At 35.4% G+C, this 72,089-nt stretch overlaps 4 protein-coding genes across 5 annotated transcripts; 3 read left to right on the forward strand and 1 right to left on the reverse strand.

The window, feature by feature from the left end:
• The first annotated feature begins 10,858 nt into the window (after positions 1 to 10,858).
• LOC148197630 (uncharacterized) lies at positions 10,859 to 13,969 on the forward strand. The gene is made up of 5 exons (XM_088091934.1): positions 10,859 to 11,355; positions 11,491 to 11,674; positions 12,596 to 12,670; positions 13,065 to 13,142; positions 13,229 to 13,969. Exons 1-4 carry the CDS (start codon positions 11,261 to 11,263, stop codon positions 13,077 to 13,079), a joined length of 369 nt encoding a protein of 122 aa, XP_087948060.1. The 5' UTR covers positions 10,859 to 11,260; the 3' UTR covers positions 13,080 to 13,142; positions 13,229 to 13,969.
• Positions 13,970 to 17,478: 3,509 nt separating this feature from the next.
• Positions 17,479 to 28,822, forward strand: LOC124822319 (pectin acetylesterase 5-like). Of its 2 annotated transcripts, none has more exons than XM_047294312.2 (12): positions 17,479 to 17,881; positions 17,959 to 18,041; positions 18,762 to 18,891; positions 19,582 to 19,655; positions 19,769 to 19,861; positions 26,124 to 26,248; positions 26,540 to 26,600; positions 26,742 to 26,795; positions 26,920 to 26,997; positions 27,083 to 27,188; positions 27,381 to 27,526; positions 28,319 to 28,822. In XM_047294312.2, the coding sequence occupies exons 1-12, from the start codon at positions 17,638 to 17,640 to the stop codon at positions 28,427 to 28,429; spliced, it is 1,305 nt and encodes a 434-aa protein (XP_047150268.1). In that variant the 5' UTR covers positions 17,479 to 17,637; the 3' UTR covers positions 28,430 to 28,822. The 2 variants fall into 2 exon arrangements, with proteins under 2 accessions (XP_047150268.1, XP_047150269.1); XM_047294313.2 differs by having other exon boundaries at positions 19,772 to 19,861.
• A 9,610-nt stretch (positions 28,823 to 38,432) lies between these two features.
• On the forward strand, positions 38,433 to 40,677 carry LOC124822320 (Pentatricopeptide repeat (PPR-like) superfamily protein). The gene has a single exon (XM_047294314.2). The coding sequence runs from the start codon at positions 38,497 to 38,499 to the stop codon at positions 40,099 to 40,101; it is 1,605 nt and encodes a 534-aa protein (XP_047150270.1). The 5' UTR covers positions 38,433 to 38,496; the 3' UTR covers positions 40,102 to 40,677.
• Positions 40,678 to 53,037: 12,360 nt separating this feature from the next.
• On the reverse strand, positions 53,038 to 56,081 carry LOC124819957 (putative protein phosphatase 2C 4). The gene is made up of 4 exons (XM_047291571.2): positions 54,485 to 56,081; positions 54,259 to 54,372; positions 53,469 to 53,733; positions 53,038 to 53,375 (listed from the first exon to the last, which is right to left on the reverse strand). The coding sequence occupies exons 1-4, from the start codon at positions 55,781 to 55,783 to the stop codon at positions 53,260 to 53,262; spliced, it is 1,794 nt and encodes a 597-aa protein (XP_047147527.2). The 5' UTR covers positions 55,784 to 56,081; the 3' UTR covers positions 53,038 to 53,259.
• Between the last annotated feature and the right edge of the window lie 16,008 nt (positions 56,082 to 72,089).

Here is a 72,089-nt window from a genome sequence, read left to right on the forward strand (position 1 = left end):
AGAATCTCATTTATGTTATAATGACTAATATTTTACTCCAATATCCCATTTTAACTTTTGTTATATATTAGCTTTAATATTAAAAATTAACATTTTTGTAACTCTCCTTTATCATAATCATGTATATAGGGTTGTAGTTAAAAATTGATATTTAAATCTTAAAATAATAAGATTTTATGATATTTTTATATTATTTACAAGTTTGATGTTATATACTCATAGCATAGTAAGATCAGCAGATCATTAAATAAAATCGTAAAATTGTATAAATTATTATTTTTTCTTTCACTGTATCACATGTTTATCTTCTTAGGTGAAATGCAATTAAAAACTTATTGTTATATATGTTATTAGTCGCAAGACTACCAAATTAAAAATAAATCTAATTAAAATTTATTATTGTGTGTGTTTAATCTAATTAAAATTCAATACAATTAAAAAAGTGCCTTATTGATATTATGAGTTGCAAAATTACCTAATGTTCCCCTTACTAAATTTCAATTAAATAAAATCCAAGTAACGTTCATAAATGAAATTTTAACTAAAACAAAATTTAAATCTAATTAAAAATAAAGGATACATTTTGCCTACACCATTCACCTCCATTAAATTTAAATCAATGAAAATAAAACACTTTTTTGCTATATATGAATACTCATTACCTTTTCTCGATTATGAATGTTGCTTCCTTCACTGCTCCCTACACTTTCTTAATTTTTTTTAATTCTAAAATTACTCTTTTTACTTTTAACATTTACTCATTTTTACTTTTATGTGAAAACCCTAATTATCCTACACCTCTCTCATTTTCACTCACAGACAGTCGCATCTCCCCCCTCCCCCCCAAATATCACTTTTTTCTCCATATTCGTTTCTTTCTCTATCATTCTCCATTACTCCATGCATATATCACATATGTAACCTCTCTTATATTTTCCTACTTTTTTTTCTTTTTCTTTTACCAAAAACTCATCTTATCCTTCCCTCCTTCACTACCAACTAGAAGAAAACTATCTACCATTAATTTCCCAAACATTTCACGCGCTCATCTCCGTACCCTTGCTCATTCTCAAACCATCAACTTTTTTATCTTCATTAAATCACCCACCTTTTCCCAACAATTCTCACACACTAATTTTCTATCTTCTCTTATCAAAACCCATCTTCCTTTTTAACTTGAAACCCCATCATTCCACTGTTACCATTTTTTTTCTCTTCCTCTTACAAAAACTCACGTACCACACTCACTACTCTCTTCTCCCTTTTTCTATTTTCTTCTTTTCTCCTTTCTCTTCCTTTTTAATTTGTTACGTAATTATATCTAAATTAATTTTATTTAATTTAATCAAATAATTAATATTAATTTAATTACAATTAATTAATTTTGTTTTGAAAAATCATACTAGGGGAGAAGAAAATAAAGAGCAATTTGATTTCTGTGAAAGTGATGGAGTGTGGGGTGCATTGATACAGTGCTGGAAACCAAATAATTGGATATTGGTGAAAGTAAAAACAGAAATTAAAAATTTACAGAAGGGAAAAAGAAGAATGGGGAGGTGTAGGAAACATTGTGTGGTGGTGGAGGGAGCAACTCTCCTCGATTATTAGTTCTTAGCTAGCTTAGGTCCAACCATACATTAAATCTTAAAATGGTCCAAAAGAGGACTAGCATAACCATTACAAGAGGTTTTGATGGCATACCCCTTGCTATAGTCAAAACACTTTCAAGAGAGTGGAAGTCATCCTTAAAGATTGCGTCAATTCTACCTTGTGGACCACCTTTGGAGCCATCATGGAGCATGAATTAAAGAGTGGTATAGGATATTTAAGCCATTGTATTCGGTCATGTAGTGTAGGTTTGTTTAAGGCTTGTATTAAGGTCTAAGTAGCATAAGGTTTTCCTTAAGTTAGACATGTGGAAAGTATGTGCCATGTGTCATACTTCCATTGGAGATGATTTATTTTTAGTAGTTGCCACATGACACTCTAGGAATGGAGAGGATTGTGTTTTGAGTGACCACATGTCCTTCCCTCATTGGAGAGGATTTGTGGACACTTGTCCATTCCTTAGAAGGCCTCATTTTGGCCAATGAGTGCAAAGGTGTGAGATCATGCTTTTAGGGTTTTTAAGAGACACCCTTGCATATATATAGAGGTGTCTCCTCTCTTGTAATCATCTTGGAAGTTTATTAATGTTATGGTTTCCAAATTTGGCCATACATTTCCTAGATCAAGACTAGAGAAACCCTAGAGGCCCCTCTAGTCACCTTCGTCCTTGAGTTGACATCACCTCTTTTGGAGCCACCAAACAATACACCACAACCAACATATCTCCTAGTGAGCTTTTACATCATCCACACCTTCGCACATCATTCTTGGACCATTTACCACTACATTTCCGCACCCATCCTCCAAGGAAACACTCCTCCATGCACATCTCCTAACTTTAGCCCAAGCTAACATAAGAAGATTGCTATCAAGTTTATTAATAAGTATAATTACACCATACTTGAGCCAATATTAGTTTGTGATTACTAATAGGCCCACCAAGAAACCCTATAAATATTGGTAGTTATAAAGATCAAAGGTATCACAAAGTTTAAGAATAATAACAACTAAATATTAACTTAAGTACCAAATATTAACTTGTAAAAACAATACCATAAAACTCTTATAGTTAAAATTAAGGGTAAGCATAGGTATAGTTGGTTTGGATTCAAATGTAACTTGACAAATAAAATATAACCCAAATTTTATATTTTAAAATTCATATCATACCATTTAATTTATCGAATTGATGAGATTTGGGTTGTTCGAGTTACAAGCTAATTCAGTTAGATTTTTCAAATTGAGAACTTATATTAAATTAAATTTTTTAATGAAAAAAAATCTTTGTTTTAAATAGATGACATAAATATAATGACTTTTTAGCTAAAAAATATAACATCTATAAAATGGAATATGATTTTACATAACTTACTGATAAATTTTAACAAAAATAATATTATATTAAAATTAAAATTTTAAAATATAATTTAGATTGAGTCGGGTTTTCATAAAATTCTCATCCACTGTAAAAATCCAACCATAATTATCAATTTTATTTATCCAACATTACCCATTTATTCAATCCAACCCATTCAACTTTACTTAATTTCTTAATATTTAGTCATATACTAATTTTTTGTTGAGCCATAGCTAAAACGTAAGGAGTTAAGAAAATAATTAATTTCATAATCTTAAGTTTGATGAAGATAAAATATTTACAAAAGAATTGATTTTAATTTAATAATTTGTTTTATGGTAAAAGGTGTAACATCCTATTTTAATAGCATACAACTATTAAAAAAAAACCCACACATCAATGTTAAAAAACATATTATTCAAGAACAAATGTATAAAAGGCTATTAGAGTTATAAAGAAACTATAACATCAAATATATACATATACAAGGATCCTATAGTACTAATTTGAGTATTATTACACCGAGTCAAAATCATAATATTGTTTTACAAAATTGAATAAGTAAGGAAATCTAGTAGTCTAACTCTAACCTTAAGCATTACTCACGTCCTGCATTGGATCAACTACAATATCTTCATCTGCTCACATAATTGCAAATAGAAAGAAACACATAAATAGACAAACATAAAGGAAAGGGTAAGCTAATGTACCAAAAACAATCATATAACAATTTCATCAGAAGTAAGCATATAACATAGGTAAATATATCAATCCCTAAGACATACAATCATTCATTTTAGACTTGACCATCAGATATATTGATATAAAACTCTAGGGTGTCCTACAGTTGTAGTGGTATCTATATTCTGCAGATTCATAAACAAAGGGGTTATCACCCTACCACCTACAAGGTTATCCCTCTTAGTGTCTAGGACCAAATCGGTGACCATAGACAAAGACTTCATGCTACTCCTCATGACATACTTCACACTTCTCTACTTGAAAATGGATGGTATTAGAGTGTTAGGATAACTCCCATTCGAAATCCCTACATCAATACATACAATACCAAACATCACTCACTAGTAAAAAAAAAGGATTTTAACTCGTGCATTTGACACCGATTTAGTTGTAACCGAAGCAAAAAATGGCGCGGTGACATTTTTGTAATTATCGCAAAAAATGAGTGAAGGAGGAAGCTTCCTTCCCTCCCATTTTTCTGATTTCGATTGGTTGTTTTCTCTTTGATTGATTCTCTGCAGGAGTGGTGGTGTTTGATTGATTCTCTACAGGTGGTGGTGGGAGCGCGCCATCCTCGTTCTTTTAGTGATTTGGAGTTTGCATTTCGTCTTAGGGGTTGATTTTTTTGGTTTCTGATTGATTGCAGGATGAGCCGTGAAGATTGGTTGAGTTATGATTTAGGAATTCTCTTTTAGGGTTTACTATTATTGTATTTTGATCTTGAAATTGGGATATTTGATTTGGAGATGATGATGGTGGTGTGAGATGGAGCGGTAGGCGTTGATGGATTGCGACCAGGGGCTAACAACTGGCGAATGGTGAAAACAAAAAAAACACAAGAAAAAAGAAAAAGCCCCTCTACTGCCTCGGTTGTATTTCAACCGAGGCAAAAGCACACACCTTTTGTCTCGGTTCAGAACCGAGGCAAAAAGCCTACCCCATTTTGCCTCGCCTGTATATGCCTCAATTGCGGAACCGCTGTGTATAAGTGAAAATAACCGCTATCGTTTTCTTTTATTGTGCTAGTGACTATAAAATCTCTCCACGAGATTCATGGAATAACGCCAAACACATATATCATACTCACAACCGATAACAAACTCATCATCATCACAAGCTCACACTTGAATAAACACCATATAGGTTCACAATCATGTTATTAATCAAGCATGGATTAATCATTCACATAAGCACATCATAAGAGATATAGGTAAACTTAGTTAAAATTATGATATTTTCGCTTTCTGCTCACTCAACTAGTAATACTTGACACTACACTTGCTTAGTCGCTACATTTGCTCACTTAGCGAATGAATTCTTGCTCAACCACCAGATGTGCTCGCTCAAGTAAGTGTCTGAGAGCACACTCGTCCAATGACGAAATATGTTCCCTCAACGAGAAATCACTGGAACTTACAGACTTAAAATTTTCCCAAAAGTCGTCCAACAGATATATTTTCACCCAACGACTATCAAGTCTACATAATTCTGCAGAACATGATTTTGCAGATTTATGCCATTTCAACCCTTCAAAACCTATTTAACACTAACCATAGGTGCTCAAAGCAACCAAACATCATATTATACATAATTCAATGACTCAAATCACCTCCAATGACATCTCAAATATATAACATATCTCCAATTCAACATACAATCTCCAAGGACAATTCAACCTTCCTAACTCAACTCAATAGGTCATATTTCATGAGTCATCTCAATTACACAAACCAACTATTATACAAACATACAATGAATAATTAAAAGTTGTCAATCACTTAAAAAATCAAGGTAATTAGCTTTCTTTACCTTTTAAAAGCTCAAACAACTCTATAGAACCTAAATCACTTTCATAGATCACAAAACTCTATATGTACCTACAAACTACAAAATCGTGATTAGAGTATGCCATTAAGACCACTAATCAACACAGAGTCATATAGAAAATTCAGACAACACATGTGTTAAAATAGAATGGCTTAGTTTTCAACACCAAGAGGGGAGGTGAATTGGTGAAACACAAAAACAATGTTTTCTTTAGATCTTTTTCGCAAAGTAAATGCCTTTAAAAGCTTTCTTGAAATGCAAGGAAAAGGATTTTGTGGTGCAGCGGAATAAAGTCGAATGCGTGAAAAATAAAGTCGACTAAATGTAACAGAGTAGGGATAGAAAGATCAAACACTGAGTTTTTATATTGGTTCGGTCAAGCCCACATCCAGTGTCCTTCCACCATAGCAAGCAAATGCACTATAATGATCAAAGTTTTTACAACAACGCTTTTATAGAGACCTCCACGTCAAAAATATAAAACACCTCTCTAACCCTTTAATCAAAATATAGGCATACAACAAAAAGACCACCAGCAAGATGTCCCTTCTTCTATTGTCTACACCCTTTGAGAAACCCCTCAAAGTCAAGAACGTCGCACGCTCTTCTTCCTGTAATCACAACAGGGAAATAACCCAATCTTCAATAGATTGTCAACTTTGATCTTTCAGTAAACACCTCTCTGTGCATATTTGATCAGCTCTTTCAAAGCACAACAATCTTGTTCTTCAAGAAATCACAAGAGATGATCACCACGGTCTTCTTCTTTGATTTTTGGAGTTTTTCCATGTTCTGTAAGATAGCACTGATCTGTAATGAATATGAAAATGTTAGAATTCACAAAAGTTCCTAGAGAATTCAAATTCGCGTCTATTTATAGTGTTTCACAATTCTGACGCTCTCAAGTTGACTTAGCTACTAATGCAGTCGAATACAACAATTTATTTAAAGCAGTTAGAAGCAATCAATGCAGTTAATTGAATGTACAATTAATGCAGTCGAATCACAATAAATGCTTGGTCAACATATTTAAAAATATAGTCGTTGTAACATTTAATACAAGCATTAATAGAATTTCAAAACTGTAACAGACTTAGTCAAATGCAGGTTGCATGTAATCGACTATACAACACAGTTAAACAAAGTTTTGAAAAACTTTCTCTTCAAAAATCCTCACAACACACTTTGAAAAAGTTTGTGCAAAGCCACGAGTTTTAATCGACTTACTTCATAATGAAGTCGACTTAAAATTATTGTTTTGCCACATATTATAAGTTCAACAAAAGTGCTTGTGGTTTTCCTTTTCTAAAACATATGTCATGCACTCACAAATAAGATCTCATGTAAAACATAGTGAATTGCAATGATCAACACAATACAAACATGTTCTCATATATTCATAATCATAACACATAAACACATGTGTTATTAATTATGTGTTGTGATCATCAAAAACCAGAAATTCTAAGATTGTAGGTTCAGCTAAACCAGTGCTCCTCCTATCAATAATCTCAACAATCTCTCCCTTTTTTTATGATGCACAACCATGACTAATAAACAACCATGTTGTACAAATCAAATCATATTATATCAAAATGTATCAGAGCAAATGAAATATTCTCATCTTTTATTCAGAGCAAAAACATATCAATTCAGAGCTCAAAATGTATATCAGAATATTTTCCCAGCATTTTCCCCCTTTGTGCATTAGCAAAAAAGGTATGCAAATAGGTATTGATATTCAGATAATCAATTGTTTCAAAGATGCATCAGTAAATCATGTTAATCAAACAAATAAAGATGCTTTCCTTGTCACAGATAATCACAGGTTAAAGATAGATTCTTCCCCTCAAATATAGGCATGTGAAATATCTAAAAAATATGTAATGCTCCCCCTGTCATTATGTATATTTTATATTCAAAACCCAGATGCACAATACAGTATGCACAGATCATTTTAGAGCATGTATAAGCATGTGACAGTATTGTACCAAGACAAAAATTGTGCAAACACATCAATGAAGCATAGATACAATATCATTCAACAATCTCAATATAATATCTCAAACATTTCAATCAATTATAAGACAGAGATATATTGAATATGAAACAATCAACAATATATGATCAATAATCAGAATAACCAAATTCCAAATCATGGAATTTATAACCCCTGTTAAATAGTAATCGATTGATTCCCAGTTGCAATCGACTTCATTGCTTTCCATTTGAGTTAATCTCCAGTTGTTCATCCAGAAGCAATGTTCCTGCAAAACCTTTCAAGATCTTTTCCAGATCAAGCATTTTAGAATCATTGTAATACAAAAATTATTACAGGTATAATCTCTGTGTGTAAATGTATGAATGCAATAGTAAACAGTAAAGCATTCAACTTCATACACAACACAATCGACTTAATCAATACAGATTGAATTTAAGAAAAATATTTGATTTCATTAATTTTCAAAAGATATTACAATTAGATTAACCAAAAATAATGGCTTATAAAGCCTACTACAACTAGAACAAAACAAACCAGGAAAAAATAACTAAGACAACCAACCAAACAAACAAAACACATGACACTAGACTGTAAACACAAGACTCTTATTCTGTTTCAGATGACTCCATAGAATTTTCTTCACTAGTCTCATCATCTTTATCTATTGATTCTTCTATCGATGTAGAACTTTCCACATAATTCTCTATAATTTCATCCATCTTCTCATTCATTTTCATAAGAGATTTCTTCATTAGGTTAGCTCTTTTGGAGACCTTCTCAAATCTATTTGCCACAAACTTTTCAAATTCAGACATAGGAGATCGTAATATTTGTTCACAATCGGAGTCATGTAACTCATCTTGATTCTTGGTTGAGTCCTGTTCATTTCTGAAAAACCATCCTAGAGCAGTTTTTTTCAAACCAATACATGTTAGAATCGCCTTTCCAATTTGATTGGCTTTGTTGCATGTGACCTTGGTTTCACCAATGAGATTAATGTCACTAAAAGACAATATTTTGCTTATGAGCACACCATAAGGTAAATCACACCAGTCATTGATACCGACATCAATAATATGCCACTTGAAAACAACTACCCAATTTGTTGGTATTCTAAACATTATAGCATTTAGCAGCTATAGATCCTCTGAAGTCAATTTTTCATAATTAGATCTTCCAGGTAACAAAACATGACCAATGATGAAATCAATGATTTTCTCTTCATTGTCCAGCCATCTATGCAGAAATCCTTTTTCCTTCTTGTATCTTCCTGGATATCTCATACAATCTTTGAACATTTGCGTCTTCTTAGTCCACCTGTTTTGTAAGCAATCTAGTAAGTGTGACATGTGTCCTTCATCTTTGAGACCGGCAACTTGTAACCAAGTATCATTGTTGATAACAATGTCTACTCCTTTTACGCGAGAATGAATGTTTCCATCAACAACTTTGATGTTGTTGTAAGATACTCTAACAAGATCTGGATAATAGTCACCTTTCATCTGAACAAAGGTTGATAGACCCTGATATCCAAGCTTTTCTGGAAATATGAATCCTTCATTCCTGAACAGAGATAGCTCAATTGACTTGTGTGGAGCAACATCTTTAAATTTCTTCCAACACATAAACCTTTCTCTAGCGTCGCTGTCACTGATCCACCCTAAAGGACTTGCATTTCTTTTGGATGGAGAAATGTTCTTGGTGCGCTTAGGTGAGGAAGATGATGCCATTTTCAAAGAATTCACGAAGCACCTTTCATAGAATTTTCTAGGGTTTTGTGTGTTACAACTGTAGTCATGGTATACATATATAAAGGCGCGAAAGAATAATCACAAATAAGTCCATTTAAATTTTCAAATATAGAAAGCCCATGACAGAGATGTCTAGTCGATTTCATTAATTTCAAAGTTGACTTCTGTATGACAAAAGGTTTTCACAAAATAAAAATACACATATAACAACATGTAATTGACTGTGTACTTTATCCAATCGATTAAAAGTCGTAAAAATTGATTTTCACATAAAATAATCTTAATCAATCAATCAACAATCATACATTCATCAAACAATCATTCAAACAAATATCATTCATGATGCAGTGAGATAATAATCGTTACCGCTTGTAGGTACTCAAGAACTTTGATATCATCAAGTTAGCTCATCCTTGAGTTCTGCACTACTACAACATCATCTGCTTTCCTGCAAAACAACTTAGATTTTTGATGTAGGTACCCATTTGAATTTGGGTCCTTGTTTGTCAGTTGCAGAAAGTTCTTCCTTGGGAACCCATTTGTATTTTCCTTTTGGAACACCAACATTTCTAAAATAGCAGTTTCTTACTATGTGACCAAGTGTATTGCAATAAAAGCATGCATTAGTAGTAGGTTTACTCAGATCAATAAATTTCTTTGAGTTTATCCTATTACTTTTAGCCTTGTAGCCAATACCTTGTTTGTAGATAGCTCTTCCAAATGATCTCAACACAGCATCAAGATTTTCTTTGCCTTGAGTGAATTTTGCCAATCTGGTTAAGTACTCAATTTTCTCAACATGTAGAGGACAATTATCACACTCTTTCTCAACAACTTGTACTTCGGTCTTTACTGTCTTTGCAGATTTCAGAGCTTCTTCAAGATCTTTTTCAAGCTTTTCATTATCCTGCACAAGATTATCAATTCTGTATTCATAATCTCTTCTCTCAGATGATAATCGATTCACTTTGTACTAAAGTCGCATGGCCTCTGCATGAATTTCCTGAAATGCATCCAGTAACATGTGGTACTTGACTTCTATTGGTTCATTTTCGAATTCACGATCACTATCATCGTCTGATTGTGCAGAGCCTGCCATGAAGCAGATATTTGATTCTTCTTTGCGATCACAGTCTTCATCACTTGAAGAGTCCGAGTCACTGTTTTCCCAAGTAATATATGCGCTTTTCTGCTTCTTGCTCTTGTCATGAGGAAATCTCCTGCTTCCTCTTTGCTTGATTTTCAGGTCTGGACATTCAAGCTTGATATGTCCTTCTTTGCCAAACTCATAACACTGAACATCATTTGACCTTGCAATTTTCTTTCCCTTTCCAATACCTGCATGGTCAGTAAATTGACTTTTGTTTTTCATGAATCGATTGAATTTTCTTACCACCATGCTCATCAATTCTTTGTTTCCCAGTTCTGCCTCTGATTCAACTTCAGAATTCACACTACAAAAAATATTGTATTTAGTAGGGATTATTTTGGGGAGGTTATTAAAAACCCCCTCAAATAAACATTATCTAAAATTATTTTGATAAATCATCTTAAAGCCAAGAATAACGGAGGTTTTGATTCCTTTTGGAAGAGGTTGGTTAGCTTAATAGATTATAATACTTTTTTTTTTCATTTCCCTCACATTTTTTAGCATTCCCTCCCAAAATTTTACTTTTTTTCACTCCAAATTTTAGATTCTTCTTTTCTAGAATTAGAACACAACAAACCCAAAAGAAAGAAACCCTTCGTGCCTCAGCTTCTTCCCTGACCTTTCAGTGTCTCAGTTTTCTCTTCACCCTTGATTGACCACCTCAATACGGTGGAGACGCCCATCATCGTGGAGGACTAGCCACCGTGGCCCACGAATTAGGGGGCTGAAGAAGCAGCACAGCGTGGAGTACTGGATGATGGGGTCGCTTCTCCACGACGTCGAGGGCAGAGAGGTGGTTAGGGTTTCGGATCCGCAACTCGCCAATGCCTTCTTCGTTCCGTTCTTCTCTGCGCTCAGTTTCAACACGCACGGCCACAACATGTAGGATCCCGCCACGGACACGGATCGTCAATTGCAGGTGCTTCGCCATCTTTCTTTTCTTGGTAGTTGATTTGTGAATCACTGGAATGCAATGCGACGCGAGTTAATTTCATTTTTGCATGATGCGATTAATTTCCTTTTCCTATGTAGTTTTTGTAATATTTGCCAATAGGTCACTGAAAGTAATATTGAGGAGTTTAAAGCAAACAATGGGGGATCTGACTCTAGGAAACAACATCAGAGGGTATTTTTGCCGCTTCGGCATTACCACTACCGCCAGTGAGCTCACTCGAAGGTGTTCCAACACTGTAGGAGCTATTATATGGTATGACATATGCATCATTCGTTACACCAAGGTATGACTAAATTTTTATATGTAAAAATCACTGTTTGTTTTCCCTTAATAGTACCTTCTTGTATTGTTTATCAAATGAAATTGTCAAACTGATTTGGATAATTGAACTAGCTAATAATGGCTCCTTTTTTCTCTGCTCATTATTTATCGAATTAACTAATCTGTTTACTGAAATTTTGGAAGCTGAATTGTAGGTATATGCTCTGATCATGATTTCAAATTTTGGGATATAGTTACCGAGATTCCTTACTACTAATTAATTAATCATCATAAAATTTCTTTTAACAGATTATGGAATGAAAAGCATTGACATTTCAAGCATGTGATGGAGTACCATTTACCAATTTCATTGCTGAATTTTTATATGTATAAATCACTGTTTGTTTATTATGGGAATAAGGTTTCAAATTTTAGATCCAGAAGCATTTATAGGCCAATTCTTGGTGCTGCGGAAAATTATGGGAATAAAACCCCCAAAATTTCGGTGGCGGTTTCAAACCCCGGATCTATATTCTTTAAATGAATATTGTTTCCTTGATTTGGGGTTTGAAAGTTTTAAACTTTCCCTCGAAAATGATTTTATTAAACAGTTGGGTTTCTGTATACGGTTTTTTATTTATTTGATCGTGCGTAAATATTTCGTCTTTATCTGTTTCTAGGCATTGGTTTTATTCAGTTGGGGAGATTTTTTTATTTGTATAATAATATGAGTATAACTGAATAATGAGTTTTGTTGAGTTGATTTAACGTATTGGCTACTGCTTGGAAATTGTCTTTTAGTTTCTAAGAATTTTTTTCTCTTTGATTAGTCTTATTATTTAATTATTAATTGATGTTTTGTTGCACTATATTACTTCTTTTTTTTATCGTTATTGAATAAACTATTGCTATCTCAGATAAGAAAGCTGACTACGATGTTGAGGTCAGCGGGGTTGAGATATCTCCTGATCCTATTGAAGAGGCCAACCTGCTACATTCAGCATTGCTGCAACTACAGGTATGACTAAATTTTTATATGTATAAATCATTGTTTGTTTCCCCTTGATAGTACCTTCTTGTTTTGCTTATCAAATGAAACTGTCAAACTGATTTGGATAATTGAAGTAGCTAATAATGGCTCCTTTTTTCTCTTCTCATTATTTATCGAATTAACTAATCTGTTTACTGAATTTAAACTTCATGATCATGGAAAATGAGAGCATTTGTTATATGCAGAGTATTACAACTTTGAGTTCTACCAGTTTCTTGACTTTTCATTTACAGATTCGTTTCTTTTGTATATTAAATAATGATGATTTAATTAGTGACAATAACAACTCTCTATATGTATTAAGTGGATGAGGGATTTGAGTGATGAAGTAAAGAAATAGCTGGTTTTGTTGAATATGCAGGTTGAGTCCGTGTAGTTTTGATATGTCATTGGTGACTGTGTGAAGTAATACTAGTATTGGTGATAAGCTTTGTAAAAGGTATTGTTCAATTTTGTGTGTTCTATTTGAAATGGGTTTGAATATTTGTTACCCTGTTGAATCTTTGGGTTATGGGAAATTGGTAGGCTATGTAAAGGAAAAAGGGTCGTGTGCTTATAAATATGATGTAGCTGAAAGATGTGGAGCATTGGTTTATCTTAACAAATTCACTGAAAGATGTGGAGCATATGTTGTTGTCAAGCAAGAGATGATGCAACCTAGTGCCAACATCAAAGACAGGTAAATTCCTTTCTATATATTTATCTTCTTGTTCTTTCTAGTTTGCATATCAAAGACAGGTAAATTCCTTTCTATATATTTATCTTGTTTTTTCTAGTTTGCATATTGTCATAAATTTTTGTATGAAGAATCTCAACTTTGTAGGTTCGGAAATGGATGATGAATCCATTGTTCATCTTGTTTATCATGCTTACAATCTCATAAAACTTTGTATGTATATCATCAACCAAAGATTAGAAGCAATGGAAGCAGGAGAGTCTACAAACAATGACTTGTTGGACATACATTGTTGAATTTTAAAAAAGTAGTGATGGAGGAATGAGTTTAAGGGAAGTAGTTGATGAAGTGAAGCTCTTTTACTTCGCAACATAGAAAGCAAATGCAGAGTGTCTCATGTTAAACTTTTATCTGAGTTAGGGATTTTGTTTAGGTTATCAACATTAGTCTATATGTTTTTAATTGGTCTTGTAGTTTTCGACCAGGTCAATCTTGTAATGTTATCTAAACATTATGTACTTTTTTATATTTACATTGTAATTGTCAACGAATGTACTTATATTATTTTAAATCATTAATAAAATTAATTTGAATTATTTTTGTATATTTTACAATTTTATATATTTTATTATTTTTTATTATTATTTCAGCAAGCTTGTGAATTGAATAACATATATTAATACAAAAAATAGTGTAAAAAATACAAATATTTTTTGTAATCAAATAGTTGAAAATAAAGGAGGTTAAAAACTCCCACAAAATAATAGTCAGTAATAAAGGAGGTTTTTACCCTCCGCAAAAAAACCTCCGCAAATTGAATTTGATACCAGGGGTTGCGAAAAACCCCCGCAGATAGGTTGTGGCGACTCAAACTGCGGCGGTTTGAAAAACCTCCGGAAATTATTTTGCGGAGGGTAAAACCCCCGCAAATTGAAAAAAAAACCTCCACTAAATAACATTTTTTTTTGTAGTGTCACAATCTTTGAAGCTTTTCTGCTTGTGGCTTTTAAGGCAATAGACTTCTTTTCTTCAATCTCTTCCTCTTCCTTTAGCCTTCCAAGTTCAAGCTCATGTTCCCTTAACTTGTCGAACAAGGTAGCCATATTCATGTTTGTTAGATCTCTTGACTCAGAAATTGTTGTGGCCTTCGGTTGCCTGCTTCTGTTCAGACTTTTCAAAATCTTGATGTTGATATCTTCCTTGTCAAAAAAATTTCCTACAGCCATGAGGTGGTTGACTATATGCGTGAATCTTTTTTGCACCTCGTAGATAGTCTCATCAGCCTTCATTCTGAATAATTCATACTCCTATATCAGCGAGTTCTTTCTGGCTCTCTTAACTTCATCAGTTCCTTCATGAGTCACCTCCAAGACTTCCCACATGTCCTTAGCCGTTTTGCATTGGGATATCCTGAAAAACTCATCCATAGTTAGTGCAGAAGCAATTACATTTCTAGCCTTAACATCATACTGTGCTCTGCGGTTCTCATCTTGAGTCCACTAAAAAAAATGGGTTAAATATGTTTTTAGTCCCTAAACTATTGGCCGTTTCTGGTTTTCGTCCCTCTTTCAAAGTAAGGTACAATTTGATTCTCAATCTTTTCGAAAGGTTCGTTTTAGTCCTCGGAATTTTGGTTTTAGTCCTCATTTGTTGCTAAATGAGGACCAAATTTTTAAACAGTGTTTAGTTTTCGAGGACTAAAACGAACGTTTCGAAAAGAATGAGGACCAAATTGTACATTACTTTAAAACAGGGACGAAAACCAGAAACGGCCAATAGTTTAGGGACTAAAAACATATTTAACCCAAAAAAAATTTCAAAACAACTTTTCCATTCAAAACATGAGTGGGTTCATATGGACCGTTTATGATTGCATCCTAAACACCTTTGTCCACGGATTCAAGAAAGATTTGCATCCGAATTTTCCAAAAAGCATAGTTTTCACCAGCAAATAGAGATGGTCTATTTGTTGATGCACCTTCACCAAAGGTTTGAAAATTAGAAGCCATTTTCCAGGATTAGTCGATTTAACAGAAAACGTAATCAACTAGTTTTTCAAATATTTTATGAAAACCAGCTCTAGTACCAATTGTTAAAATAGAATGACTTAGTTTTCAACACCAAGAGGGGGTGAATTGGTGAAACACAAAAGCAATGTTTTCTTTAGATCTTTTTCGCAAAGTAGATGCCTTTAAAAGCTTTCTTGAAACGCAAGGAAAAGGATTTTATAGTGCAGCGAAATAAAGTCGAATGCGTGAAAAATAAAGTCGACTGAATGTAACAGAGTAGGGATAGAAAGATCAAACACTGAGTTTTTATACTGGTTCGGCCAAGCCTACATCTAGTGTCCTTCCACCATAGGAAGAAAATGCACTATAATGATCAAGGTTTATACAAGGCTTTTATAGAGACCTCCACATCAAAAATATAAAACACCTCTCTAACCCTCTAATCAAAATATAGACATATAACAAAAAAGACCAGCAGCAAGATCTACCCTCTTCTGTTGTCTACACCCTTTGAGAAACCCCTCAAAGTCAAGAACGCCGCACACTCTTCTTCCTATAATCACAACAGGGAAATAACCCAATCTTTAGTAGATTGTCAACACTGATCTTTCAGTAAACACCTCTCTGTGCATATTTGATTAGCTCTTTCAAAGCACAACAATCTTGCTCTTCAAGAAATCACAAGAGATGATCACCATGGTCTTCTTCTTTGATTCTTGGAGCTTTTCCACATTCTGTAAGATAGCACCGATCTGTAATGAATATGAAAATATTAGAATTCACAAAAGTTCCTAGAGAATTCAAATTCGCGTCTATTTATAGTTTTTCACAATTCTAACGCTCTCAAGTCGACTTAGCTACTGATGCAGTCGAATACAACAATTCAATTAAATTAGTTAGCAGTAATCAATGCAGTTAATTGAATGTACAATTAATACAGTCGAATCACAATATATGTTTGGTCAACATATTTAAAAATATAGCCGTTGTAACATTTAATACAAGCATTAATAGAATTTCAAAACTGTAACAGACTTAGTCGAATGCAGGTTGCATGTAATCGACTATACAACACAGTTAAACAAAGTTTTGAAAAACTTTCTCTTCAAAAATTCTCACAACACACTTTTAAAAAGTTTGTGCAAAGCCACGAGTTTTAATCGACTTACTTCATAATGAAGTCGACTTAAAACTGTTGTTTTGCCACATATTATAAGTTCAACAAAAGTGCTTGTGATTTTCCTTTTCTAGAACATATGTCATGCATTCACATATAAGATCTCATGTAAAACACAGTGAATTGCAATGATCAACACAATACAAACATGTTCTCATATATTCATAATCATGAAAGTAATGAACATGTAACACATAAACACATGTGTTATTAATTATGTGTTGTCATCATAAAAAACCAGAAACTCTGAGATTGTAGATTCAGCTAAACCAGTGCTCCTCCTATCAACAATCTCAACAACATGCAATGCACAATTGGCTCGCATGTAAAGGAACAAAACATACCAAAGAAAAGAGTATAAACTAACTTTATCTTTTACAGAAACTGATCGTATGGACTTGAAGATTTCACCTCGAGGATCGTTTAAGCAGTCTCTGATATTCAAAAAAATGAACAAGGAGTGAAAACTCCTAAAAAAAACTTTAAAAAAGTGATTTCTAGAAAAAAAAAATGATATTTTAAATAATAAAACACATTCCTAACAAGTATTAAAACCTTTTAAATTTTAAAATAATTGAATCTCACTGTTTTTAAACTATTATAAAATACTATTTTCTTAGTATTTACAAAAGATAAAATCTATATTTCTTATTACAATTTTATAAACCCTTTTCCATCTTAATCATAATCTCAATTTTAAATTTTAACTATATTGTGCATCAAAGTGGTATTTATCCCCGAACCTTAACAATTGTAAAAGAAGGACACATTTAAAAGCAAGTTTAATCTAAAACAATTTCGATAGGTAATAATGTACATATTCCAGAACCATCTCAAATCAAACCAGTAGCAAACATAACGAGCATGATGAAGCGTTTGCGTAAGAAGTACTTCATAAGTGCCACCCAACATCATAGTACACAAAAACAAAGTATCTCCAGCTCAACATTAGAGCACGTTGTTAATTAGATCCATCTATATCTACGCTGCGTTGACTCCAATCTATTCAACGACTACCTGCACTCTCGCAGTGTCTCTCTCCATTCCCATTCTCCCTCTCGTCACAAAAACAATGCCTCATTCTTCTTCTTCTTCTTCTCCCGTTTCAACCATTTCCAATCTCCGTATTCGCGCCCTAATACTTTGGTCCTCCAAGAACTACGCAATAGCTGCATTCGTTTTCCTCCTACTCTTCTCCCTCACTCTCTTCTCTCACTTGGATTCCCGTTCCCGTTCGCATTCCCGTTACCCCTCCCATCCACGCTCCACCCTCGTTCCCTTAACGCTCCTCCATAACGCCAACCGAACGCGCGCGCGTACGTCCCTAACGATCCCACGCGCCTCCCTCCTTTTTCGCTTTAACTGAATCCGGAATTTCCATCTGTGTGTGCAGTTTGCTTGGACGGGAGCGCCCCCGGTTACCACTTCCAAAGCGGGTTCGGATCCGGATCTCTCAATTGGTTGCTCCACATTGAGGTTTCTCGTTTTGCTTTTGTAAAATTCTGTATGATTTCTAGAACAGAGAAAAAATGGCAACACACTGCAAGAGAAGTTTGTGTGTATGAGAAACAATTCTTGAGGTGAAAAATATGAAGGAAAAATGAAACGAACTTTTAAAAGTTAAAAATTAATTTATGTTAGAGATAAGAATTTAGAAGAAAAAAATCTATGCATGTATTTATTGCTGTGTTTTTCTTTTTCTCTTATGCTGAAAATTGAACAATACCAGATTTCTGTTTCCGTACTATCGTAGCCTTATACAATGTCCGCTGATACTTAATCCACCTTTATTATTAAATAGAGAAATGTTCTCAAAACACTCCGGCATAAAAATGTAATATAGTTTGGGACTAGTATAGTCACTGGACTATATCTCCATGACGTATAGTTGAATTTTATTAGCTCTTTGTTGATAACTGAAAACTTAGAAATCTGTCACATAGAAATGATGATTTTTAACCATGTCATAGTTAATCTTCTGACACACCTTTTTCAATGCACTCTTTAGAATTTGTTCAATCTGTTGAAAATCCCGAAATAGTAAGGATTTCATTCATTTCTTGTTTAAGAAGTCTTCTTCGTGATTTTATAGTTTCTAATGACTTTTAACTGATAATATAAAGCATGTGAGAAAATGTGTTACTAGCACTTCTCTGGAAAGTATTATTACCTTCCTGGTTTCAATTGTGTGCGCAGGGAGGAGGGTGGTGCAATTCAATAGCTTCATGTACTCAACGAAAATTCACCCATTTGGGGTCTTCCAATTATATGGAAAAAAGTATTCCTTTTTCAGGAATACTGAGCTCTGACCCCTCTCAAAACCCAGGTTAGATATCTGTAACTGTAACGTGCTTATATCGTTGTTTTAACTTTTAAATTCCACAGGCTGCATCTGTCTAGAATTTCCAGCAATATCAAAGTAGGTCACAAACAGATGCAACTTGCAATTTAAACCCTTGACTTATGTACTGTCAAAGTAACATTAACTGCTTTTATCACACGATGGTACTTGCTTGTCAACTATATCTTGATATCTTTCTTTCTTTACTCTAATTCTGTAGGAATTTACAATTTCTTGAAAAGTTTAGCTTCAATGCATTGATTTATGACATTTTCTTATTATCATCCAATTGTGTGATGCTTGCTACATTCTCATGATTGAATGATATGGTGACAAAGTTTTAGAGACATAGTAAGACATCATTGTTCCAGTTTGGTCATTTTGGTATTCTGGGTTATGTTGATTTCTACTGTGTCTTTAGACAGATCGTGGAATAAATTTTTACTGTTCTAATATTCATGACTGATTGTATTGGTGACAGTTTCCCTCAAATTTGAATAAGTCATATCCAGCTCACCCTGGATATGCATATGTGGCCGTTGAGTAAATTTTACTGCCAGAAAGTGTAGAATGTGTTTGTATGTTGGTAAAAATAAATAGGTAGATAGACGATCTGATATGTTGAGTAAATGATGTTACTTCATATTGAATAAGTGATCTGTCAAACTTATTCAGATTTCTTTAACTGGAACAAGGTGAAGATTCGCTATTGTGATGGTGCATCTTTTGCTGGTCACCCCGAGAGCGAGGTTAGGATTGATTTTACATTTGACAGGAGTGATTTTACATTTGACACTGGTTGTTGGTAACCTTTATATGTTTGGGTTTATGTTGATGTATTTTTTAAAGATATTTTGTACAGCAGAGAGGAAGTGAGTTATTGTTCAGAGGCCAGGTCATATGGGAAGCTATTATGGATGAACTCTTATCAATTGGCCTGTCCAAAGCAAAGCAGGTTATACTTTCATCACAACAATCATCCAGCATATCTTATAAAATTTTCTGAGCTTGTTTCGAACAAATAGGCTTATCAAAATGGATATAATGCCTGGCTTTTAGTCTTCTACTCAATTTTATCACTTGCACTATAAAGCATTAAATGAATGGACCAACGTGGTCAATATTCTGTTTGTTCCGCACTTATTATCCTCATGCGATGCATAGTGAAAACCATATTATGCAATTATTCTTGTAGAACAGGATCAGACTTAGATGAAGGAATATAGAGAAATAATAAATATTTTATTTATTGAATTCTGTTCTCTAGATCTTGGTCAGAGAGATGACAAGTTTGAGATAGAAGAGTATCAATGTACAGAAAGAACCCTACATCCTTGTCACGCTCTCAATAATCCTCCAAAAAGATAGTTTTTTTCTCCTCCCTATTTCTTATTTTTAAAGTCTTCTCAACTAACTGGCTGTAATTGACAGCACGATTAATCACTTCTACATAGTAACTGCCATTGCTGTTATGATTGCTGCCAGCACAACAGCAGCATTGACTAACAATCTTTACTCCCTGCACTCTAGTAGAACTGGATAAGATACTACCCAGTCTTTTTAGAGGTCTGGACTCTTGAGCAAACAATTTTCCCAAATAATTTTGATGTCCCGATTTGGAGCTTCACTGTAGTTATTACCTAGTTGGCTATCTAACTGTAAAATTCTGTCACAACTGAGAAGGAAAAATCCTTTGAGGCATTTCTATTTGGCCTAGCCTACTCCTATAAATTTCTTTGGTTGGAGGTTGACAATCACTCTCCTTTGTATTCTTTCAAGTATATCCTTTTAATTGGTGGTCTGCAATCATAATTGTAAAAGATATATGATTTGATCTTAGTAATTATGTACAGGCTGATAATTAGGTATATTCTCTATTAATAGCCATTATTAGGTTTCCCAATATTATGCTGTGAAAGATCTTGAGTAAAGAATTTACATGTGTGATTAAACACACAATTCGCAAGAGAGAAACTCTTTATGGTATCATAGAGCTAGGTTTTCTTTTTCCCTATGTTTTTCCCTCTTCTTTTTTTTCCGCTATGCACGTTCACATGACATTGTTCATGCGGCATTGTCCATGAAGTACTGTTCACTCTCACTGTTCATATGACACTGTTTGTGCGTTCTGTTCATGCAGTCGCTATGATCTTCCATTGACCACCCTCAAGCCCTCTAAGAATCACCATCGTGCAAGAATCACCACCTAACTCCATTACATGCGTTACCTATCTTTGACATGTCTGTCTCAAGTAACAACCTCCCTGCCACGCTTCTCCTTCCATGAACCACTTTTGGGCTTTGCTTTTGGGACAATATGACTCCATGGCTTTTTCTGATTAGCTTTCGCTCATTCTCTTGTGACTTTTACCAACGTTTCGAATGATCCCATGCAAAAAACTCATAGGGACAACAAATTACAGCACTTGGCATTTGTTGTTCAGTTATGGATTCAAGGTCAAGGCAGAACATTTACGACTTGCTATGATGTATGGCTACGACTAAAAATTTATTCAAAAAATTGTTCATTTCTACAATGTACTCACCGACTTGATGAACATCAAGTTAGAGAACATGGACCTGCAAACATATCTTGGAAAGCTTGATTACCTGGTTGCAAAATATTCTACTTTCATGTCCTTCACTACTAATGCAGAGGCATTCAACAAACAACACATTCGATTTTTCATGGTACTTTCTCCTGTTGGACTTCCACCAGACCTTGAAGTTGTTCATAATCAAATTCTTAGTTCTACCATTACTAAATAGGATGCGATTCAGGAATAGTCATTGCTTCTCTCCACTCCTCATACTTTTGAAAGCACTTCAACATTTGGTGAGCTAGTCTCTCACTCCTCTCATCATGGTGGTCACAATGGAAGTGATGGTGGTCATGGAAATTCCCCTTGCAACTACTACAAATTTTGGGGTCATGTTGAAGAAGAATGTCCCACCAAAGCTCTTTAGTAGCCTCAACGAGCAATTGTGGCCCAAGCCACCACTCCTACTTTAGATATCATAATTTTTGCCACTGAGTATCATGAGCTTCTCAAGCTTCGAGCAACTGACCAACTTACATCAATTGTTTCAGCTATGACTCATTCTAGTAATCTTGTAACTTTTGTTTTTGAGTCCTCCTCAATTGGACCTTGGATACTTGGTTCCGGTATCTCAGATCTTATGACTCAAACTAATCTTTTTTTTTCTCTTCTTGACCTTTCTCGACTCCTTGCCTTCTTGTTACTTTTGCATACAACTCTTTGACTAAAGTCTGGGCCATTGGATTAACCATCCTCTTCCTCAACATTCTTTAAACTATCTTATTTATTCTTGAATGTCCTTTTAATCTAATCTGTATTTTGTCTTGTGTGTTAATAATTTTGTTCTTGTATAGAATTGAAGCAGGGGATGGATGATTAGAGTAGGACATAAGTTTGAAGGATTATTTTGTTTTATCCCTCCAATGTCATGTGTCTCTTGTACCTCTCCAACTCTTGTACACCAACAACGCCTTGAACACTTGAGTCTAGAAAAAGTGTGTCTACTTGTTCCTAGATTTTCTACCACTAAGTCTTTTCAGTGTGAGCTTTGTTAACTAGGTAAACATACCTGTACCTGTTGTGGTCCTCGTTTCAATAAGTGTGTTGCATCATGATATGCTTTAGTTTACTCTAATATTTGGGGCCCTAATCACGTTTGTTCCACATTAGGATATTTTTATTTTGCCAATTTAATAGACAATTTCTTGTACTTGGATTTTCCAATGAAGAATCATTTTCAAGTTTTCTCTACTTTGCAAAGTTTTTTTTTTCTTTTTTAGAAATTGAAACTCAGTTTGGCTACGAAATTAAAATTGTATGAATTGGTAATACAAGTTGTCTTCCCATTTCAGTCTTTGCCAAACTCAAAGGAGATTCTTCATCAAACATCATGAGGCCGCACACCAAAACAATATGGTGTTGTTGAGTGCAAAAAATGCTATTGGGTGGAAACAAATCACACTCTTCTTCACTTTAATGTTCCTTTATGCTTCTCGGGATGTTCTTCTTATTGCATGTCATCTGATTTTACACATACCTTCATCCATTCTCAACAATCAAATTCCATGTTCCATCTTGAACCTTAAAAACAAACTTTGTTTTTTCTCTCTCTGTATCTTTAGGTTTTGTTCACAATCTCACTATGTATTTCTCTGCTAAATTTGTAATATGTATTTTTCGGGGTTACTCCCAACTCTTGAAAGGTTGTCGATGTTTCTCTCCTCGACTACAACTGTATCTAGTCTCTACTGATTATACATTCTTTGAGACTACTCCTTTGTTTTCTTCCAGTGTTGAAGACATCTCTCTTGAGGTTCCACCTATTGTCCCGACACTTGTAGTAGTTTCCATTGCACATCCACTTCTCACATGTGACCAACAAACATGGGCACCATTAGAAGTTGCACTTTATGATCCTCTAGCTTGATCTCTTGTTCCAACTTCTCTTCCATCAATATCACGTACACTTGAACCTCCCATTGCAATTCGTAAAGGTATTTGTTCCACTTATAATCTTAAACCTTTATATGCCTTTGCTCGAAATAGTGATTGTTTATCTCCTTCCTATTTTACTTTTATCTCTTTGGACTCTGTCTATTCCAAAGTCTACAAGTAAAGCCATGAATGGCCACAATTGGCAACAGGTGATGATTACAAATATGACTACTTTGGATGCTAGCAACACATGGGAGCTTGTTCCCTTGTCTCGAGACAAACCACTATTGGGTGTTGGTAAGTCTATACAGTGAAGATTGCATCTAACATTACAAATGATTGTTGCAGAACTCGTTTGGTGGCTAAGAGTTATACTTAGACTTTTGGTGTAGGTTATGGTGACACTTTCTCTTGTGATCAAAATCACTTTGTCATCTTTTTCTTGCCATGATTGCCATCCGCCATGAGCCTTTTTACTTGTTTGACATAAAAAATGTCTTTTTGCATGGTGCGTTGCAAAAAGAAGTGTACATGGATCAACCACTTGGTTTTATAGTATCTGGCAATTCACATCTTGTCTTTAGGTTTTGCCGCACATTCTATGACTTGAAGAAATCTTCCCATACTTGGTTCAACCATTTCAACTAGGTTTTGCTTGAGTTTTGTATGGCTCATTCTAAAGTTGATCACTTAGTTTTATTCACATCATTCTTCGTCTGACATGTTCATTTATCTTGTATATGTTGATGAGATTGTCACTATAGCATTTTTGACTCAAGTCTCACTTTAACTGCTAGTTTCAAACCAAGAACTTCCATCCACTTAGGTACTTTATTGGCATTGAAATAGGGATGGTAAAGTGGGCCTTGCTGAAGTACTTTAATGGCATTCAACCTGTTAGTCTGCCTTGCTGAGCACACTAAACTAGCTGGTCGGAGCAGGCTAGCCTACCAACCCACTTTTATTTTAAACTAAAAATTAAAATTAAAATAGTTTAAAATATTAACCATTTTGTATTATATTTATTTGAAAGATGTAAATATGCAATAATATTGTAACTTAAATCATTAATACTTATAAATTAAGTTTCAATTATTAATTATAATATAGTAATTCAAGATGTAAAGGTAATAATTGTTTTAATTTATTTAATTAGAGACATTAGTTAATCAATCAAAAACTTAGAAATCATTTATATGGTTAAATGTGCTGTAAATATATATATATATATAACAAATTTTAAAAAAAAGTTGGTGGGCTGGCCCACCTTTTTGTGGGGTGGGTCAAGATTTTCAACTCATTTTGCTAGGTGGGCCGGTGGGCTGAGCCAAAACATGCCAAGCTAACCCATTTTTCCATTCCAACATTGATTGAAGTTGTGCAATTCTCATTTGGCATTGACATTTTCGAGTGCTTCAAACTTTTTGACCAATACTAGTATAATTGACTGTTGCCCCAACTTTAGTGCTATGGATCCTAATTTAAATCTTCTTCTAGAATAGGGGGAGTGATTGAAATACCTCGGAAGATATCATAGTCGACTAAGCAGACTTAATTACCTCATTGTCACTAGACCAAACATCACATGTGTAGTTTGTGTGGTTAGCCAATTCCTAAAGGTCTCATGTGATAGTCATTGGGATGCTGTTGAACACATCCTTCAATACATTTAGAATGCACCAAGTTGCGATTTAATACATGCAGATGAAGGCAATTTCAAAATTATTTGTAATTTTTTCTAGTGTTGATTGGGTAGGATTACTATAACATAGGAGGTCCACTTCTGGATATTAGGAGCAAGGGGCATAAAATTGTTGCTAAATCCAATACTTAAGTTGAGTACTAGGCTAGGGAGCAACTGCATGCGAGATTACCTGGCTTAAGCCACTTCTCTGTCAGTTAATATTTGGAGATACACAGGATACTCGAATAATATATGACAATGAAGCTGCCATTCACATTGCATCAAACCAAGTCTTTCATGAGCCAACAAAACACATAGAAATTTATTGTCAATTTTGTGGGAGAGAAGGTCCTCTTTGGAGAGATCATTACGAACTTTGTCAACTCCATTGACCAACAAGTAGACATGCTCACTAAATCCCTGAAGAGCTATCGTAATGACCGCAGCTGTAACAAGCTTTACTCATGACATATGTACTCCAATTTAAGGGGGACTGTAAAAATATGATTTGATCTTAGTAATTAGGGAAATATGTATAGGTGATAGTTAGGGATACTATCCTTTATTAGGTTTCCCTATATTATACTTTGAATGATTATAAATACAAAATTTACATGTGTGATTAAGCACACAATTCACAACAATGAAAAACCCTTTAATAAACTTTTTGTTAGTTTATATTGAATAACTTCTCTTTAATCTATGTATTGCTTGAGTTGGTTAACATAAGAAAGTGGTTGTCCTTTATTGTAAATGAACTTCTTTAATAAGCACAAATAATTTCCATATTCTCTTAAATGAACTTGAGCAATAAGAATAGATGGTAACATGAGATTAAAGCTTTGCTTTTCAATTTGAACATGTGCAATTTCAAGAGTGAAAGGAATTTCTGTGTTAGTTCTTGTCTTTTGACATGAATGTAATTCAAATAGGCAGTATTATCTCACTCCAAACTCCAGATTATATGCTTTTGATATATTGGACTGTGTATGAATTATGATGGATTAGCCTTGAATTAAAACTTGTTAGCATTTGATGATAGAAGACTACTTCTGTAGGCGTTGCTCTCAGGATGCTCTGCTGGAGGGTTAGCAGCTCTTATACACTGTGACAACTTCCGGCAATTACTTCCAAAAGAAGCAACTGTTAAGTGCCTTTCTGATGCAGGCTTCTTCCTAGATGAGTAGGTTTCTCTCAACATGCAGCTTTTTGTGTCATGATAAATGTAAACTGAAAGTTACCGAAACACCTTTTTATTTTATCACACTTTGGGTGATCTCTGGACGATACTTCCTGAGCAAAAAAAAGTTTTGAATAGTAATGGACCAGAGTTTCATTAACTGCTATTGAGATTTGTAAAACCGCACTACTGGTACATTGAGTTCTAAATTACCTGTACATGGCATGCTCACCATCTCCCATGATGTGTTACTGCGTAAAATAATTAGTATAATCTTTATTACACAAATTTCAGGAAGGATATTAGCGGAAACAGTACAATGAGATCCTTCTATCATGATGTTACCCAGCTGCAGGTGTGGTTACTTATATAGTTCTAGCAATATTTCTTTTAGGAATTACGATTATACTTATCTGTTAAGTATATTGGTATAAATAAAGAAAAGTACACTGATTTTTTCTCTTAATTATATAATAATCGCAAATCTCGTTGTCAGGGTCTTGCAAAAAGTTTGCACAAAGATTGCATTGATAAAATGGAACCATACAAGGCAGGTTTTTAGTTTTTATCATACTTTGTTGCCTCAGCCTTTGGTAGAATCTGTAACTGTAAAGTTTGATTGGTTGGTCATATATTTCAACTAAAGAACAACCAAATGTTTATTTGTAATGCAGTGTCTGTTTCCACAAGAAATTGTTAAAAACATAAAGACTCCACTGTTCCTTGTTCATCCAGCGTATGATTTCTGGCAGGTAAGCTCCCTTAGCATACATGTTTCATTGTTAACTTTTTTTTAAAAAAAGGTCTCACATTTGATACAAGTTAAAATGTATTTAGATACGCAATATCTTGGTACCTCAAGGATCAGATCCCCTTGGTCACTGGCAAAGCTGCAGACAGAATATTCGCAATTGTAATGCTAACATGATTGATAAACTTGATGGTAAGTAAACACTATCACTACCATATAGTGTTTCTGGATATTTTGTTGAAGTCTTGGTTTACTAATTTATGTAAGCCTTCAATTGGATTAGATTTGGAATAGCACAGATGCTGATTAATGATAATCTAACCTGGAAAATAAATATAGTAGCCACTCCAAGGCATGGATAACGTGGGAAATTATGATTGTCAGGTTACCGTGGCTCTTTGCTGAAGACTTTGAATGACTTCCAACAACGAAAAGAGATGGGAATGTTTATAAATTCCTGCTTTATCCATTGCCAAACTGAGATGGAAGTAACGTGGCATTCATCCAACTCTCCTAAAATAAATGATAAGGTAATCATAGTTTTGGAATCTCACATATGCTGTGTAGATAATATAAGTTATATAAATACTCAAGGCATGGAATTCACCCAACTATCCTGAAATAAATGATAAGGTAGGCCTAGTACCTCTGGAAGGTCATACAATGGGAAATTTGCTTTTTGAAAGTTAACACAAATATAGAATCACAACATGGTACTGACATTTTAAGTGCCAAACTTAATTAGGTACTCCTTTGGATTAGCTTCTTTATCCACATTTCTCCATTAAAATGTGAAGGTCCTCGCTTGCTCAACAATCGACACTAGATTCGGGCGTTGATGCAGTGGATATAGTTTCATTTAACACTAGAGTTGAGACAAACAATGCATTACTTCTTGATAATGGCTTAGCTGTTAGCATTAGCACATATAATCCGTTGGGATTGATCCGTATTGGGGATTTGACAACTTTTATATTAATTGTCGTCAGAGTCAAACAAATTCTTCCTCTTTTGCCGAGGCCTGGATCAGTAACGGGACCATAGGCAAAGTAATATAATGTTTTCAAATATAAAGTGAAGCAAAGTAGTAAAATAACAAAATCTTAATTCACATTTTCTGTTTATTTGTATAAGCATTATGTAGTTATTTTATCTGAAACTGAAAGATGTGTCCTCCCCTTTCCCTCTAAACTCACTTCTATACATTAAACAGAAACTTCAACAAAGTTCGTCCTAGTCTGGTTTACTTTACATTGTACTAGTTTAGTTTTTGTCATACTGTTCCTTTTGCTACCCTTCACTGTTTTTGACCCCTGGAGCAGACAATTGCTGAATCTGTTGGTGATTGGTACTTTGATCGAGAAGCTGTAAAGCGTATTGATTGCTCTTCTTTTCCCTGCAATCCCACTTGCCACAATATGGATCTCACTTGAATACAAAACAAAACATGGCTCCATTTTTAATGCCACATTTATCTCAGATCTTCGTTGCTTGAAGTTCATGAAGAAATATACTTCCATTTATGCTCTTTCTTGAGAGTGTGCCTGGGGAGTTAATCTTATTCACTCTTGCGTGATACGTGTTCTACAGTGTATAGATATTATGCCATGCAGCATGAAGTTTCCCCTTGACCAAGTAACTCCTGCCCGTCCTTGTTATATAACCATTGTATCATTTTTTTTGTCAGTATCTTTAAGTTTTTAATTTTTTTTTATTGATTTCCTAATGCAGAACACTAAATTTTGTGACTATTATTGTTATCTGTACTGTACTTCTTGAATCAAGTTTTTTGTAATACCTTAATTCTAACCGTAGTGTTTTAGTTAGATGTCTTTTCTCAGATTGCCACATTCGTTAACAATGATGCAATGACTCTTCCTGTTTTGGGGTCAATAAAACTAAATTCTTTCACTAAACAAAAAACATTACAGTTTTGAATGGGATAGCTCCGCAGGAATGACAAAATTGCTGGCAATCTGATGGATCAGTAAAGTTTGTGAATGTGGTAGAGACAATTGTACAATGTTGCAGAACCCATCATATACTATCTTTTATTCAGTTAAAAACCAATTTATGGGCTCTATACTGGATGCATAAGTTAAGAAACCAATATATACTTAGAATGTCATTGTTATATAAGAGAAATAAATATGGGTTATATTACAACATATGACCAAGAGTTAATTATTTAAACTCATAACATATCAAGTATATTATTGGTTGCTCGAAATAAATATATTTAACTATATTCATTAACTTAATATAATGGTTCAGTGTATTGAGCAACAAATTTAACATGGACGTTTAAAAATCATAATAAGTCTATTTATAGAAGATGGTATAATTTTACAATGTCAAAATTTAAGTAGCAGTTAAATTAATAATTGAAATTCAATTAGTAAATAATTAAAGTTAATTCAATGATAAGAAAAGTAGTAAAAACTAGAATGATACACGTACAAAAAGTTATAGAAAGAGGGTTTCTAATCATAACACTAAATCCAACATTTTGCTGGACATTAAAAGCAGTAAGATCCGGAACAAACCATAATAAGTTATATGGAAAAATTAATACTAGTTTTCTTTTTAGAGTAATAATTCCACGAGCCGATTCACCTAACCTTTGACTCTCCAATTTGTTAGTTTGGGATGCTTTCACATGCCTTACAATTTTCATATTTATATTTCAAAAATAACTTATGTATTTTATTCATTGTGTTCTGAAATGACTTAACTTTTATGTACAATTAAAATTATTATATCCCATAACAGTCAAAACTGTTACTGCACAAGTTCTTGTATAAAAACAAAGTACTTCTATAAGATCTTGTGCAACTATGAATATAAAACAAATGAATATTCATTAATAGTGTGTAAAAGCTTGTAGTGATGTAGTGTTTTTTATTTGAGATACCTAACTCTTAACAACACATAACTGAAGTCCACCATAAAATATAGACAAATGATATTTTTTTCTTATAATTTTTATGAAATGAATAATCATTTGACTATCTTATTATAAAAATGTAATAACAAATATTGAGCCAATAAAGAAAAGTGAATAAAATATTAATATATACATATGAGCAATTATCAAGTAGTTATATATGTTTAATGAGAATCTAAAAATCATATAAGATCTATCATACAGAAAATATTAGAAGCTAAATATCCAAAAACCAAATAACATATAAGGTTGTGTTACAGACATGTGTGAAGTTAGTCATGCATAGGTATCAACACTTGATTTGTGAAAGAATAGGATACTTAATCCTCTAAATGGAGATTGATGTTAAGACAAAGGACTAGAAGAAAATAGATAGAAAATTTTACTTTCTTCTATATCTAACATGTCTAAATCATGTTCAACTTACAAATAACTCAACACACAATAGCACAATGAATAGAAAATATATTAGGGTTGATGATATGATCATTGATCATATTTGTGTTAAAAATATTTGATTTGACCAACAACATTAACATTTTTTCTTGTGTCCAATCACAAATATTCTTCAAATATTTGTTTTTTTTTATCAAACAAATTTTAAATGGATATATTTTTATTCTAGACTTCATGATATCCATATGTCTTTTTTAAAAATACGATCATTATATGAAGATAATAAAACAAAATATTCGATTTTAAAGCAAGTAAATTTAACTGTATAAACGCACCTTTCACCCTCTATTATTATTGATACACCTATTATGAGTGAATAGAATAAATCATATTTTTCATTGTACAAAGATAAGACATAAAAACTTCTTAAAAGAAAAATATGCTAACATATAAGAATAATACCTGTAACATCCCAAAATACAGTAATTACCATAAATCAGAATTAATTACAATTAACAGTAAATCAATTCAGTCTTCTTAATTAACAGAGTTCAAAAGCCGAACGGCTTAGAGTGTAGAGTTACAATATACAAATCGAATTCATGAAAGAGCTAATAACGAGCGGTTTTACAAAACAAAATAACCGAACGTATAAACCCAAAACGGACGTCCTAAACTAGAAAGAAAAGACGGACGTCCTACTGCTCCGCTTTCACTTCCACTTCGACTAAATTTTCTTCTTGGATCACCTCTTCTAAAGTAGCCTCGCCTTCTGCTCACATCCACAACGGATGATCATTGCAAGACAAGACGAACGTACACATACCATGGACAACACAAGGAAAAACGAAAGGGTAAGCTTATATAATTTAATTTATAATTCAACACATACAACGAACATATCATTCCACTCAAGCACATTGTTTAACATATAACATCATGTAACATCTATAAATATATCTATATATATAAGACGACCGTCCGGACTGTATGATCTGTGTAGCTACAGGCGTCCTTGCACCCGAGTGGTGTAGTAACTGGGATACACTCAACAGCTGCCACTCGAGGTTAGTCCGTTCTTACGTCGCCCATGTTAACTTATGGACTAAGGACCTCCTGCCATTCCCACACATGAACTACTCCTCTCTACTTGAGAACGAGCACTCACGGAATATCAGGATGGACCAAGCCAGCATTAGCATGCCCACAGTCATACTTTACCAAATTCCACACTCAACATATGTGAGTCGTTCCTCCCTGGAACGCTCGTACAACATTCATAAACGTTTAATCATCTCATATAATGTTCATCATTCAAAATCTTTCACTTTTATTTTCATTTTTGTCTTTCAGTCCGAGTACGTAAATATTGAACTTTCAGCCCTCTTTATAACGAGGACAACCGTGAGGAACGAGACTGAAGAATTTACCTCGTTCCAAAATAAAGTAATACCGACTACCAGATAGATGAACGACCTGTGTTAACACGGGTGCTCGACACTGTCGGTCGACCCAAATGGACGACCTGTATTAAGAAGGTTGCTCGACACTGTCGGTCGACACAGATGAATGATCTGTATTATCAAGGGTGCTCAACACTGTCGGTCGATACAGATGAAGGATCTGTATTACAAGGATGATCGACACTGTCGGTCGACACAGATGGATGATCTGTATAAGGGTGCTCGACACTGTTGATCGACACAGATGAATGATCTGTATTTCAAGGATGCTCGACACTGTCGGTCGACACAGATGGATGATCTGTATAAGGGTGCTCGACACTGTTGATCGACACAGATGAATGACCTATATTAAGAAGGGTTTTCAAGAAAAGAGTAAGAGCGCTTGGTGTAAGACCGAGCACTACCCAATACGATTACTACGTGTAAGATCGACACTGCTCATTATGAGCTCTAAGTAAAAGACCTACATAGCTCATGCTCGACCAGAACCCTTCCCAAATGAAAGTATTCCAATTCAAAGAAGTTTACTAGAACACCAAACGGTCGAGAACCGTTTAATGTCGGACATAAGTTATCATAGGGAAGTTGATATTCAAGTTTCACTTACATTCTCTCGTTCCTAAGCATGTATATTTCTTATTCATACGTATCACTCATATCATACATTTCAACCAACATATATCATATTCATTCAGTACAGCAACGTTCGACCATGCATACTCAACCGACATACATCTCATACATTCAGTTCATATCATGTTTACATACAACATACAAGTATAAATTAAATTACTAAGCTTCCCTTACCTGGATAGCAGTGTACTCCCGAAAAGCAAGGTTTTTGTTCGACCTCTAACAGCGTTCTACCCTCAGGTTTCGCTCAACAACTTTCACTTAATCTAAAACACCAGAAATCAGAAACAACTCAGACCTATAACCCATGCATGCAACTGAATCTTAGTTTGCATGTACTACAGAACAAACGTTCAGATCATCGTCCAGAGTCGAGTGACTTACCGGTTACAGAACTAGGATCTGTTTGGTTCGGATTGAAGCTCACGGTGCCAGGAACGTTCCTACGGTTCTGAAACGTGATCGGAGAAGAAGGTGATGAGTTACAGTAGAGAGAAGGTGAAGGTTTCTAGAGAGAAGTTGGAGAAAACGAAAGGTTGGGTTCTGAGGAAGAAGATGAATGGTGCAGGTGAGTGGAAGAGTTTTTCGAAAAATCACTTTTGTTTTCTTCCAATTCCAGACGAACGAGCGTCTCGTTTTCGGACACCTGCACTCCCATTCTGACTTCAGAACCTTCCAACGTGACAAGTGGCATGCGTGCATGCAATGCAAAGTGGGTTTTAATTACCCGGAGCAGTGACGTGGCGTGTGTATTAATGGTGATGCGACAGAGATTATCATTGCTAATTATCTAGGGTCTCACAATACCATTTCAGAAGAAGAGACGTTTAGATAACATAAATAATTGTCATACATTGATGTCTTGATGTTTCTAGTTGAATGATTCAAAATGTCTAAAATAAATTATTACAAAAAAAAACACTTAATACAAATGACTTCCACGTGAAACAAGGTTAAAAAGAAATTATATATAAAGAGTAATAATATTTTGATACATAAATTATTACATTCATTTTTATTGATATTATATTTTTTTCTTTCTTCTTTTATAAATATAAAAATTTATATTTTTATGACTATTTTACTTTTATAATATATATATATATATATATATATATATATATATATATATATATATATATATATATATATATATATATAAATGAATGTCAATACGTTATCTTACCATTATTCATATAAAAATAAAAGTAAGATTAGGTAACTTTAAAAGTTGCATAAAAGCTTTCAATTCCATTGGGCTATATAAACATTGTCTTACTTATTTCTAAACATGTTTTATAGAAGATATAATGTTAAGTGAGATTTACACAATAAGTGATGAAAGAAAGTAAGATCGTGTTATATTTTGCACAATAAACTGCATGAAATGGATGAATTAGAAGAACCATTAACCTAAAATGACTATTTGATTGGTAAAAGTTTATGAGAAGGAGATTGTAGTCCTTGTACCTTCTAACAACAAACAAACTTATTTTAAATTCCTATATAACAAACAAACTTATTTTAAATTCCTAGATCTTTGCTTTGTGTGTATGCTAAAATGAGAAATGGAATCAATTTAGGGTTATTCATACTTGATACAAAAAGGTAATCCCTAAGTAGATCCACGTTTTGTCAAAAGGATTACTAATATCCTTATTATCATTGCCTTAAATTCATTTAGTGGATTCCAAACCATTGCGGAGAAGCACTCCATAAAAGAAATGAAACTTTTATAAATTCATTGAGGAAATGAACATTTACAGACATTTGTTAAGTGAAAGTGTTACATATGTATGGACTAAAACACTCAAAGAAATGGATCTAATGGATTAAAAACTTAAATTTCGAATAATAAACTTCAAACTCATTGAGCAAAAGAAAATAGACAGACAAATTGGTATTAATTGACTAGTGTAAGAACCTAGAAAATAAAATATTAGAATTGATAGGTGTATTAAAATAATGAGACAGATTATTTTATTTTAAAATAATTATATAATATAAATAGAATTTTCTAAACTGGTCTCATTTCTTAAAATACACTCTATCTCTCTAGAGTTCTTTCTCTTTGCTTCCTTTCACATCTCTCTAAGTGTTTTTTCTCCTAAGTAATTTTTTTGATGATCAGAAGGTGCTTAGATGATCATGGCATCAAGGCTTACAAATCTAATCGCTCAATTTTTGTTTTAGAGCAAGTAAATTTCTACTCATTTTTTTCACCTCTTTGCTTCAGTTAATGATCATGCATAGAAACTGTTATGCATGTATCATCTAGCTCTCTTTTCTTGTTCTTGGTGAATTTAGAGTTCTAAGAACTTTGTCCGTTTCCAATTTGGTGCCTCGTAGGTTCATTTAGGAATTTCTTGCGTTTCAAGCGATTGGCTGGACGTTTGTGTGGGTTGAACTGCTATTTTGAGGTTATGGAAGTTAGACCTTATCTTAGTCGTGTTTGTAGTGTAAATTTAGTAATTACATAAATTATAGATGTTTTAGTAAAAATTGACGTGTTTTGGTAAATTTGACGTATGTTAAATTGGTGTTTTGATAATATGGTGTTATTGTAATTGATATGAGGATGTGTTTGCTACTGTATACTATTTTAATTGTGTGTGATTTTGGAGTGTGCTAGCAAGTGCAATTGGACTTGTTTATGCAAGTTGCAAACTGATTTAATGGTTTAAAAGTGTAGAAATGAAATTGGGTAGCTTGTAGGAGTGAAAAAATGGGTTTTTAAGTGTCAATTTGAGTTACAGTAGGGTTCTCTAAGTTTTCTAAAGTTTTGGAGGGTCCTAAGGGTCTTTAGAAGTGGAGGGTAGGGTCCCCAAAGTCTAATTTGTAGTGGTTTTGTTGTTTTCATACCGTTGGGCGGCACGGTGGGAGCTGCTGGGCACCACTTTGGAGGTTCAAATAAATGGATTTTTAAGTGCTTTCCAATGGTTGGTTTGGTTGTTTGATGTCTTTTGATGTATGTTTAAATGCTATATATGTTTATACAACGTGAAAGTAAAGGAATGTATGTTCATGGTTTCAAAGGTTATTAAAGTTGTGAATTTAGTTCCAAGGTGGAACTCTTTGGTGTGATTCAAGTGTTGTTAGAATGAATGCATGTAGTTCAACATTGTGGGTTTTTCTGACACTCTAATGGTCATACATGTTCAAATAGAGAAGTTTGACGCATGTGGTAAGAGTAGTAGGAGGTCTTAGTCTTGGGTGCTTCAAGTATGATCTAAGGTGTGGAACAAACTAACTTTATGAGTGTGGTAGGGTGAAATCCATTAGCAATGACTTTGCAAAGCAGTAGAAGCCACCACAAATGCATAACTCTTCATAGCTCGACATTCATTCTATGTCCGGACAGTCGGTCTAGGTCTTTTTACACTAAGATGTTTGAGTTGATCTATGTTATCCGTATTATTTTTATGTGACATGTTTTAATTTATATGATAGAATGTTTTGAATCTAGCTTACCATGTTGTTTAGTTTATGTTTGTTGTTATGTTTCCTTTGTTTGGTTTGGTGATGATCATCTGGTGGGTGTGAGCAGAAGGTAATGATATGTCGGTAGAGAAAGTTATTGAGGAAGATGTTTATGATGCTTCGTTGTAGTAGTAATAGATTTATCTGTTTTAGCTTTGTTCTATTTTGTGGTTGAGATGATCATTTTTGTATATAGTTTTGTTATAACTATGTTATACATAAAGTTTTAAATTTATAGTTGTTTTGGATGACTGTAAATTATACTTTATAATCCTTCTTCCAACTGATCTTTTATATTAAACGTATGTTGACTATTGTATAATTTATGTTATATTTTGAGATGTTACCATTAGGTTATGAAAAAAAAAGATAAATTATTGTTATAAATAAAACCTTATAATCAACTCTTGATGTTACACTTTCTTAGAGGTATCATCCTTTTGAACATTCTAATTTTCAATAAAAGCTTCACGAATTAGTGATAACTTTTTGTGAAAAGTTTTCATTCAACATTGTTTCACTTTTTAATTGTGGACACATTTAGAATATTTGACACTTTAATGAGTTTTTTTCCCATGCTCTTTATGATTTATGTTGAACAAAGGTTTTTTTAACCTTGTATGCAATAGGTTATACATTATTGGTTGTCTTTCTAAATAAATTCCATGACCTTTAATTTATATATTGACAAAAAATTTGATTCTTCAACTGAACTCAACTAGAATCCATGTCCAATTAATTCATGGATATCTCTAATGAGGAAAAATAATTTAGAAAATGGTAGAATTCAATATTATTTATATATTTTTACTTGTTTTTTTAATTTATCTTTCCCTTAAGAAAACCTTTTATTTAAAATCAATATTTGTTTATTAGGTAGGATTACGAGTCTTAAGAAAAAAATATTTTTAACTAAAAATATTAGTTATAATTAACTAAAATTAATTAAATAAAAATATTTATATATTTGTATTCATGCAAAAATATTAGTTGTTATATTTAATCATTTTAACTAAAAATTTAAGGTTTAATCATTTTGGAGGTTCCTATTTGTGTAGATTCGTATCAATTAGGTCCTCGTATTTTGAAAGAACTCAATTGGGTTCTTTTTATGTAAAATTGAATCAATAAAGCCCCTGCCGTTAAATTATGTGGATGGCGTTAAATGTGTTGCTTGGTGTGACATGGTGACATGGTGAAGTGGCATTTCATAACAATCGTGGCACACATAAAAAGGTCCACATAATGACCAGATGGACGTGGCTAATGAGGCCGTGCCACGTGTCAGCCCCTTCCCCACCCAAAATTAGGGTTTCAGATTGGAGGGAAGGGGGAAGGCTTCTTGGGCCGTCATGAGTGAGAATTCTGTGTCGTGAGCTGCTTTCAAGGAAGGATGAAGGATTTGGGATTATGGCTTGAAGGAAGTTGACCCTGTGATTTGATACATTGTTTCTGCGTTTGATTTGCAAGTAATGGAGAACGAAATAACTCGTGAGTTTTGTTTCTGGTGAGTCAATGGAGAAGACGAAGATATGTGGGTTGCTCTTGGGTTAATCTGCAGGCAATTTGCGCGAGGTGGAAGAAGATGTTCGCAATCTGTAGCAGCGACAACATTTAGGGTGTGGTCGGATCTTGGTTTTCTCATATCTGTTTGTGGTTTTCTGGTTATTGATGGTGAAGAAGATGATCTCGTCGCTGTAAATGGTGCGACCGGCGACGACAAAGTGGTTCTCGTGGTGCGGCTTGGTGCGAGTAGTGGCGGAGGCGGCTTGTTGAGGATTGGTGGTGAAGATGGTGGCGATGCTAGGGTTTGGCGTGGAGGATTTGCGGTGATGGTTGAAGATGACGACGATTGATGGTTTTCATGGTGGTGGCCATGAATGCTCGCGGCTGACAGTGAGGTTGAGGTGGTGGAGACAGGGTCTGGCGGTGCTAGGATGGACGTTATGACAGCTTTGTGGCGCAAATTAGGGTTAGGCGGCGACCTTGCGGCAACGCATGACGGTGATGGTGGCAGTACAGTTGCGGCACGACGGCAAGGATCATGGAATTAGGGTTTTTGTGGAGAGGATGATGATGTGGCAGGGATGATGATGTGTTAGAATTTAACTGGTTCATTATGGTGTGTTAGGATTTGGGACACTTGGCAAAATCTGGTTCAATCTAATTTATGTGTCAGGTTATGAAATGCCACTTCACCATCCACCAGGCAACACATTTAACACCGTTCACAAAATTTAATGGCATGAGCTTTATTAATTCAATTTTACATAAAAAGTGACCCAATTGAGCTCTTACGGAGACCTAATTAACAGAATTATCGAAATGATTAAACCAAAAATTTAATTATAATTATTAATTAACTTTTTACACTATAAATTTTATTTAGTTCTAATATAACTTTTCACATCATTAAATTATATTAAATAATATTTAATATCAAATGGTATAGAAATTGAAATTTAAATAAAAAATTGTAAAAACGTAATTATATATAAAGAGAAAAAAAAACTTGGAAAGCAATTTAAAATTGATATGATTATTTACGAAACTTCGCAATTCACTCCTTCATTTGCTAATGTTCCAGTCCACACTGTCCGGCATATCCCGGCGGCAGCGCCGCCCATTTTCCACCGCCGTCTCCGCCGCCATCGCCGCCAACAGCGTTCCTGCCTCGCCGCTCCCTCCCTCATCCTTCACCATCCGGCCCCCAGTCCACCCTTGGCCTCGCCGCCTCACTCCTCTCAACCTCGCTTCCCTCATCTCCCGCCAACACGACCCCGACCTCTCTCTCCAAGTCTTCCACCACGCCCAATCCCTCCACCCCTCCCTCTCTCATGCGCCGCAACCCCTCCACGCGCTTTTCCTTAAACTCTCACGCGCCCGCCGCTTCTCCATCCTCGAGTCCCTCCTCACGCGCCTCCCCAGTCCGCCGCCAGAACCCTCACTTGTCATCCTCATCCGCGCATACGGCCTCGCCGGAAAACCCCTATCTGCCGTCCGCCTCTTCCTCAAACTCCAACCCCTCCGCGTCCGAACCTCCGTCAAATCCCTCAACGCGCTCCTGAACGCACTTGTTCAGAACAAACGGTACAGTTTAGCGCACTCAGTGTTTAAAAGCTCTGCGGAAAAATTCGGGGTTGTGCCTGACGTTGTTAGCTGCAACATTTTGCTCAAGGCTCTATGTAAGAGCAATGAAGTTGATGTTGCGGTTAGGGTTTTGGATGAGATGGGTTTGATGGGTTTGGTTCCGAATGTGGTTAGTTATACAACTGTGTTGGGTGGGTATGTGTTTAGGGGTGATATGGAGAGTGCTATGAAGGTTTTTGGGGAGATTTTGGATAGAGGGTGGGTGCCTGATGCAACCACTTACACTGTTTTGATGAGTGGATTTTGTAGGATGGGAAAGTTTGTGGAGGCAATTAGGGTTATGGATTTGATGGAGGAGAATAGGGTTCAAGCTAATGAGGTTACTTATGGTGTCATGATTGAGGCTTATTGTAAGGGGAGGAAATCTGGGGAGGCTGTGAACTTGCTTGAGGATATGGTGGCAAAGGGGTTTGTGCCAAATTCGGTGTTGTGTTGTAGAGTTGTTGATTTGTTGTGTGAGGAGGGGAGTGTGGAGAGGGCTTGGGAGATGTGTAGGGGGATGGTGAGGAAAGGGATTCAGTTTGGTGGCGCGGTGGTGAGTACGATTGTGCATTGGCTTTGCAAGGAGGGGAAGGTGGTGGAGGCAAGGGAAGTGTTGGATGAACTGGAGAAGGGGGAGGTTGCGAGTTTGTTGACTTATAACACACTGATTGTGGGAATGTGTGAGAGAGGGGAGCTTTGTGAGGCAGCGAGGCTGTGGGATGACATGGTGGAAAAGGGTAGAGTTCCAAATGCATTTACTTACAATGTGTTGATTAAAGGGTTTTGTAAGGTTGGGAATGTGAAGGAGGGTATCAGAGTGCTGGAGGAGATGGTGGAGAGTGGATGCTTGCCTAACAAATCAACATACTCCATATTGGTTGATGGGATTTCTGTTTCAGGAGGAAAGAAAAAGGAAATCGAGAAGGTAGTTTTGTTGGCCATGACGTCTGGAGTTGATGGTGACTTGTGGGAACTTTTCTTAAAACTTGTGGTCAATTTAGATGGCAATGCAGCTAAACTGGATAGGATATTGACAGAGAATGCAGTGTGATAAAAGAAACTCTGGGATGTGGTGTCGTGTCTGATCTTTGAAAGTTGATCACCAAAAGGGGATTGAATTTCTGAAGGAAAGGGAATCAATGCATGTTTTGTATGTTGCATTACATGTTTCCCACTCCCTTTGCGGCGGGCTTGGAGAGTGAAATAAGATGGGAAACTGAGCCCGAGCTGTCAAATAACTATGGGAGTCCAATTCCATTACCAACTGTTGTTTAGTGAGTCTGTTTTGCGATTCGATTCAAGTAATGAAACAATCTAATCATTCCAGGGTTCAACTGCTCAAGCACTTGGTTGGTTTCCTTCCTAGTAAGATGCATTCCACTGACTGCGAGCTAGATTTTCCTGATGCTATTCTGGGCATGGCCTTATCATATTATTCGAATGCTTTCTGGACTGTGGTTGCACTGGCATTTGGAATGATTTCAATGTGGTAATAGAAAATTAACATCAAAAGGAAAATGTTGATATTCTTTCTCATGCCTATGGTTAGCCTACATCGTATAATATTGGTCTTTGTAACTTTTGAGTCTAATATGGTAGCCAATTCAGTTGTGTTAAATTATACAAATATACTTCAGTAAGAATACATTATATTGAGAGTGTCGCATAATAGGGGGAAAACTTAGAAAACAGAGAATAAATTGAAAAAAAGAGCTTGTGAATTTGGAATTTAGAAGATCCAAGAGTTAGTTATGCGCCATGCTCACAAGGTTGAAGTGTAACATCAAATTGTCAGAGACCTTCGCTGGAAGATTCAGTCCCAAGGATGTAGGAGAATGAGCCCTCTGGAACAAAATGAATCTCTAGTGTGCATGACTTATTGCTTGAATGGAATAACTTGCTTCACTGTTTTCAGTTCTATACAATTATGTAGCCTTTTCAATATCTTCATTTGGTAGTCTTAACTTTCTTCATTACAGTTAGCACATTGTGCTGTACTCAATCTTCAGAATCTCCAGCTGGGCACTTTTTGGTACCTTTATTTCTACCAAACTTCAAAACACATTTGTAAAAAGTGAAGTTGTTGCAGTTGAGATCTAAAGCGTTGGAACGCTTCAAAGTACCTCTGAAAAGGTTCAAACTATTTCGATTTGCATTTTTGTATGTTTCATTAATTTCTTTTGTTTAAAACATGACAAGCCGTCCTATATTATGTCATTATCGCGTACCAAATTTTAATTATATATGTATAATAAGTAATAAACCTAACATATCGTTAAATGAACTAAGGCAAAACCACAAATTCATATAAAAAGATTATATTACGTGCTATGTAAACCAAGGAGTTGAGTGTTCAATTCGTGGAATTCATTTGACACTCCGAATTTAAATTTTGACCAGATTTTACTTAGCTTTTATTCTAGTCAAATTATTTTGATACAAAATCTTCAAACACAGGTAGATTAGGTTTATCAACTAAAAGTTATTTATATATTCAGGATGATAAAAGAAAATCAGTAATACTTCTGTAAACAATGTTGGAGATTGAGTTATAATAATTGAAAGTTTTTAAAAGTTTAAACAACTGGTTTCTCGACTTTTTCATAATCAATTTTAGATGAATTTGACCAGCTCATGAATTTAGAAATTAGTTCTTTTTGGGGTAAACAAAATCATATACCTAATCCATTCACAACTATCTCACTCAATCAGTTTTGTTGATTCTTTAACAATAATTGTATAGCATGTGAAAATTTTGGTTACAACCAGATAGCAATGTACCATCCTAATTAGGAAAAAAATATTTTTTATCACCAAACGAGCCAACTACTTCTATGATGCGATGTCGTCTCGGTTGAAGAACATAGGAGCAATCTATTAGCGTCTCATGGACAAAGTCTTCCACCACTAGATTGGCAAGTGCATTGATTATGTAGATGGTATGGGTGAGAAGCTGGTCGATTGAAGAGGATATCAAGGACTTGAAGGAAGTCTTTGGTTAAATTCGACACTACGGGATGCGTCTAAACCCCTCCAAGTGCACATTCGACGTTGGAGGGAGCAAATTCTTAAGTTTCATACTCACCACACGAGGCATTAAAGTCAACCTTAACAAGTGTGCAACAATTGTGGAGACGAGGAACCTGTAAAACGTGAAGAAAATGCAGTGACTTATAGGCTGATTGACCTCTCTGTCCCAATTTATCCTTAAATTGACTGAGAGGATCCAACCAATCCTAAAGATGATGAAGAAGACCTTTGTTGTTAAGTGGGTCGAGCAGTGTGTAGCCGTTTTCGCAAAAGTAAAGCCTATCTTGGCCAACTTACCTGTCATGGCCCGATCAGTCCAGGGGAACGAGTTACAACTCTACTTGGCCGTTTCTGATGAAACAATCAACGCGACTCTTGTACATGAGGCTCCAGAGCTCAAAATATTTTATTTCATTCATCGAGTTTTGCAGGACACGAAAACACACTATCAGCAAATAAAGAAGGTGGCACTAGTGCCGTTGACGTCCGCTTGTTACTTGAGACCTTACTTCTAGAGTCACCAGGTGGTCATCCAAACTGATCACCCAATCGCAAAGATTCTGAGGAAATCAGAACTTGTCGGTGTATGGTGAGTTGGTCAGTGGAGCTCTCTGAGTTCTACATGAACCTCACGGTCCAGATACTTGGCAAATTTTTCTATTGAGCTTCCCTTACATGAGGAGATTCCTACTCAAGTGTGGAAATTGTACGTCGATGGGTCGTCGATAAGAAGGGTGGAGGAGTTGGAATTGTACTCGAAGGACCGAACGGTGCAACAATTGAGCACTCATTGATGTTCAAATTCAAGATATCGAATAATTAGGCCAAGTATGAAGCCTTGGTGGCTGACCTAGCTTTGGCGAAGGACTTGAGGCCCAAACAAATTGAAGGATGAAGACTTGTCATTGGGCAAATAAATAAGGAGTTTTAGATTAAGGACGATCAAATCGTCTAGTATTTCCACAAAGCCACGTAATTAATTAAGATCTTTCAAGTAGTGGACGTCAAGCATATTCCACGCGAGGAGAACGCTCGGGTTGATATATTGTCAAAGTTGGCAAACAAAAGGGAAAAGAGACAGTTGTCTACGATAATAAGACAAGTCTTGACCAAGCCCAACATTGAATGCTTATCCATCTTAGTGGCCGAGTGAAAGGATTGAAGGGAGGAGATCAAGGTGATTATGAAGAAGCAACATGATGGAGAGGTTGTTAACTTGGCTAAAGCCAAGAAGATCACTCGATATATCTTCATGGGGGATTATACTTATAGACAGGGTTTTTCCACTTCTCTATTGAAGTATTTGTCGCATGAGAAAGCCAAATACATGTTGAATGAGCTACATAATGGTGTGTACGACCTGCATGCATACCAAAAGGTGCACAATGAAAGCCCTATTCTACAAGTTGGGTACTATTGGCCAACAATGGACAAAGATTACAAAACCTTTGTCCAAAAGTGAAAGAGTTACCAAGAGCATGGCAACAATGTCAAGGTTCCCCCGACCGAGCTCCATAACATCGTCTCCCCATGGTTGTTCGTTGAATGGAAAATGGACAATGTGGGTCTTTTTCCGGTCAGTTGGACACATAAGAAGTTACTCCTAGTGGTAATAGTCTACTTCACCAGGTGGGTAGAAGTCAAACCCCTAACAACCATCACGACACAACAAGTGTAGAAGTTTGTTTAAAAGCTCATATGTCACTTCGACCTTCCACACATGATCATTACTAATAATGGTCGACAGTTCATTAATAAGAAGTTAGTCGAGTTCTACAAGAGCTTGGGCATCAAGCATCTAACCAGTTTTGTGGAGCATCCTCAGACAAACGGTTAGGCTAACGCAGTCTATAAAACCATAGTGGTAGAGCTAAAGTGTCGTTTATAAGGGACACAAAAGAAGCTTGTGGATCAACTACTAGAAGTACTTTGGGGATACCGTTGCTCATCACACAACATGATTAGTGAGACATCCTTCAACCACACGTATGGTACTGATGTCATGCTTCCCGTGGAGGTGGGTGAGCCTTCTCTTAGGTGTTAGCTGGAGAATATGGCCGTAAACGAAGCTCACCTTAGAGTAGAGTTGGACACCTTGTAGGAAAAGAGAGAAGTGGTCGCCTTACGTGCTAAATCTTATAAACAGGTGATAACTAGAAGATACAACATGAAGGTTAGGCCGAGACACTTTAACGAGGGTGACTTAGTATGGAGGAAGACATGCGAAGCTCGTAAGAAGCCCGCTCACGAAAAGTTAGCACCAAATTGGGAAGGGCTATTCAACATTATTAAAGGCTTAAAGAATAGCTCTTACAGTGCCTTGCTCTCGTCATCATGTAGCTCGAATTTAACTTGGTTCTCGAGTTGGAAGTCGCTGTCGAACATCCTATCCTTCAAAGGCTTGGGTGAGTCAGCATCATTTCGGCGGCCCTTATGAGAGGAGGATTTCCTCCCCTCACAGGAATATCTTTTCTTCCCCTTGTCAATCGGTTGTGGGGGAGAACGATTGTTATAGGATTGGGTTGAGATGACTTTGTCGGCGGAACGACCTTAGGGTGCGGTAGTACTCGTTCAAAAGTAAGGCGCGCGACTGTCGCCACGTGAGAGACTGCAACAATTGTGCCCGCGGTTGGGGTCGCACGTCCAGGGGCACTGGTTCCTCCATCACTCATTCCTTCGTCGGTTCCCCACCACTAGAGATGAAAAACTTCTTGAAAAACACTTTGTTTGGATTGCGGGAAGCTATTACGTATAAAATGAAGCAAAAATTTTAGCAAGTTATGAATGATCAGTTAATAAAAACAAACAAAATAAACATCTTACCAAACACCTCGTTACAAAGGTTATCGGAATCGATGAGGTTGGCGAGAATCAGGTAGGGAAGGCAGCGAGGAAGCTCGTCAATCTTCCCCATGGTTTCTACTTCGGCCGATGTTATCCTTGTAGTAGACCATGAAGTCATCTTCCTTGAACACTTGGTCTAGTACAACAGAAAGTTATGCTAACCAACCTCGTTAAAAATATTAGCTCGAGCGACATCCTTTAATCCAACCTTAAAAAACTTATTCTTGAAACCTTTGAAGGAAGCAACGTATAGGGTAAATAACCACTTCACTTGCTCATATATGAGCGAAACCCACCCCATTTTAGCTACCGCGTGGATGGAAAGAAGTGTAGGAACATAGTAGGGGTGGGAGTGATGTCTAGGGTCGCACACACCACCATGAACATTTGCATTAGGGATTAAGCTGCATTGATGCAACATTGAGCTCACAAAGAACACTCATTTGAAAATCGTCCAAAGGAAGACGAATGAAGAGCTCTCTAAAGATGTAAAGATACATGTAGAAAAAGTCTTTAGGACTAGTTTCCTTTTAATGGAAAACTTGTTCGTTCCCTTTGCAAACGATCAAGCTAAACTTTTCGCTAGGCTATAGGGACTTCACGAAGTGGCATCGGTCGGTAGACCAACGAAGCTGATTTCTCATACGAAAGCAGTTGTCATACTCCCCCACCTCGCCCGATGCCCATTCATAACCGACGACGATCGAGAAAGCATCTGCATCTTGTTGCCCTTCACTGGATGCGAAAATATCGAGGACCACATCCACCTTAATAAAAATTGTGGTTTCCTGTGGGGTAGACCGTACGTTATTATCGGCTTGATCCCTAACTTGATCTAATGATCGCTTGGTTGATCCCAAAATAGAAGAACCAGAGACAAACCTGGACGACTCATCATCCGCATACCCTCGACCGCTATAAATACAAATTTGAGATAAAAAGGTTAATGATTGCATTTAATACGCATTAATTATTATAACTATTAAATGTTTATTGACTTTAATATCAGATTATGCCCGCTAACCTCTCAAAATATATATATATATATATATATATATATACCAATTGTTATAATAAAGCAATTATTCGAAAACTCATTAAAAAATCTATTTTTATACAACAAATTAAATTGACCAATGAAATGGAGAATTTCATACCTTCGTCTAAGCAAGAAACCATTGGATTTCCATACCTTAGACCCACAACATTGAGTTCTTTTTACTAATATGGGTCAATCCCATTTCAAAATTACGAAGTTGAATCGCTTTTTGAAAAAATTATTTGTAGAATCAAGTTATGTGGATATGGCACAACTTCATTGTGAATAAATCATCATCATCTTGAATTATTTATAACATATGGGGTTGGAGTCATGCAACCATAGGACTTATACTTAATTATATACACTTAATCAAAGTTGTGTAAGGGTTGAACAACTTCTTCCTAAATTGAAGTCGTGCTCAAATTGACGACTTTAGGAGTAATGAACTATTATGTTTTATTTCAATTATTTTTTTAATTTATGCATTTTTTTATTTTTATTTCTCTATTATATTTTTAAGGGTTAAATATGTTTTTAGTCCCTTAAGTATCAGACGATTTTGTTTTTAGTCCCTACTCAGAACTTTGATGGTTTTTAGTCCTTATTGTTTTGAAACTCTGACTAATAGTCCTTAAAAATGGACGGTGTTAAGTTTTAATGGATGTGGCAAACGGCGATGCCACGTGATCACTGATTTGCTCTATTTACTCTCTGCCACATTGGATGTTTAAGTGTTGAATTGAGATTAAGTGAAGAGCACTTTGTGATCTTTTATAAATGAGATTTGAAGAAGTTGGGTTCTTCTTCGTGGTTGCAACTGGGGGCAAAGAACTTGGGTACATCTGAAGGTTGGAGTTGGTGTTCTTGAGGAGGTAAGTTCATATGTTTTGGTTTTGGTCTTCTTCTGTTCTTCGTGTCAATATGAGGATTTGGGATATAGGGTTTTTGTGGGCAGGAAAGCTGATGAAGGGATTCCTTTCTTGTAGTGAAATGAAAGGTGAGAGTGGAGGAAATGGTTGGGCGCGAAGGTCAATTGGTTCCTCTAAGTCGCAAAGTTGTGGATCATCTTCACGGTTACCTTCTAAATTGTGTGGTTGTGGTGAAACATTGTTGGTTCTGAAGGCAACTACTGTGAAGAACAAAGGAAGATTGTTTTATAGATGTAGAAATTGGGCAGTAAGTGATTAAATCTTTCATTTCATTTGCTGAATTTTGAATTAATCTTGTGTTGTTTTGATTGCAGAGTAATCAAGTTGTAATTACTTTGAATGGCATGATGAAGGAGTTTCTGAAATTGAAGGAAGCTTTGAAAGAAAACGTGAAGAACTTCAAATGTGTTTGGAAAATTAAAAACTTGTATTGGATCTAAGGAAGAAGAACGACAAGTTGAAAAGGAAATTAGAAGAAGATAAGAAAGTTGGGAAAATGATGTTGTTGTTGTTTGTCTTGTCATGGGTGTTAACAATTTTCTTTTGTATTATGTTTTTGTTAAAGATAAATTGTAATTAAGAATTATGGTTTAATAGAATGAGGTTTGTCTGGAAATTGTGGTTGTTGTTTGTTTTCCCTTTAACATTCCACTGTTACTGGTATATTGATTTATGTTAATAAAGAAAAGAGTTCACAGCATAAGAAAGTAGAAGCAGAGTATCTGTAAATGTGGACTTGGAATAAATAAAGTTAACTTGGCATTATGCAAAGATGGAATACAACACGAAGCAGGATATAATATGAAGTGGTCCCAGACTATTAAATAAGATAAGTTTAGTGGTCCCTTTCCACTACAAAAACTATTAAAAGCAACCACAACAACCACTACAACCACTGTACGCACTACTACTATTGTTCCCTATTACAAAATATGAAGTGGTCCCAGACTATTACAAAATTCTCATTAAAATAAAGGGTTGGCTACAATAAATCTTCAATTGGTACTAGCTTGGGACCCTAGATGTTGTGCAGCTAGTCGTGAGGATGTTCTTCTTCCACCTTGGTGCCTTGATGCAGGTCCTGCTCCACTGCCACTTCTTCTTCCCCGTTTTGATGTTCCTCCTCCTTGGTCACTTGATGCAGCTCCTGCTCCACTGCCACTTGTTCTTCCCCTTGTTGATGTTGGTCCTCCTTGTAACGTTGATGGAGCTGGTTCTGGTTAAGAATCTCCTGCACTGGAAGTGGCCCTTGTGCTGCCAGATCCTCCTACAGTTGAAGTGGCCCTTGTGTTCTGTAAATGGAAGTAAGCAACATTGCAATTGTCATAGTGTAAATAAGTTTGAATGTGTAAATAAGTGAAGTTGTAAAACATTGATTTTGTACCTTTTTCTTTCCCCTTTTACATGTTCTTACATTATGACCAAATTCATTGCAGCTGCTACACTTCATAATAAGATTCTTCTTTGACAATTTTGTATGAGTCACATATTCATCAGCCTCCCTTCTTCTTAGTTTTTTAGGCCTCCTAGGGGGTGTTTTATAAATTGGAGGCAGTAGGGAACCAGATTCAGAAGTTGACCACAATTGTTGTCCATTGATTAGAACAATTTCAGGGCCATAACAAGTCTCATAAGCCTCTCTCTTGTAATAAGGATGTACATAGTCTTCAGGGTTTTCTAGTTTGTAATTGATGGCAGCCACAGCATGCCTGTAAGGGATTCCTACCAAATCCCAAAAGTAACAACTACATGGATGATTACTTAAGTCAACTACAAATTTATCCATAGTAAACCCGTGAGTGACTTCAAATTTTGCAGCCCCTGCCCAAGTTGGAATCCAATTTCCACTCTTCTCAACTTCCCCATCAAGCCTATTTCGTGGTTTAGGCATCACAGCTCCTGTATATGTATTTGCTTTTTCTCTAAGTGTTGCAAACCTCCTCATAATGTAAGTTCTAATCCATTCCATCATAGTTATGATAGGTTTGTCTCTAACTAGTAAAATTGTACTATTAAATGACTCAGACAAATTATTTAACAAGACATCGCATCTAGGATAACTACTAAATGCATGTTTACACCAACGATTAGTTGGAATAGCTAGCAACCAATTGTAAGCATCAATGTTAACATTGGACAACTCACTCATTTTCTTTTCCCAATCCTGTTTAAATGTGGCCTTCGCAGCCCCCATTATAAGATCTCTAATAAGCACTCCTCCACCAAACTTCTTCTTGTAATTGTTATACAAGTGCCTTAAGCACAATCTATGTTCCACTCCTTCTAAGATCTCATCAAAAACTGTCATTAGTCCCTGTAAATCACAAAAGTTTGTCATTAGTCCCTGGAAATCAGAATAGGTCCTCGTCAATAGTAAATATTCCAATTGCTACGAAATTAAAATAGGGAAATATTAAAATTCAGATACCTTTTGTTGATCAGAGATGAAAACCCAACGTTGACAATCAATGCCTCCAATATCATGCAGTAGTAGTGCCAAAAACCATCTCCAACTCTCTTTGCATTCATTTTCAACCACAGCAAAAGCTAGTGGGAAATATTGGTCATTCGGGTCTCTGCCCACTGCCACCAACAACTGACCCCCGTATGTTGTCTTCAGATGACAACCATCTACCCCTATGAAGGGCCTGCAACTTCCTAAGAAGCCTTGCTTACAGCCCTCTAAACACATATAGAATGAGCCAAATCTTGGAGGCAAACTTGGTTGGGGTTGATTGACTTTAATTTTAAATGTTCCAGCCTTCACTCTTAGCAATTCACCCACATAATCGTTTAGACGACCGTATTGTCGCTCTCCATCACCAACCAAAGAACCCAAGGCAATTTGCTTGGCCTTTCCAGCTTTCCAAGCAGTTACTCCAACACTGAATGACTTCTTAATGTCATCAATTATTTGGTTGACTGTCATGTTAGCCACATTTACAAACCTATCTACTAATACTTGTGCAATCCAGTTCATATTTGCACTTTTGTTTCCAAAGACCCTTCCACAACTGTGTCGTCCAACCAAGGTTTTCACCCTAAATGTTTGCTTGCCTCCTACCTTGCTAGCCATAATCAGAAAACCACATTTGTTTTTACAAACTGCCCTTACTCTGTTGAGGTCATTCTTCACAAACTTAACCTCTTTTCCATTTAATACACTATGCTCCAATAGTGCATTTTTAAATTCCTTTAAAGAACAAAACTCCATCCCCAATTCAAATATGAAGTTCTTGTTCATATCATCTTTTCTATACTTTTTAAACTTCCCCTTTGAAAACCTCACATCCTCATCACTATCTACATTTGAATCCAATTCATCACTATTGTATTGTTCATTCATGTCATGATATCCAACTTCTTCATTCAGTATAAATGAACCTTCCCCAACATTGCCTCTTCTACTCACACATTTCTTCTTCTTTTTCATTCTATTCCACCTATCCAAAACTGGATTAATGTTTCTCCGAAATTGGTCCACCCTTTCATTCTGAACATCAAACCCATCATCTTCATTAGCCATTCTGTCCTCTTCACTGTCATCCATACATTCTTCAGCTGAAGCTTCTACTTTCCCCTCAACAACATTCCCCCCTTCCTCTTCTTTCCGAAGATAATCATATTCATCACCACCAACAACCTCTTCTTCTTCCTCATCCATTTGAACCTCTTCATGTTCATCATCACCATCACACTCTTCTTCTTCCTCACCCATTACAACCTCTTGTTGTTCGTCCCCACCATCACACTCTTCTTCTTCCTCCCCACTGATTTGAACCTCTTGCTGTTCATGACCACCACCAAACTCTTCTTCTTCCTCACCCATTTCAACCTCTTGTTGTTCCTCACCACCATCACACTCTTCTTCCTCACCCATTTCAAGCTCTTGCTGTTCATGACCACCACCAAACTCTTCTTGTTCCTCACCCATTTCAACCTCTTGTTGTTCATGACCACCATCACAGTCTTCCTCACCCTCTTCTAGACCCATTCCACCCTCTTGTACAATCTCATCCACTTTGGAAACCACTTCCTCCGTGTCTATGTTTCCTTTTTCAACATCACCCTCTTCCACTTCCTCAGCCACTTCACCACAACTAAGAAAGTAAACTTCCACTGCCTCATTAGGAACATGTTGAACATAGATTTCTACCTCTTCCTTATTCTCCTCTGCATAACTAGCCAAGTACAGTGCTTCACTGTCATCACTCAATAATCTCACATTATTCATCAGCCTTTGTTTGGACCCCTTCCACCAAAGTTTGAAGTTTGCATCATACTTAAATTCTTTAACTATTCCAACTGCTTCAAAATACGACCAACGATCCGGATCAAGTCCTTTGATCACGTGTATCTCTCCTCCAACATACTGTAGCCCCTTATTACTAACAAACTTCCCCATGTGATGCAAACAAATGTCGAAAACCATTTCTAGACCTACATTCAGACATCAACGCTTTACGCAACCATAACCGAAACAGAAAAACAATAGCTTAGCTTACCTTTACGCTTGTCTTTCACGACCACCGGAACGACCACCGCAACCACCACTGCAAGGACCACCAAGATACAATGCTTCCTGTGAAAGGTTTCCACTATAATGCTTCGAGTAAAACTACTTTTCCCCCAATTCAAAAATTTAATTTGACAAATTGTGAACCCTATATCTGATTTCAATGAACAACGTAATTAACTAACTAACTTAATCTCAGTTAAACACTTAAACATCCAACGTGGCAGAGAATGAATAGAGCAGATCAGTGATCACGTGGCATCGCCATTTGCCACATCCACTAAAACTTAACACCGTCAAATTTTAAGTACTATTAGTCAGAGTTTCAAAACATTAAGGACTAAAAACCATCAAAGTTCTGAGTAGGGACTAAAAACAAAATCGTCTGATACTTAAGGGACTAAAAACATATTTAACCATATTTTTAATATTCAATATTATTTTAAAAAGTATGATAATATTTTTTATTTTAAAATATTTTTTAATATTTTGATTAATAAATAAGAATTAAAAAATTCTAATAATATTTTAAAAGTATATGATATATTTTATTATTTGAATTGTAATTTATTAATTAAAAATCTAAAATACAAAAAATGTTAGTATGAAATAAAAAACAAAGTTTTAATTTAAAATAAAAAAAATTAAAAAGGATGAAGTCGTTTGTATTTCATACGACTTTGCCAAAAACAAAAAGACTAAAAAAAAGTAAAAGTCATGTTTATAACACAATTTTTATTTTAATGGATAAGTCATACGATTTTAGTTTAACAATAATTACCCTGGAGTCATCACACCTGCACGATTTTAGTGTTTTTAACTTTTGAAAGAAGTCGTTCAATCTTTACACTACTTTTGATTAAGTGTATGTTTAAATATAGTTAATTTAATTAAAGTTGTTTTTCATTTGTACAACTTTAACATTAACATAGAAGTCATCCCGTGTTGCATGATTTTACCTCCCTACATAAATGATGCACCAAAGTCGTCCACGTAATTGTCTAAAAGAATAATCCGGATCCGTAATTTCAAAATGTAATTGACCCAGATTGATTAAAAAATCCACATCATTATCTTTACAACCTTTGTGCTTATCATATACGTGTTGTAGTTGAAGTTATGTTAGATTGCTTCTTGAATTTTCATTATTGCCCCGCATGATTGTACGTGCTGTTGCTGAAACCGATTGCAGATTAAACAAATAAGAAGAAAAAAATGTACTCTTCCTTCCAGTAAACTATAACTTAGCTTTCAAAACCAATTTGACCAAGATTTTATATAAGTAACAGCTAATTTCAGCCATATGCAGAGTTTGAATTTAAAAGGGTAATTTCTTGGACTATCAACCTACTATATCCAAATCTACTACTTCAATCTCCTTAATAGGTTGACTATGCCTTTTTAATTCGTTAGAACTTTCAGATCAAACCATTTTCTGGACCCTTCTAACAGCTTCCTATTGTTTGAATCTGAATTCTAAATCATTGATATTTAGCACATAAATAAGGATATTTTGTCAACTACCTGCCATTTTAGTGTCATTGGAAAAATACAATGGGCGTTGACTTTTGTGATCAGGTTATGACAATGTTTTTAAATTCTAAAATATTCCCCTTGGAAAGTAGATCTACCTCTGAATAAAACAACAGATTGATTGTCATCAACAAAAACTGGTCTTTCTAGAAGGAATTTTAACTGTAGAGTGCCCTTAGTTTCGGATCATTGGTATTAAAAAATATGTCAAAAAGGGTAACAAAAGAAGAACCAGAAGGAATTTCCCAAAGTTATAGTTAGTGTCAAAGACTGTGTGTGTGCTTAGTTGCTATACTCATAATCTGATATGCAAATTTACACCAATGAACGCCATATTTTTCCCTCTAAGGAGATTATGACAATAGAAATGTCATCATGGTAATGACGGCGTTCCCCCTGTGGAATATCAAGCAGCTCATGGAACTCCAAACCTGCAAAAATGAAAGTCAGGCTCACTAAGATTGTTTTAACTTGTGAATTCTTTTCATGTTGAAAAATATTGAGCGAAAAAAAGTGCTTTATACCAGCCCTTTTTGCTGCTCGACCCAGAGCTTCTTCAATGAGAAGTTGTGCAGGATCCCTATCAGGAAACATGGTGATGAATGACTCTACTTTGGCAGCTGCTTCTTCATTGGTGAAGTATTGGTAAAGTCCATCTGAAGACAGTATGAGGAACTTGTCATTTGGATTGAGCTTGTGGTGCTGGAGTGAAGGGAAACATGTGATGTATGGAGATTCCCCTATGTAGCTCACTCTGAAAGCCTCTAATACTGCATTGTTTTGCTTAGGCTGCAAAATGGACCAACAAAGTCATGCATTGGTGTGTGTGTGTGTGTGTGTAGTGGTCCATTGCAGTACAAATGTTGACATGCAAGATGTGCTGTGAATTATGATTGAGTCTTGGCAAAGTTCAGTTGTCTTATTTTTACTTTTGAAGAGTATAACCAATGACCTAATTCAATGTAACAGTAAAGAATAGGAGTATGAACCCAGCATTGCATTTTATTATGTACTAACAACACGAAGAACATCCTAAACATGTTTTTGAAGAAAGACATAATTTTAAGGGTGACAAATCTCAGACTGATTATTAGATTTATGACTGAAACTAGTAGAGATACTTCATGATCCAACTAGGGAGCCAAAGATAATTATGGTAGTTGAAACAAGCAAAACAAGAAAGCATCATTCCACTAGATAAAGTCAGTGAATAGATTGCATAGCTTAGTTATATACCAAATTCTCATGAATATTATTCACATCAACTGTGCTTTTTATGCAATAATACAAGTAATTCAGGAAAGACTATACTACCTGCTTAAGGAACCCTGCCCCAAAAGCCCTTGTGACACTCAAGCGACCCTTCACTCGGCCTCTGGTTACTGCTAAAGGGTCATCAGGATGCTCCCTCCTGATTCTGTAAACCTCCTGAGATTCACAAAGGTCTCACAAACTATGTCATATGAACTTAAAACACCAACCTTCATTCATTCATTGCTCAGAAAACAAGTTGCATTGCACAAGCACAAGCACAAGCTACCTCTTTCACGTGAGTGCTATGCTCCTCGGTGAGCTGAAGAGATTCCCCACTGTGAGTGGCCAACACAGCACGGCTATCTCCCACATTCATCAGATAAAGATCTTGACCCTTCATCAACATCACCAAAACACAAGAACCCATCATAGCCATCACAGGGTTTTGACCAATCATCTCTTCAGCAGTCCTCATGAATACATCCTCAGTCTTCCTCAGTGACTTTGAAAGAGCCTGTAACACATCCGAGTGACTCAAATCCACTCTTTCACTGTTTATCTCATTCATTCCCTCTACTCCTTCTGACACACATTCCAAATTTAACTCTCCATTTTCTATTGGATAGTTTTCTCTATTATCACCTGAAGAACAACAACCATAAACCACTCCATTTCCCCTAAACAACACCTTCTCCCTCAGCTCCAAAGAGTCTGAATCCTTGAGCTCAAACTTGTTGGGACCATACAACATCTCCTTGAGCTCATCATTCACAGCATAAAACAAATTGTTGAGAAGAAAATCAGTGGCATCAGGGCCATTAAACCCGTCATAAATCCCCACAAAAACCCAACCATGATCCTCACAAATCACAATATGCAAACGATCCTCACCAGCTCTCCCTTGAGCCCAATGAAGATTCTCACACCCCATCAACACATCACTATCCAAATACTTATCATCAACCTCAACACCATCCAAACTCGTCTCGGCACTCAAACCAGTACTGCAACTTACTCTGGCATTAGTATTATCATTTTTCTTGAAAATAGACATTCCCCCAATGGAAATCTTACTAAGAACCTTTTTCCAATGTCTTCTACTTCCCTTTCCCTTGTTCATTGCTACCCCGGAAGAATCTTTCTCGATGGATCCTTCATCGTTCATCACATGATCACGAGGACCCCAATATAACCCTCTTTCCGCACACCCTCCCAGAGAGAATCCACGATGAACGTGTTGATGCTGAAAAGGGACCAAGGTGGAAGTGAAGGAGCCAGAGCTCTCAAACGAGGCAGAGGAATCCAAAACGGTGCTGTGTTGAAGTGAATCATCGAGCGAAGTTGAAGGCGTCGCCGACGTGTTTGCACTCACTGTGGCGCCGGAAACGGACCGGAAAGTGATGAGGGTGTCATCATCGTCAGAAAACGCCTCGCTGGAGAACCGACACGTGTCGGGTCTCACATAGCAAATAGAGTTTCCGAGGGAGTTCTGGTTTTGCTTGGAAAGGAAGGAAGCTCTGTTCTCGAACCTTCCGGAGCGGCCACCGGAGGAACAGAGACAGAGGTTGCCGATTAGGTTACCCATTGGAGAGTGGAAGAGAATGGGGGGTTCAAGTTTTAAGCTTTGGATAAGGGTGTGGCAATGCTGAAAATGGAAGATCTTGCATTGCCGGAAGAACAGAGGAGAGAAAAAACAGAGGAAAACGGGGCTTGTGCAAGAGAAAAGAGGAAGGGGTGTTGACTTTGTGGCACTTCCTTAAAGTTTTAAAATGAAAATGTTGTTTTCTTGTGGTTAGTTCATGGTGGTTTTTCTTTCACCGTTTCATTTGTTTTTTCCCTTTCTATGGATGAGTTGACTGTGAGTTTGAGTAAAAGTGTGGGAGAGAGAGAGTTATGCTTATTATTTTAGAAGTGTTGAGTTTGAATGAGGAAGAGTTTGTAAGGAGAACAGTTTCTTTATTTTAGGAGTGGTGAGTTTGAACAAGGAAGAGTTTATAAGAGGGAATATGTTGTTGTTTTTAAATTGAAATAGTAATGGCAACTCATTAGGGTGCTTTTGACTTTGCTGAGTTAACACAGAAACGGCCTCTGAAGCATTTATGAAGGTTTTTATTGCTACCTTCTTTTTTCTACTTCACCAAATCAATACATTCATTCAAGTTTTTGTACTCTTTATCACTACTAGTTTAAACCAATTAATCAAAGTTACTGTAATTAACTATGAATTTGTATCTGTATTAACCCTTAATGTTCCTATCAGATTCGAATATGATTATATCTTCAATGTATATACTCTTTTAGCATAAAGATTTAAGCATGAATATGAAGATTTCTTTTTATATCTGATCTTATATTAATCATATATTTTATTCTCCTCCTTATATATTAAAAGTCATTAATTGCCCCTTCTGGTTAGTGATTATTTGCATGCAGGTGGTGACAGAGATACAGAATCCAAGATCATACTCGTTTTGGTGATATGGTAGACCATGAACTGATAAAGAAAGTGGAGAATCTGAGGAGGCAATTCAACTATGAGATTCCTAAATTTCATGAGACACCAAAGACAAAGAAGAACTGAATAGTGAGATGTGGGTGGTGTGGTAAATTAATGAGTATTTTGAGCATGGCATTTTGACTTCCATGAAACAGTGCACGTGCCTGAGATCCAAGGCTGACCAAACTATACATGATAATCCTTTTGATTCCTGTCTTTCTTAAACTGATGAATTTACTTTTAAATTTTTTTAAAAATTATTTAAACTTATTCTCTAGGCATGTTAAGAGGATTTTGTTAAAATAACATTAACTTTTCTGAATTATGCGTTTTTTCATTTCATACAGGACAATCATTTGACAAAATCTTTTTAATAATATTTTAATATTATTTACGTGATTAACGATTATGATTATTATTATTATTAATTGTAAACCAATTAAATAATAACATATAAATAATAATAATATTAAAATATTATAAAAGAAATGTTATCAAACATCTTTATCTTTTTACATGTCATGTATGTTTTGTGCCAATGGTTTTTGTTTTTGTGTGAACTTATGAGGAAGGAAGAGTGAATTGTCACATCAAGTGGAGATATTAGACTGCGAAAAAAAGAAAAAGAAGTTTCATTAATATCACCCTTGCCGAAGCCAAAAACAGTGGTAGATCCTACGTAGTACCTAATTTTGTATAGAATATGAGAGGTTAAAAAGAGTTATCTCACATTAAAACTCCTGTCACATTCATCATACTTGAAGTCAGCGGCAGAAAAGCAAGATAAAATTATGAACACTTCTGCTGGTCATCATTGCATTACATTATATCTATTACACACTTGATTCTGTGCTATCTGTAAACAAAAGTTGAACAGTAGTGTCAGTAGTATATTTTCTTGATATGTTTTTTCTGTTCACAATGTTCTTATCCTTTCATGAAAGCTTTTGTTTATGTATTTTGTTTCTAATGGTAACTGTTGTTGGTGACACACTTCCACTATGAGACAAACTTTCTCTTAATCTGAGGTATTCTTGACTTTGTTTCTGTACATAATGCTTTTTTCTTCTCTTATACGTGTTTCTCTTTTATGCTACCATGATGTTGAGAGCATAATAGATAAGGTGGTTCAACATATAAAATTATCAAAGATATATCCCAAATTTTGGTTTGATTTCTCTGCTGAAAATGGGCTCTTCTTAACCAATTTCTATGCATTTTTTTTTTATTTTGTCTATTTTTTTTGCACTGAATACATGTTTAACACATATTATTAATTTTTAACAATTAAAATTATTTAGTTAATTAATTAATGTTTTTATATTACTAATACATATACGCATATTTATATAATTTTTATTTGTAAAAATTAAAACTATTGAAATAATTTTAAAATCATTTAATATAAAATGAATATAAGTATTTGAAATATTTAAGTTTATAATTAATTATTTTTTAAAATTTAATTTACGATTTTTTAGTATGATTAATATGAATTTAGAATTAATTCAATATAAAGTGTTAATATAAAGCAAACTTTAACTACTAATTATTGATAAATAATTAATAATTTTATTATTCTATATTAGAGAAACAATGTAATAATTTACTTATTGTTAACTATAGAGATAGGTATAATCCGTGGGATTTGTAATCGATAAATTATGTAAAAAGTTAATCAAATAGAAAGACACACACATCTTCAGGGTGTCTATCAGATCAAGTTCAATCTTCTATGAACATTATTATTTGTTTTAATCAGAGACAATAATTTTGTTGATTTTGAGACCGGCCTAAATTTTCTATTGAGTAGAAAAGCAATACTAAAATAGAAAATTCAAATTCATAAAGAGACTCTTCATGAATATGAAAAATCATATAAATCTCACTTAAAAATTATACAAGGTTTAGTTTGATTTAATTTGAATTTAATATTAATTTAGTTCAAATATAAACCAATAATTTGTGATTTGCTCAAATCAATTTTATGATGTTGTGTTTTCTTGTTATTTTTTTCTTCTTAATTTCAATATTTTTTTAATGTTTCTTTTTGGAAATGTGTTGTAAGAACCTAGAAAATAAAGTATTAGAGTTGGTAGGTATATTAAAATAATGAGACTGAGTATTTTATTATAAAATAATTTCATAATATAAATAGAATTTTCTAAACTCGTCTCATTATCTAAAATATCGTCTATCTTTCTAAAACACTATTCTCGTAACCTCTCTACCATCTCTCTAAAATTTCTTACTCTTAAGTCATCTATTTGACGATTAGGAGGTATCTAGGCAATCCTTACAACAAGGACTACCTATCTGGCCGATCAATTTATGGTTTAAAGCAAGTAAGTTTTCATTCCTTTTTCTTGGTATTTCTTTATTCTTGATCATGCAAAGAGAAACTATTTTGCATGTATCAATTTATCTTCTTTATTGGTTCTTGGTGGATTTAGAATTCTAAGGACTCTGTCCGTTTCAAAATTAGTGTTTCGTAGGTTCATTTAGAAATCCCTTGTGTTGCAAGCAATTAGTGGAGCATTTTGGGAAGTTGGGACAGTTGGTTTAGAGGTAAGGGAAGCTAGATTGTTCTTTAATTAATGTTTGTAATGTAAGTTTGAAGATTATAGGAAATGATAAACTGTTTGAGTGAAAATTTTGTAAGGTGTTAATTGTAACAAAGGTAATTAAGTGTTTTGAGATTGTTGTGATAAAATGTTGTTGTGAACTGTATTGTATGTTGATTTGAAGTGGAATTGAATGTTTATATGCTAAATTTTTCTGTTTGGTATGTGTATTATGAAGTTTAGAGATTAAAGAGTTGAATACGTAGAATTTAATAGTGTTTTGAAGCAAAAGATGAGGTCTTAGGTAGTAAAATGGTGAGAAAGGGATGGTGAACTAGTTTGATGTTGTTGGGGTTGGTTATGAGTTTTTTTAGGACTTGTTTAAACATTGAAATGAAGGAAATCTGGTGTAAGAGTGTTTAGTGATTGATAGGTAGATTTTAGTTTGGTTTAGAACTAGTTTTTGGGGGTTTGGACTAGTGAGAATTTGAATTATGAGTTATGTGCTCAAATGGTCAGTTTGGGGAGTCTTGGTAAGTCATTTGGGACTTGTTAGAGTCCTTATGTTGTTTGAAATTGTGTCATACTTGGTGGAATTCAATTTGAGTCTCTAAAGTGATTCTTTTGTAAATTTTGGGTTGAAATCTTGTAGCCAATTGTTTAAAAGGAGTTTAGGATGGTTTAGGTATATTTGGATAAGTCAATTCAAGTTTATAATAAAATCTAGGGGTGTTAGAAATTGATCAAGGGTGGTTAATGGTGGAAATTCTATAGTTTTGGTGTTGCAGAATTATGCAGACTCGCTGAGTGATCTAAGTCGCTCAGCGAGAGGTGAAGGGGTTTGAACCACTGTCTGTGTATTTGTGCAACGAGCTGAGTCGTTGAGCGAGATGTGAGAGGGTCTGGACCACTGTTTGTGTATTCGCACAGCAAGCAGGGTCGTTGAGCGAGAGGTTAGGGGGTCTGGACCACTGTTTGTGTATTCGCACAGCAGCCTGAGTCGTTGAGCGAGAGGTTAGGGGGTCTGGACCACTGTCTGTGTATTCGCACAACGAGTAGGGTTGCTGAGCAAGAGGTCAGGGGGTCTGGACCAATGTCTATGTGTTCGCACAACGAGTAGGGTCGCTGAGCGAGAAGACTCTTTGGTCACCCAACGAGCTTAGTCGTTGAGCGACTAGTCCAGGGTTTGGTTGTATTTTATTTTAGTATAATTCTATTATAAATATTGGATATATTTGATTCTTTGAATGGTTTAAAAGTTTCCTCGGTTATTATATTCCCTATAATATGATTGGATTGGAGTGTAATGCGCAATGTATATGGTTCTAAGTATAAATGTAGGGAGCTCATTCTTGGGGGTTATCTTGAAACTCTAATGGTCTTTCATTCTCAAGTAGAGAAGATTGATTGTAAAGAGTAGTAGGAGGTCTTAGTCTTGGGTGCTTCTAGTATTATCCAAGGCGTGGAACCCATTGGCAATGGCTTTGCAAAGCATTAGAGGCCACCACAAGTGCACAATCCGCCATAGCTCAGCAATCATTCTAAGTCCGAACAGTCAAGTCTAAGTCTTAACATGTTTAGGATGTTTGAAGTTGGTTGTTGTATGTGAATGACTTAAGGTGTTTAATGTGTTATAATATTGTATGAATCTTTTTATATCTAATTGTCCCTTTTGCTTGTACTTGTGTTTGTATGTGGTTGTGTTATTTTTTTGGCTATGATCATCCTGTGGGTGTGAGTAGAGGGAGATGAGGTTTCCTATTATATAGTTAAATGCTATATTTTGGGATGTTACATTTTTTGTATTAGAGCAGTTCTTTTGATAAGAATCCTATAGGTTATGAGTGTACTATGATGGTGTTGTGTACTCATAGTTAGGTCTAGTTAGTAACCTTGTTTCTTTGAGTTGGACTGATGACTTTTCTCTCTGTGTAAGTAGAAGATGGCACTTAGACCTCCTCCTCGCCCACCCACAAATCCTGATGCACCGAATATGATGAGGATGATGGGAGTTGTGTTGGATGCAATGCAGCAACAAAACGCTGCTTTAGTACAACAAAATATTGTGGCCTTGTAGCAGTTGGAAGGTTCTAGGGTGTCAGTTGAGACATCCCAAAGGCAATATGTTGAGTTGATGAGTAGTAGCAGAGTTTCAGTTGGGCCTTCTTCTTCTTCTTCCACTCAACCTCAGGAGTGGAGTCTTGAGAGTTTCTTGCAACATCACCCTAAGTTTAATGGCAAAGTCAGCCCAGATGAGTCCGATCAGTGGTTTCGTGACATGGAGCGAATTTATAATGCAAAGCGGTGCCCTGAGGAGAATAGGTTGGCTTACACCGAGTATTTGCTAACTGGTGAGGCTAGCCATTGCTGGAGTAGCATGTGATCATTGTTGGGGAGTAGTGGCACTCAGATTTCCTGGGAGTTATTCAAAAAGAAGTTTTACACTAAATACTTTCCAAATAGTGTGAGGTATGCTAAGGAGGTTGAGTTTCTCTAGTTGGTTCAGGGAAGTATGTCTGTTTCAGAGTATGCAGATCGTTTTAACTGATTCGTTTTCATACTTTGTCTATGGATGAAGAGTGGCAGTGTCGGAAGTTTGAGAATGGATTGAGAGGTGATATCAAGTTGTTGGTTGCTGGTTTGTGTATTAAGGAGTTTCTGGCGTTAGTGGAAAGAGCTAGAGTGATGGAAAAGACTAAGAAAGATGTGAAAAGTCAACATAGTCAGCCGTTCAGGGTTGGAGGGTCATTGGTGTCCAGGAGAAGCTTCAAATCTAGGAGAACACCATACTTTATGCCTCATTCTCATGGGTCTAGGGGTTCCTCCTCTCAGTCATTCATACATCTGGGCCAGTCTAGTTATTCTGGGAGTGTGAGATGTTATATATGTGGAGGGTCGCATCCTCAGTCAGCTCTTTCACAAATGATTAGATACAAGAGGTGCAACATCTGCAGGAGAGAGGGTCATTATGCTAGAGATTGTCCTATAGTCAGGAGGACGAGTTCACAGTCACACCATGTAGGGAGATCTCAAGCTTATGCTTTGTCGGGAACAGAGGCGGCCAGTTCAAGTAACCTCATCATTGGTTGTTGCTTGTTGTGTAGTTGACCTTGTAGTGTGTTGTTTGATTCGGGGGCAACATAATCATTTGTGTCTGAGGCTTGTGTTGAGGAGCTAGGGTTGTTTGTGAGAGAGCTATAATTTTATCTTGTGGGGTCTATTCCAGCATCTGGTTTGGTCAGGACATCCACGGTGTGTGCTAGATGCAACAGTAGTGGAAGGGCGTCAGTTCAGAGTTAATCTCATCTGCTTACCTCTTCAAGGGTTGGAGGTGATCTTAGGAATGGATTTGATATCTGTCAATCGCATTCTCATAGATTGTGGTGAGAAGAAGTTGTTGTTTCCTGAAGTAGAGGAGTTAGTGTTGCTGTCTTCGGGACAGGTGCGGCAAGAATTGATGGATGGATCTTGTTGTTTTCTTGGCTTATCTCATTTGGAGGTTGTCCAGAGTGAGCGGGGTTTAAATCACTCAATTGTGAGTGATTTCTTGGACGAGTTTCCTGAGAAAGTACCGAGGTTGCCTCCTCAGCGGGAGGTCGAGTTCTCTATTGATCTGGTGCCAAGTGCAAGGCCAGTATCAATAGTTCCTTATAGAATGGCTCTAGCTAAGTTGGTGGAGTTAAAGAAGCAGATTGAAGAGTTGCTTAAGAAATAGTTCATACGGCCTAGTGTCTCGTAGTGGGGTGCACCAGCGTTGCTTGTAAAGAAGAAGGATGGTAGCTCCAAGCAGTTGAATAAACTAACCATTAAAAACAAGTATCCATTGCCCAAAATAGATGACTTGATGGATCGGTTGCACGGAGCTACGATGTTTTCCAAGATAAACCTGAGATCGGGTTATCATCAGATTCTAGTAAAAGCATGTGATGTGCAGAAGACTGCTTTTAGGTCTATATATGGTCATTATGAGTATGTGGTCATGCCTTTTGGTGTGATTAACGCTCCAGCCATATTCATGGACTACATGAACATAATCTTCAGACCGTTCTTAGATAAGTTTGTTGTAGTCTTTATAGACGATATTCTTATCTATTCCAAGACTAGGGAGGAGCATGTTGATCATCTTAGAACAATGCTTGGGGTATTGAGAGAGAAGAATTTGTATGTCAAGCTGTCCAGGTGCGAGTTTTGGGTCATGTGATATCAGCTGATGGTATCTCGGTAGATCCAGCAAAGGTGTAGGTGGTACTTTAGTGGGAGAGACCCAAGTTTGCCACCGAGATCAGGAGCTTTGTGGGTTTGAGGGGCTACTATCACTGGTTCATAGGGGGATTCTCTAAGATAGTGGCGCCGTTGACACAGCTGACAAGGAAGGATCAACCTTTTGCTTGGACGGACAGGTGTGAGTCTAGTTTTCACGAGCTAAAGCAAAGGTAGACTAGTGCTCCAATGTTGGTGATCCCTGACACAGGTAGACCTTTTGAGGTTTTCTGTGATGTTTCTTATCAAGGTTTGGGTTGTGTGTTGATACAGGAAAGGAAGGTGGTTGCTTATGCTTCAAGGCAACTTAAGTTTCATGAGAAGAACTATCCCACTCATGACTTGGAGTTTGCAATAGTTGTGTTTGCCTTGAAGATTTGGAGGCACTATCTTTATGGTGCATAATTTCAGGTGTTCAATGATCATAAGAGTCTGAAGTAATTTAAGAAAGGTAGAAAATCTCCAATTAAAGATTAGTGTGACTTGAGAGCATGCATGAGAAGAAAATGTGTTCCTTCTTCTCTTGTAATAAACCAAGACTAAACATGTGAGATGAGAGAACTCATTAAAAGAGGAAAATCTTGGAAAGAGAAGATGAGTTTGGAGAAAAAGTGAAAAAGCTCTTGAGTGACAAGAGAAAAAGGGAGATTCAAAGAAGAAGAGATGAACAAATATGAGAAATAGAAATGAAAGAAAGAGTTGAAAGAAAACAATATCTTGCTACCTTAGACGAAGAACTTAGAATTTTTAATGAAAAACAATAAAAAATCCAAAAAGATTTAAGGAAGATTAAGAGAATAAGAGAGGAAGACAAAAGAAGGAAGAAAGAACAAAGAGAGAATGAGGAGCATGAGAAAAGAGAGAAAGAGGAGCAAGTAAGAAGAGAGAAAAAGGAAAAGGAAAGAAGAAGAGAGTATAAAGAGAAAGAGATAAAAGAAAGGAATGAGAAAGAAAAGAGATTGAGATAAGAGAAGAGGAAGAGTTACTAAAGCCCCTTATCACTCCCACAATTAAGATTGAGACTAAGATGATGAAGGTAGTTTTCCAATCCTTGAACTTTTCTCAATAAATCCAACCATCTTTCATAACTCCAAATTTTACTTTTGAAAAATTTTCAACTTCTTTTTCACCTCCCACTATTTTTAACTCCTCAAATTTTTCCAAATCAAACTTTGAGTTGATGTTACCTTCTAGGATACAATTAACTCAAAGTAAACACAAACAATTTTGTGGAGTAGACCTTCAAAGTTTTCAAGTAAATTCTTTTGAAATTAGCATAAGGTCTTGTTTAAATCTTTCATCTAGATATATGTTGTTTGTGGCTAATAAGGTTATTGGTTTTGTGTTTGATGACACTTGCATATGGATCTTTGATCCTGGTGGGAAGATACCCAAATTAACCAATAATAAAAAAAGGGTTTTTTCATAAAAGAAATGAAGATTTGAGGACAAATCCTTTTCATTTTCAAACGGGAGTGTATGATGACATATCCCTAAATTTAACTCTAGTGTTGGAATGGATAGTCTTTCAAACATATACATCCAACACAAGACAAATAAAAGCTTCAAAGATGCTCCTACTCTCCAAGACCTTGATCATTCATTTGATTTAAGGTATATCATTGTTGGGAGCTATATTCTTTATTTAATCACTATTATAACATTTGTTCAAACTTGTGTTATAAAATGGGTATTTAACCTTTGTGGAGAAGCGCACAAAACTCTAAAGAAGATAAGAAAGTTTGCCTTCTTCCATGTTGAAGATTTGAGGGAAAATCCTTTTAAAGAGGGATGGAATGATGGAAAATCCCCTAACCATGGTCAAAAACTTTCAAGAGAGTGGAAGCCATCCATGAAGATGATATCAACTCTACCTTGTGGGCCACCTTTCGAGCTATCATAGAGCATGGATTGAAGAGTAATGCAGGATATCTAGGCCATTGTATTCAGCCATGTAGTGTAGGTTTATTTAAGGCTTGTATTAAGGCCTAAGTAGCATAGGATTTTCCTTAAGTTAGACATCTAAACCAAGTGGAAAGTGTGTGTCATGTGTCATGCTTCCATTTAAGAGGATTTGTCTTTTAGAAGTGGCCTAGGAATGGAGAGTATTTGTGTTTTGTGAGTGGCCACATGTCCTCCCATCATTGGAGAGGATTTGTGGACACTTTTCCATTCCTTAGAAGGCCTCATTTTTGGCCAATGAAAGCAAAGGTGGGAGATCATGCTTTTAGAATTAAAAGGAGACATCATTGACCTACAAATAGAGTTGTCTCCACCCTTATATTTTATCTTTGATATTGAGTAACGTTATGCTGCCCATTTTTAGCCATACTACTCATCTTAGATCAAGACTAGAGCAACCCATGAGGCAAATCTAGTCACCTTCCTCCTTGAGTTGGTCTATCATCTCTTGGAGCCACCAAATACTATACCATCACCACCATATCTCTTAGAGCTTCTACCGCATCCATACCTTAGCTCATCATCCTTGAACCATTTACCACCACATTTCTACACCATTCATCCAAGGAAACACACCTTCATTCGCATTTCCTAGCTTTAGCCCAACCTAGCTAAGGAGGTTACCATCAATAGTTCTGACAAAAAATTTTGTTTTTAAAAAAGGAATCCAATTAAATGATGTAAAGTCATCAACGTTTGTAAAAAAAGTTAGAAACCATCAATAGATGTATGAGCGACAAGGCACCAAATATCCACATGGATGTGTTCAAAAAAACTGGAACTTTGGAAAAGGTAATTTCTTTTGTTTTGCATAATGACAAGCATCACATGGAAGTAAAGAATATAAAATAAATTGTATTTAGAAGAAAACTATTTTTACATTTTATGAGATGTATGACCTAGCCTAAAAGGCCCTAACTAAGAATTGTCAATTGTCATTAGAAAGGAAAAATGAGATGAAAAACAATGTAGATGAGAAGTACTTTTGCACGATTCAAGTCGTTGAATCTTTGAGTAAAACAAGTCATTATTTTGTTTAGATATACTAATCATCTGGCAATATATGCATGATGTCACAATGAATATCACAAAATAAATCATGTAGTCAAGGGTGGGAATTAATTTAGGAATGGAAATTAAATAAATCACAAAATCTAGTGCCTAAGGATTATTTTTAAGGATTAGAAGAATATGAAAAAATATTTAAAAGTATCAAGAATGGTTAGCAAAAATAGTTGTTTGATTAGGTAATTTTATTCGAATAAGTGTGATAGATTGGAAGGATATGAAAAAAGATTTAAAAGGACAAATGTGATCTATTGCCCCACTGTTTAAAATCCAATACACAGTAACAAGTGTCGATGGTGTGATTCATTTTTTGCAATTCTCACACTATTTATTGTTGCGACTAGTAGGTTTAGGATGAGGAGGATTCTTGGTGGAAATGAAAAATCCTTTGGTTGAAGTAGTTAAAGCAACCAAATCTTGGGATGAAGGAATGAAAGGCACATTAAGAAACTCCCATTCATGTTGTATTATCATAGAAAAACTCTTCATGATCTGAGAGCAAACTTGAGAGTGACTATAGTTAACTCACAAAGAAATCGAATGACACAATCATCTTCGTGTTCTTTTTGAAGCTTAGTAAGAAGACTACAAGAGCAAGCATGAGAACAGGTGCAAGAAAGAACACAACGATACATTTCAATTTCTTTCCGTAAGATATTCAAGAGAGTATAATATTCTTAAACAGAAGAGTCAACTTGTTTATAGCTTTGAATATGATCTTGAAGATCCACAATGCGAAATTTATTGGCATGCAAAAACCTATCTTTAAGATTTTTTCATATTTCTGTTGCAATTTCCATCCACATCACTAAATGTTTGATAGTTGGAGTCATCAATATCGTAAGCCTTGAAATCACCATACGATTGCATCAACACCATGCACCATGTAACAAATCGAAGATCTGAGGACATGGGAAGACATTAGTAATGGATTTTTCTTCATTCTTGGTTTCAAGAGCAATGATCATTTCATGCTCCTAGTGACATTAATTTGTTTCCATGAGAAAGACAAAAACAAGAACAAGAGTTGAATTTTATGGAGATAGAGAGGATTTACAAGATTGATATTGTGATTTGGTGGTTGATTGGAAGAAGGGTTTTATATATTGACAACTATTATTGATAAAAAATAAAACAAAGAAAATACGTGCAAATAGATGAAAATGTGTTTAATCTAACATAATATTAGTGTTTTGAAGAGAAAAAAATAAAATACTTATAAAATAATATTGAGCACTTTTTTTTTTTACCAACTCTGAAAAAATAACAATAGTATATATACAATTGAAAACAAAAAGAAATACTAAAAAACCTAATTATAACATAATCAATTATATACAAAAACATATATTATTTAACTTATCATTGAAAAAATATTATTAGTTATTTATATGTAGTTTAGTAAGCTACTAAAGTCAAAATTGTGATTTCAAATTATTGTTGAGATAAGTGCAACAATGCCAAATTGTTTCCATCACATTATATATATATATATATATATATATATATATATATATATATATATATATATATATATATATATATATATATAGTTAGGCACAAAAATAAAATGTTTTCATTTAGTTAAAATTAGGAATCAAGCAAGTGTAGAAGCATGCATAAAAATATATTTGAACAATAAATTACCTTACAATAAATAAAATACGTAAATGGACTTGAGCAATTTTTCTTTTGTATGAATTGTCCTTTGAGGAATATAATTGGTCATGTTGAAACCAAAGGACCAAAGGGTCAAATAGATTTAGACCTAACAACTTTTTCTTTTCTTTTTCTTATTTTATTATATAAAATCATGTGATCTTCCTTTTAAGTAGATGATATAAGCCATTTATATAACTTTTACTAGCTTCTAGTCCTTAAATTCAAGATAAATTTAATTTGTATCTTGTTAAGATATGCCAAATATTCTATTAAAGGATATTAGGCAATCTAATATTGTGTTAGTTATAATTTAGATATTATTATAATTTGTGCAGATTTGTGCACCTGTCATTCCTTTAATAGATGAAGGATTATAGGATCCTTAAATGTATATATATGGTACTCTACTCTTTGAAATAATACATCAGAATTATTCTTTAAACCTTTTATTATGGTATCAAGAGCCAAACACTGATATCCTCTACAATATAGGAATCAGTGTTTTGTTTGAATATTTCTGATGGCTTTTTTCGATAAAAATCAATCGGAGAAACATGATTTTGGGACTTCCGCTGCTACCCATATGCATGAATCGCTCACCCCTGAACGGCTTGATGGCACCAACTATGTTGAGTGGTCGTTGAACGCACAGAACAAGATTAGAGGCAGAAAACGTTGGGGTTACATATCTAGAACAAAGGTTGCACCAGAAAACAAGAAATCCGATGAATATGAAGCATGGGAAGATGAAAACTGCCTAGTCAAGTCTTGGCTTCTGGACTCCATGACGAAAGAAATCAAATCCCTCTTTATTCGCTTAGCTACGACAAAGGACATTTGGGACACTGTGCAACAAACATACTCAATCAACCAGGATGCATCCCGATCATATCAATTATATCGTGAGGTAATCTCTACTCAGCAAAATGGAGGATCTGTTATTACATATTTTGGAAAATTGCAAAGATTATGGCTAGAGTATGATACTATCACGAATTGTACCATGGAATGTCCTAAAGATGTTGAAAAATATAACAACATGATTAATTCTCAACGAGTTTATGTTTTTTTGGTTGGCCTGGATACACATTTGGATGTTGTTCGTGGTCGTATCCTTGCTACCACTCCCCTTCCAAATGTTCAATCCGTTTATGCAACTATTTGTGCCGAGGCAAACCGTCAAGCGGCTATGCTCGATAGTGAGTCTACTATGGGGACTTCCTTTGTTGTTAAAAAGTTTCCTAAGAAAGGAATCCGCAAGTGTACCCACTGCAATGGGGATAATCATGTCATTGAGACATGTTTTAAACTCCATGGTTATCCAGATTGACATCCAAAAGGTAAAACTACTCCCAATACCAAGGTAGAAGCTACTTCCAAGAGCCATATTTCTACTGCTGTCGGATTTGTGACTAAGTCAGGTATATCTAACTCTGCTATTAATCTTTCTGCTATTACGAGAGATAGTGATTGGATAATTGATTCAGGTGCTATTGATCATATGACCTGTGATCCTCATAAATTTACTAATTTTTCTCCTAATTGTTCTAAAACTGTTATTATTAATGCCAATGGGGTCTCGTCTCCTATTGAAGGTGTAGGTACTATATCTCTCTCACCTTTCTTATCAATTTCTGATGTTTTATTTGTCCCTACATTGAACTGTAATCTTCTCTCTGTTAGCAAATTAACCAAATCACATTCTTGTATTGCCTCATTTTACCCAACCCATTGTCTTTTTCAGAACATTCATTCCAAGGAGAAGATTGGCACTGGGAGAGAGAGGGAGGGACTCTATTATCTTGAAAATGTCTCACAACAAACCGATAAAGGAGCGTTGGCTTGTCTTGCAAATGAACACACACACGATAAAAATAAAAAGGAGATCTGGTTATGGCATAGACGATAATGACATCCCTCTTTTGTTTATCTAAAAAAATTATTTCCATCATTATTTCATAAATGCAATATTTCTGATTTTCTTTGTGAAACTTGTGTAATGGCAAAAAGTCATCATACTGTGTTTCCTTTAAGTAATAAAAAGACTCATTTTCCTTTTTCATTAATCCACACAGATATTTGGGGCCCTGCCCCACAATCTACACATCATGGAAAAAAATGGTTTATTAGTTTTGTTGATGATTGTACTCGAGTAACCTGGGTGTATTTGCTTAAACATAAAAGTGATGTGTGTGATGTGGTTCGTTCCTTCTATTATCTGATTGTTACACAATTTAACACATCTATTAAGGTCATTCGATCAGACAATGGAGGGGAATATTTTAAGACTGAATTAATAGAGTTCATGAACTCTAAAGGCATCTTGCATCAAACTACATGTCCTTATTCACCACAACAAAATGGAGTGGCTGAGAGGAAAAATAGACATATATTAGAGGTGACAAGATCACTTTTGATAGATGGTAATGTCCCATCTCATTTATGGGGTGAGGCTGTGAGCTCTACCGTTTATTTAATTAATCGAACCCCTTCTAGTGTGCTTAACTTTCGAAGGCCTTTTGATGTGTTGTCTGATCATTGTATCCTTCCTCCCATAGTTAATTTACCACCTCATATTTTTGGATGTGTTATATATGTTCACTTACACCCACATCAACGTACAAAGCTTGAAGAACGAGCGATCAAATGTGTTTTTGTTGGGTATGAATCAACTCAAAAAGGTTATCGTGCTTACCATCCACCACCAAAGAAATTTTATATCTCTATTTAATGAGCATGAATTTTTTTATGTTGATTCTCCACTTCAGGGAGGCAATGAAAGTAAAGTGCATAATCATGATGTTGGTATGTTTGATTGTGAAGATAAATTGTCATGTGAGGATCACTCTGCAGAAAGTAAGCCAATCCTAAATATGGACCCTTCTTTTCTGGATAATACAGTGTCTTCTGATCATAACCAATTGGCTCAATCTTCTCCACAGGTTCAGCTTGACTCTTTAGAGGTACCGTCTGATCCTATCTCTGACAATACTAATTTAGATGAAATTGATCACGGAATTGATTCTTGTCTGCGTGAGACCACCATCACACCAAACACTGAGTCTACTACTGTTCAATATATTCTTCCACCTCGTTCTAACCGTGGTCAACCTCCAGTTAAATATGAACCAGACCTCCAAGCCAAAGTTAAATATTCCATTAGTAAATATGTGTCATCTCACAGGTTATCTCACTCATATGCATCATTTGTATCTCAATTATCTTTAATTTCTATTCCTAGTAATATACAGGAAGCTTTGGCAGATCTTAGATGGACCGAAGCAATGGTTGAGGAGATGACAGCTTTAGAAAAAAACAATACTTGGGATCTTGTGTCCTTACCAAGAGGGAAGAAAACTGTGGGCTGCAAATGGGTCTTTACAATTAAGCATAAAGCTGATGGAACTATTGAGAGGTATAAAGCACGACTTGTGGCTAAAGGTTACACTCAGTCTTATGGTGTAGATTACCAAGAGACGTTCGCATCGGTAGCCAACCTCAATACTGTGAGAATACTTTTGTCGCTAGCTGCAAACCAAGATTGGCCTCTTCTACAATTTGATGTGAAAAATGCTTTCCTACACGGAGAAATTTCAGAAGAAATTTATATGGATTCTCCACCAGGCATGACTGATTCAATTGGAATGAAGGTTTGCAAATTAAAGAAGGCCCTATATGGATTAAAACAATCCCCAAGAGCATGGTTTGGAAGGTTTACCAAGTCTATGAAGGCTTTTGGCTATAGAGCAAGTAACTCTGATCACACCTTATTTTTTAAGAGAGGAAAAAGAAAAATTACAGCTTTGATTATATATGTAGATGACATGATTGTTATAGGAAATGACCAAGATGAGATTTCTAGTTTACAACAATACCTT

The sequence above is a fragment of the Vigna umbellata genome, chromosome 5 (genome assembly GCF_029865625.1).
Source record: "Vigna umbellata cultivar VRB3 chromosome 5, Vumbellata_1.0, whole genome shotgun sequence".
Classification (NCBI taxonomy): domain Eukaryota; kingdom Viridiplantae; phylum Streptophyta; class Magnoliopsida; order Fabales; family Fabaceae; genus Vigna; species Vigna umbellata.

Bases quoted from the DNA above. Each gene is read 5' to 3' on its own strand.
- LOC148197630 (XM_088091934.1), top strand. From the start codon at position 11,261: ATGCCTTCTTCGTTCCGTTCTTCTCTGCGCTCAGTTTCAACACGCACG. The intron at 11,356-11,490 runs GTGCTTCGCCAT...ATTTGCCAATAG, and splicing joins ACACGGATCGTCAATTGCAG to GTCACTGAAAGTAATATTGA. The intron at 11,675-12,595 runs GTATGACTAAAT...TACGATGTTGAG, and splicing joins GCATCATTCGTTACACCAAG to GTCAGCGGGGTTGAGATATC.
- LOC124822319 (XM_047294312.2), top strand. From the start codon at position 17,638: ATGCCTCATTCTTCTTCTTCTTCTTCTCCCGTTTCAACCATTTCCAAT. The intron at 19,656-19,768 runs GTTAGGATTGAT...TATTTTGTACAG, and splicing joins CTGGTCACCCCGAGAGCGAG to CAGAGAGGAAGTGAGTTATT. The intron at 26,249-26,539 runs GTAGGTTTCTCT...CACAAATTTCAG, and splicing joins GCAGGCTTCTTCCTAGATGA to GAAGGATATTAGCGGAAACA.
- LOC124822320 (XM_047294314.2), top strand. From the start codon at position 38,497: ATGTTCCAGTCCACACTGTCCGGCATATCCCGGCGGCAGCGCCGCCCA.
- LOC124819957 (XM_047291571.2), bottom strand. From the start codon at position 55,783: ATGGGTAACCTAATCGGCAACCTCTGTCTCTGTTCCTCCGGTGGCCGC. The intron at 54,373-54,484 runs GTAGCTTGTGCT...TGTGAATCTCAG, and splicing joins ATAGCACTCACGTGAAAGAG to GAGGTTTACAGAATCAGGAG. The intron at 53,734-54,258 runs GTAGTATAGTCT...TCCATTTTGCAG, and splicing joins GGGCAGGGTTCCTTAAGCAG to CCTAAGCAAAACAATGCAGT.